Consider the following 60,948-nt stretch of genomic DNA (forward strand, 5'->3'; position numbering starts at 1 on the left):
GTCGAGAACGATGAAGCACATTCAGATGCGACTTCGTCGGGATCCATGGCGGGAAATGGGGCCGGCAATGCATAAAACCAGAAGCTGCCAGAAGCAAGCGGCTGAGGAAAAACCCGGAAGAGCAGAAATTCACCATCAGGAATATAATTGAAACTCGCTACTGCAGCTGACGATAAGTTCTTTCACGCATTGAATTAAAACGGGCACATAAAGAATTTTAGCTAAGGTTTTTTATCTCCGCTCAAAGTGAAGGCGCCCTTAAGAACTACTTTTCGGCACGGACGCATTAAGCAAAGCTTGGCTCCGAGCGCTGCGTGCAGGTGCAAGGCGGTCGGCCACAACGTCACCTTGATAGAGCGACACTATTGGCTGGAAGGGGGTGGTGGAAGTGGGGGATTGGGCGACGCCCCTTTTTTCTTGACTTGTATCGGAGTATAGCGAAGGCTGAGGAGGAAGACGGCACGCGCGGCTATGGCGTCATCTCACTCGCTGCCCCCCCTTCACTCTGGTTTCACGCGTCGCTGCACAAGGAGCGAGTCTGCCGAGGTCGCTGCATAATGCCGCCCAGTTGTCGGCGGCCAGTTGTTTTTGGTAAGCCGTGATCGTTCTGTATTGGTCACGTATGCGACATAGAAGGGAATGTCTTCTGCCGGAAGCACGATACCGTTGCGTGAGGTACTCCATGCGCTTCCATAAGTTGGCCAAGTGGTTGTGAAAAGGAGGGGAAGTTTCGTCGCAAGTTATGGTCTCTGCTGAGGCAAAGTACGAGTTCCTAATTATGCCAGTCATTTCCTCCAGTGAGGACGGGGGATCGTATTGTAGAAGCTTCTCTCGGAAAGTGGCCGCCCAGTTCAAATGAAAGCGAGTAGTCTGACGGTCTCGTATGCGTTTTCCTCGAAGAGTTATAAGTATAGGAAGGTGATCCCTACCCCAAGTAGTGGAATAGGGGGCCCAGGTCTTCACAGGGCCCGGGGAAGCCCATGTTAAGTCAGGGGTGTGGGTATGATTGAGATGGAGGGCGATCCGAGTAAAATAGGTGGTATCATTGATAAGACGAACGTTGGCCACTTCGGTAGAGTCGAGAAGATATTTTTCCCTACCGGAGTTGGTGGGATAGCCCCAGGTAGTGTGGAAACTTCATCGACAAAAAACGCAGCCGCACACCAATAGTGGCAACTCTAATGCTCACCAGCAAGAACTACTCCCTAACTGAAGAAACTCTTCTTCGCAGCTTCTTTCCTCACGCTTCACTTACTACTCCACAATCATTACCAAATATTACTATACACGACCCAGTGCCTGAACTTGAAAGCCCATTCTCGTTTGCTGAACTCACTACAGCGCTCCGTCAAGGAAGGGCCAAATCCGCCCCTGGCCACGATGGAATTCAATGGATTCACCTACGCAATCTACCTGAACCAGCCCAGCTACACCTCCTCGAACAACTCAATCACTCGTGGGAAACCGGACTCGTCCCCAACCACCTGAAACTGTCGCTCATATTTCCAATACCGAAACCAAACAAGAAGCAACAAACCCCCGACGAATTCTCGCATCTCCGACCGATATCCCTTACTCCCGTTATCAGCAAACTAATAGAACGGCTCATCCATACCCGAATCGCCCACTATCTTGAATTCGTAAGGCCCTATTTTCACCCCTCACAAACAGGTTTTCGCCCTAATCTCAGCACCGCTGACAGCCTCTGGCTCCTCAGACGGGTGATTAACCGGATATACTCCCGACAACCCCCCGACTACCTTCTCGCACTAGACGTACAGAAAGCCTTCGACGGCGTTAGCCAACAAGCAATCCTTGAAGAACTTGCTGAGGCATTTCCCAGCCAGAAAGCTCAAACTTGGATTCGAAACTTCCTTGAAGCTCGCCCCATTCAATTACACGGAACCACCCCGGCTGGTCTCCCCGAGTCTTTTACCTTGACAGGGGTGTACCACAAGGCTCCATACTTGGCCCAACTCTTTTTAACTTAGCCTTGACGAGAATAGCAAGACGGATCACCACTGAGTCCACAGCCCGCTTTACTATCTACGCCGACGATATTACTATATGGACCGAATCAGCCCAATACCCAAATCAAGACGCCATGATTACCGACCTCCAGTGCGCCGTGACGGGACTCGAAAAGGTCCTCCCCGACCTTGGCCTGTCCCTCGCACCTCACAAAACAGAATTCCTCGCCATCTTCGGCCGTCAACCCTCCCCCAATTACGTGCCACCTGAAGTCAGTGTCGCCTCCATTTCTGTGTCAGCCAGACTGGAACCAATTAAACTCCTCGGAGTCTACATTGGAACAAGAAACAGCCCCACAATATGGCTTAATCGCCTTAAGCAGAAATTGAACTTTGTGCAGCACACCCTCCAACGGCTCTCAAACAAGGGGGAGCCAAGCAAAAGGTTATCAACCCTCGGCAGAGCAGTAGCGGTGGGCATTCTTTCGTACGGAGGGACACGTTATGACCTCAAGTGCACGCAATGACGCACGCTAGAAGTTCTTCACAATTCCACCCTACGCACCATCACTGGTCTCCCACGTCATACAAAAATTGCAAACCTCCAACAAGCAGCGACCCTAGTTAGCTCCCACCAATCGACCGCATCATTCAGGAACAAACGGATCAATACAATTTTAAATGACAACTCACTCACCAAGGCGTGGGATCAACGAAGCAATATTCCCCTACCTACATTTCCAGGAGTGAAGTGGGGCAGCGGCCCCACTTCACTCAATCCGTCACCTCTCAACCCGTCGCAAGCAGGAAGCCCAAGCTTCGACAGCAACGCTGCCGACGCCTTGCCTCAACTAAACGACCGTGTGAAATTGGCGTCTACACCGACGCTAGCCACATAAACCCATACGTCGGCACATCATGGATCAGCCCGGACAATTTATCCATCATGGGAGCCGAATATCACCGTATTTCCAATATTACTTCAACGGACGCGGAGCTCATCGCTATCCACGATTCTCTCGACTACTTCATGTACGATTACCATCTCCCCATTCCCCTTCGCATCCTAACAGACTCATAGTAAGCTCTCCAAGAACTTTGTCATCCCATGTCCACCCACCCTTCTGTCCACCACATTATTCATCAAATCACTGCGCTCCAAACATCAGGCTGCCAAGTCCGAATCGACTGGACCCCCGGTCATGAACCAGCCGCTCCTGGGAACCAAGCAGCTCACGTGGCTGCCCAGGATGCCCTTCTCACAATAGCCTCCGATGGACCCCCGGCGCCGCCCTTCTCGGACCACGCCTTGCCCAACTGTCCTGACGGTGACCCCACTCTCGCTCCCGCAATCAGGCTCCGTAGATTCAAGCAGCTGAAACAACAACGCCTCAAGGCACTCACCCCTTCAGGCCACCTCACCTCCTTCCCCACCCTGACCCGAGCACAAGAGATCTTCTGGAACAAGTTCCTGACCAACACCTGTACGGCACCAGAGACCATTCGACAATGGTATTATCCCCCGCACGCCCCCCGATGTCCTTACTGCCACCACTCCATCGCAGCCGATCTCCACCACCTCATCTGGCACTGCCCCAAGTTTTCTCGATTTCGTACATTCACTCCCCCTCACAACGACACCTCAACCTACATCGACCCAACATCCCTCTCACACGACACACTCTTCGATATCACCATTTATGCCACAAAAAGCGGCCTAGTACGGGCAATTTAGCAGTGGTCTGCACGACTTCTGAAGAGAACCCTTGAAGCCGGCATCATAAGAACAGTGCTCCGTCCTCCCCATTCCCTCCCCCCCCCCCCTGGCCTTTGGCCTTCCTTTCTAATAAAGTTTACAACAACTTCAAGGAGCGCCCTCCCTCCCCTCCCCTTCTCGTCCCCAAACGCTGCTTCGTTCGCGCTGATTCAAACCACGTGACATGTTATTTAAATATTTTTTATTCAGGTTACCCCAAAGGCCCTCTAGAAGAGGGTATTACATAGGGAGGGGGGGGGGGCAATACAACATGGTGTGAAAACAACAACAACACGTTCAAACCCGCTCTGCAATAACATGCTCTCTGCTTCCCTTGCGTGGCTAATCCGAAACACGTGACATTTTCGCGGGATGTTCACACATGATTTGCAACAGCTCGTTGCAAATCATGTAGCTCGTTCGCTGATCATGCGACCACTTGCTTTATTGATTGATTGTAGGGCTTAAGGAGCCGACGCAACGCAGGCGATGAGGCGTGCCGTAGTTAGGGGTCCGGGTTAATTTTGACCACCTGGGAATCTTTAACGTGCGCCCTTAAAGGAGCACTGACACGAAAATTTCATGTTTCACTTTTATTGTTTTTATCGATGCTTAATTGTCTGGCGAACCCGAAACAGCCCTTCAAATACTTCAGCGCGCGATAGTTAATTACATTGAACGGCCTGAAAATCGTTTGTTTCAAATTCCCGCGCTTTCATCCCGAACGGCGCATATGACAGACTCCCGGACAGACGTCACCGCTTTGTGCGGACGTCACCGGCGCCCGCTTGAGAGGGTGTTGCGCCCGCTCGCCGCTCGTGGGGTCGCGCGCGTGAAGGGACGTCACGCGTTTTTGACGAGCGCTGTCGCGTCACTTCTTTTCCGCTCTTGGATTGACGTCACGCTGATGTCCATTTGCTGAGTGCCGCTCCGCGCGCTGCTCCGTCGGCGCGATAAATGAGATCCAATTGAACTACGTTCTTCGCGTCGCAGGCCGCTCATATTTCAGCCAGGGTATTATGTTGAGTGAAGGAAGCGAACTGTGCAATAATATTAACGCCGAAAATTGGTGTCAGTGCTCCTTTAACACACGGGCGTTTTTGCTTTTCGCCTCCATCAGAAAAGCCACGCGGTCACTTCCTGAGCCACAGTCCATAATTAGTTATAAGGACATTACGAACCACTACAGGACGGGGAGGCCACGTTACCCCGATCCTCACAAATCGCTTAGCAGAGAACAGCAAGCGATTTACAGGCAGATGCAAGCAGGATCCTTCCCGCACCCTTACCTTCAAAACAAGATGTACCAGGAAAGGTACGACAAGGAATGCAATTTCTGCAAGATTCAGTTAGGCACGCTCCAACACGTCATTGGAGTATGCGATTTCTACAAGCCAATCCCCCCACCTCTTACCTTTCCCACTACCCCACCCCATCCATCATCCACCCTTGCCGAGCGATGGGAGACCTTGTTAACCAGCCCCGCTCTGGAAGACCAGCTCGTCCTGATCGCCAGGGGCCAGGCGGCTAGAGAAGCATATGGTTCCCGTGAAGAGGGAACCACTTCCATCGACGGCGTCGAAGAAGACGTCGTAGTAGCTCGGTTCAATAAAAGTTGTTTCTCTCTCTCTGTCTCACTTCCTGAGACGCAGCAGATAAGCGCCGTGACCGAGAAGACTCCAGCTCGCGCTGCACTCAGATTTCGCATTAGGGATTATAGTAATCGTGAGAGCATTTTTTAAAAAGGAATCATTTAATGATTTCTTGTTACGTACTTTTTGTTTCTTTTGTTTGCAAGTTACATTCCGAGCAATTACCTTTTTACTTTTGCCCTATTTATAAGGTTTACTATGATCAGGAACTTATGACAAGCACTTGAAACGGTGGTTTTCTGTCCGTGGTCCAATCCCAGAGAGTGGGTACGGGCCATTTTCTGCTATGCCAGTAAAACCGACAGAACGTGCCGCGCGTGCGTTGAACGCTCCCCCAGTACATCGCCGACCGTTAGTACTGGGCCCAGGAAGAAGCCCCTTAAAGAGCGACTGTCATTCGTGCCGCTGCCATGGAGGTGAGTGACACCTTCTGGACGTCGCTCGACGTTCGTGTGATCGAGAAATTTCACAAACGCAGCGCCATGAATGCCATCCCACGGCACTCTAGACATGCCTGCAGCGATCAGCTAGAGTGCCGTCTGACGACATTCGAATATTTAAGACTAGGCTAGCACCATGCGAAGCGTCGTTCGTTGTAATGTAGAAGATCCGTTGTAGCTTCTTGGTCCCAAGTACTGCGGTTCGAGACTGGCTTTTGCCTCGGTTTTATTTTCACCTTCAAATTGAACCATAATTTTCATGGCTGAGGTTAGTTTTAGTGTTTTAAATTATTTCTTTGCGTTAGTTCATGTTATCTTTAGGTTAGGCTTCCTAGCTTTGCTATCTACAGCGGAGTAGTGCCAGACGCGGCAGTTTTGTTGCAAAACGCCAGTGGACGTCGATGTAGTGGGGTGCTTGTAATATTGTCGGACGGCACTCTAGACACAGCCGTTCACAAAAAATCGCCATCCTGTTAAACGACGTCTTGCATGCATTGGACAGGTAACGCCAAAACCATCAATACATGAAAAAAAAAAGCACATCATGGAGAACATCGCGATCATAGAGGACAATGAATGAAAAACGATGTGTTGACTCTGTTTCATGATATTGCCGTATTGTTCATGGCCTTGGCAAGCTAGAAGTGCTGGTCAACGTTTGTTGTCTTCTGTTCTCGCTGCCCAATGTGTGGGGAAAGTAAGCGTGGCATGCCTGCGGGCGAGTTCGCGACGGCTGGTGGGAAAATGTGCGAAAAGGAACGACAGCACTACCGAAAGCGGCGAAACGAAACGAAAGGACGCGATGCTTGCGCTGTTTCAAGCGGGAGCCACCAGAACACCATTAATGCTCATGCATACAATATACTGCCCTTGGAAAATTAAAAGATTGGTTATATTCTTGCCGTCTGTAGCGAACCTCATGAGCATGATGGCGCGAGATGTTTCTGCATGGGGTAGCTAGGTCTCTAAGCTGCAACTGTACATCCATTTAGTTCAAAGGTTTTGCTTATTTTGTGTACTTCTCGACGCATCTGACATAATCAGCTCCACATTGCCCATTGCGGTAACGCAATACAGCTACCAAGAGCCAGTTTTTGTTTTACGCTGGGGAACTGCGGAAACGGAATTTAACTAATCAAGCATTCCATTATTTTACTAGGTGAAGTTTTTGTGTTGCTTACCGATGAATTAAAAGGGATGCAACTGATGCGAAATACAACTCCGCAAATAGTGTCGCTATTCCGCAATGCTCACTGTTGTTTTGTCAGGGAATACTGAATATACGTTGGGATTATCATTAGACAAGTATTTACCTCTCACACTTTACCTACCAGAATTGAACACGTGACCGTATGTTCCGTCACCCCCTCCTTACCACCTCTCCGTCGGCTTGGTTTGAACAGGTTTTTGAAATAAGCCCCACCAAACAGCGCAGTCTGAGGGAACCTGTAATCATTTAAGCGTATTGCCATCTAGACCATAAACAGCAGAGCATGTTTTGCCATCCCGATAGCATTAAGCATTACCTGCATGATTCACTCTGCATACCGAATGGGCTATTTCGTTTATTTATTTATTTATTTATTTATTTATTTATTTATTTATTTATTTATTTATTTATTTATTTATTTATTTATTTATTTATTTATTTATTTATTTATTTATTTATTTATTTATTTATTTATTTATTTATTTATTTATTTATTTATTTATTTATTTATTTATTTATTTGGACACGCTGCAGCCCTTTAAAAGGGCTATAGCAGAAGTGGTTGAAATACAGAGCATCGATTAGAGGTGCGCCACTTCAGGGAACAAAAAATACAATATACACCCGTACACACATTGCAATTCCATTCAGAACAAAAAACCGATCCTGCAGATGCCAATGTACATAGAATCATCGTTATACAGCCAATAAGTGGGCACTGCATGACGGGGTGCACATACCAACACAACAAAGCAAACAACTATTGATTAATTAAACATGACTTACAAGAAACAGCTGAAATTGATTTATCGGTGTGGTCGTATAGTCTCGCCTGGAAGTAAATTCCACTGTTATGTCGTTCTTGGAAAAAACTAAATTTGAATACAGTGGTGTTAGCATGAAATGGGGTGAGGTTTAGGACATGATTATTTCGAGTTATGGTTGCCATAGCATACGTCAGATAGCTGTTTTGGGAAAGGCGGTTAAATGAGTGAACGATACTGTGCAAGAATTTTAGCGAATCGATATATCGTCGTGTAGAAAGAGAGGCAAGGTTTGAAGTTGTAAGGGCAAATGTAGGTGAACAATTACGGTCATAGTGGCGACAAATAAAACGGATTGCTTTTTTTTTTGGCACGGAATCAATTTGATTTCTCCTTTTTTATACGGACACTAAATGATGGAGGCATAATCAAGAACTGGACGAATTAGTGTTTTGCACATTAATAATTTAGTTTCCCGGAGGGATGTTCTGAGAGGGCATCTCAGGTAACCAAGTTTTTTGAGAGATTTGGTGCAGACTGAGTTGATATGTTTAGACCAGGAGAGGTTGGTAGTGAAAATGACGCCATGATATTTATAATCTGAAACCCTTTGGAGCATTAGGTTATTGAAGGAGTAGTTGAAAACAGAAGTCTGCGTTCTGGTGCTGATGGACATTGAGACTGTTTTACGGAAATTGATATTCATGTGTCATGCATCGCGCCAAGAGCAAAAGGCACTAAACGAATCATTAAGAGGGTGGTGATCTTGAACGGAGGTAATGGTGTTGCACATCGACGTAGAGGCGTAGTTTACAGGTAATGGATTGTGGCAAGCCATTAATAAAACCTAGCGAATCAATGAAGGACCAAGAAGAGACCCTTGTGGTACCCCTGATATGACTTTAAACTAAAGGTGATTTGCCCGTGTGAAAGCTAACGTACTCTGAGCGATTGAACAGAAAATTGGCAATTAGGTCTACTAGACTGCGATTTTCTAGAACGGCCCCGACTTTATTAAGCAACTTAGAGTGAGGAACAGTGTCAAAAGCTTTCGCGAAGTCAATAAATATTACGTTAACCTGGTTGCCGGAATCAAGACCTGAAGAAATGTCATTGGTAAATTCCGGAAGCTGAGTTAAAGTGCTTAATCCCCTTTGGAAACCATGCTGCAGATTGGATAAAACACTGCTGGTCTCAAGAAAGTCGATTATATGTTTATAAATCATGTGCTCCAACAACTTGCCGGAATGTGATGTCAGCGAGATGGGACGATAGGTCGGAAAAAGCTGCTTATCACCAGACATAAATCGACCGTCTAAAAGGCTGGAAAATTGACGCTGACAGTTTCCAAAAACCTTCATTGAGATTGATTGGATCAAATATTTATGGATCTGCCTTTTACAAGCATTAGACTTACAGGTGTTACAAGCATCAGATTTCGGTGAAATAATCGAGCTGTCAGCGAGCTCACTTTTCCCCTCTGGCTCCTCCCACGATGACTACAACAGAGCTTTTTTTTACTTCAATTCAATTTCTCGCGCTTACACTGCTTGCGCGCCATCTGTTAGGACATCGCGCATTTGTCTTGAGTCTCTTCAACATTGATTTTAAGCGCTTCTTTTTCATTTGCTATACTCGTCCGGCTCCCTGAGTGTTTGTTGCAGGGGAACATGTGTACTGTCAGTGTGCGTTATAATGGTTCCTATAATATCGTGGTCACTGCCTGATGTATGTACTGTGTTGCTCCGGTTGTGTTGTTTGATTTGTAAAGGGATTAATTGATTGTGTGGGTTTAACGCGCCGCGACGCAGCGCAGGCGATAGGGGGCGCCGTAGTGGAGGTTTCCGGGTGAATGTAAGGTCAGGGCTGGTGTGTGCGTGCGCACTATGGCCGATTCTGGTGGCAGTGCTTGGGTCATTCAGGGTATACGGAGGTGTTGTAGTTGTATCTTATCCCAGAGGTATCTCCCTTAATCACGGCTTTTCTTGTATCGCCATGCAGTGTGCGGGGCATTAAAGTCCCCTAAAATTATGAGCGCATACGGTCCGGCTTCTTTACCAGTCAGCGAGAACAGGCGGTTCAATCTGTGCTCGCGGTGTTTTGGAGAACCGTATACGTTGAGAATAAAGATTTTGGTGTCGCTCCGTTTTCTGGCGTATACGGTTATCAAGTCGTGGTAAATTTATTTATTTATTTCAAAAAAACCCTAAAGGCCCTCTGGGGAGGGTATTACATAGGGTAGGGGGGGGGGGTTACAAAGGTGTCACATAAACTAGAACAATAACAAAATAAACACAAGAACTAAAAAAATGGCAGAAATAATTAACATTGCTAGAGTGCAAACAAATACAAAAATTCGGTAGAACAATAAGAACAGCTATTGGTACAGTAACTAGAACAAACTACACCGATTATAACCACATGGTATATTATCACATGTCATCTGACAACGCAAGAACTGAATGAAATGAGGCAGTGAGATGATACATATTATACATTGATATTTTTACTCAAAGCATTAGTAAATTTTGTGGTATTCGGTTCAGTAACAATGTTTGATGGTAGATTATTCCAGTCTATTGTGGTACGAGGAGCAAATGATTCGGCAAAAGCAACGGTATGACATGTGATGCGTTTGATTTTGCATGAATGATCTCGACGCGGAAAAATGGCGGAGGGTTCACAGATAAATTTGTTATGAAGGCATGCATGGTAGTACATTTTATGAAATAATGTTAAGCGAGGTATGTTGCGACGATGCGATAATGTTTCAAGTTCAGCACGATTTTTTAATTCGGTTACGCTGGTATAGGGTGAGTAATCAGAAAAGATGAAGCGGACAGCACGGTTTTGTAAAGCTTCTAAGTCATTTATTAGATATGCCTGATGAGGGTCCCAAATGGCTGCCGCGTACTCTATGGCGTATTAGTGTAATATATGCTAACTTTCGTAAACGCGCGGGTGCATGTCTGAGGTTACGTTTAGGGAAACCAAGCGAACGGTTAGCAGGCGCGAGGATATGGTTAATGTGATTATTCCATGTAAAATTACTGGTTAGATGTACGCCAAGGTATTTATAGGTGGAAGTTCTGTCCACGAGGCTGTCGTTTAATATGTAGGATGCTGAATTTTGGTAGGCGTGATTAGTAAAGGACACTAGTTTTGTTTTAGCAAGGTTTAGAGGCATTAGCCAGGTTGAGCACCATGTGTTTATAGCATTAAGGTCAGATTGTAGAATATCGTGGTCATGGTTCGATTGAATTTTACCGTATAATACGCAGTCATCCGCAAATAACCTTATGTCAGATTTAACGCAGTCTGGTAGATCATTAATATAAACTAGAAAAAGCCAGGGCCCGAGTACACTTCCCTGAGGAACACCAGATGTTACGGGGACTAGAGAGGAGTTGTGATTGTTAACTGATGTAAATTGCATCCTGTTAGAAAGAGTCTTTTATCCATGTTTTAACAGCAGAGTCGATGTTCAGTAGCGTAAGCTTGTGAATAAGTCGATGGTGAGGAACACGATCAAATGCTTTTGAAAAGTCTAGGAAAATTGCGTCGACTTTAATTCCAGCGTCTATGGATGAATGTATTTCGTGAATGACGCCAGCTAGTTGGGTGTCACATGAATAGCCTTTCCGGAAACCGTGCTGATGCCGAAAAATAAGGTTATGTTTTTCGAGGTAGTTAATGATCTGGGAGTGAATAATATGCTCTATGAGTTTGCATATGGTACTGGTTAGTGAAATAGGGCGATAGTTCAGGGGTGAGGTACGATCACCAGATTTGAAAAACGGAACAACCTTCGCCACCTTCCAGTCATGGGGTATAACGCCGGTGGATAGAGACTGTTGGAATAGAGCGGATAATATTGGGAATATGCTTTGTGCTATATTTTTTAGAATAGTTTTATTTAAACCAGTGTTGTCAGCCGAAGAAGAAGTCTTGAGATTAGTCAGAAGAGAAAATATGCCACCATCGGTTATGGTCATTTCAGGCATAAATGCATCAGTGCTACTGCGTATCGTTGCCTGTGGGAGGGAAAATTCGACTGTAAATACCAAGGAAAATGTTTTGTTCAGTAGTTCCGAACAGTCACTGCCAGTTATTATTACGCCGTTCTGATCAGTAAAGACGATGTCGGTATTATGCTTGGGATTGATGACACGCCAGAAACGCCGAGGATTATTTGTTAGCATGGATGATAAATCACGTTGAAAAACTGTAAGCGCGTGGTTTTCGGCAATTTTTGATATTCTCTGTCACATTCCTTATACCGTAATGAAATGAAATGTTATGAAATGAAATGAAATATGAAATGTTAACACTATCAAACTGTTGCTGGGATGCTGAGAGGTTACGGTTGACCAGTACCACCGTTTGCGGGTCATTCTGGTTTTGAAATGTCATGTAGCCTGCTAACCTCGTCTGTACATTTGGTATCGTCATTTTTCTTTGGTACAGTTGGAACGTGTATTCCTAATTAAAAGAATGCTGGGGATCTCGGTAAAGTACCTGAATTAATTCTGAAATATCCGGGAGGTTTCTTTCGCTCTGAATAATGTGACATGGGCCCTGGCAGCTGCTCGCACAATTTTTTTTTTGGTCAAACGGAAAGTAGTTGATTCGAGTGACATAGACGATCCCACAAAAATTTTCACTCTTGCATAGCACAGGGAAAACTATCATCTGTAAAAACAGTTCCGTTGAGCCATGAGAAAATAGTATCTTAAAGGAGTCGTACCACCAAGTGGCTATGGCGTTGCGCTGCTAAGCACGAGGTCGCGGGTTCGATTCCCGGCCGCGGCGGCCGCTTTTCTGATGGAGGCGAAAAGCAAAAACGCCCGTGTGTTCGAGATTTCGACGCACGTTAAAGATCCCCAGGTGGTCAAAATTAATCCGGAGCCCTCCACTACGGCGCGCCTCATCGCCTGCGTCGCGTCGGCGCGTTAAACCCTACAATCAATCAATCGAGTCGGACCACCAAGAAGCGCTTTTGCATGCGCGCTGTTTCGCACACCTGGTCGGAGGCTAAGCTTTTGCCTTTTGATTAGCCATTACAGAAGAAGAAGAAGAAGAAGAAGAAGAAGAAGAAGAAGAAGAAGAAGAAGAAGAAGAAGCAATGGAGGTGGGAGAAAATGGAAGTGAAGAGAATGAGCGCGACACCACCAACCACTTGTCACCAGAGAAAGAACACAAATAGCAAGAACAGAACAATAAAAACAAAACGCCGAGCAAATGATGAACACGACATCGACTTCATGTCAGGTTTCTGCAGTGGCTTGCTGAGAAGATGAGCTTGTAAGCAGATGGGGAGTGGATAGGAAAAGATCGAACGCGATACCGCTGGTCACGTGCCCTCGGAGAGAAATAAAACAAAAGGGAAACCCGAAACAATTCACGGAAAGTATGAAAGCGAAATAAGCTCTCGCGGGACGCCTCGACATTGGCCTTCCGGGCGAAAACCACGTGAATATCTAAAACACGAAATGTTGCAAAGTCACGACACGAAATCACGCACAGCCAACCGCCGGTCATGTGTACCTGCGTAACGGTGTTGCGAGAACTTCAAGGTGCTTTTCCAAACGCAATGAATGCACTCACCCGACCAAGAGACCCCGCATAGGTTTGGTGGTTGCTGTATGTAGCGCGGGTTATGGCAAAGTAGATTGGAGTGAGCTACATCGATCGCAAGGCCGTTCTCGTTACCCTTCGAACAAAATAAAACTCTGCCAACGTGAGTTTGGCAACTGATTTTATCGGGAGTTTGGTTCGGTACACCCAGCAGCTTCCCTGCCCATCCACTACTGTAGGACATGTTGCCTACTCAATTTTACAATTATGAATTCTAATTGAATTTTAGTGCTCGGAACAGGGATTCGTTTCGGTCGATTGCGTTCACCGGGTAAACATACTCCAGTAGCGGTCCCAGAAATTGGTTTTAGGGGGGGGCGATTTTTTTTTTCTTTTTTGTGTGTGTGTGGGGGGGGGGGGGTCCTTTTTGCTGCGAAAATTCTGCGGACGAAGTGATATACATGCAGGCATGTGCGTGTATGCGGTGTAACCCGATTGCGCACAAATCACTTGGCGACACAGTGCTTTCTAGCGCCCCTTAGGCGGTGCAACGGCTGGCTCGAGTCCGCATTTCTGATAATCGCAACATGTTTACGGCCGCGCCCAAGCGGGATTTAACCTCGCGCAAGTGGAATGCCTTAAAAAAACAAAAAAAAAGGAAGATGATGACCTGTTCGGGGGGGGGGGGAAGGGCGATCGCCCCCTTCGCCCCCCCCCCCCCCCTTGGGACCGCCACTGGCATACTCCAATATCCTCTTGCAGACAAGCCAGACGGAAATGACGACATCGCTCGTGAACGAGCCCGACCCGCACGTGAGGTCGGGAGGCGGCCCTGATGAAGTGGTCGCCTGTGTCATCGCAGTGATCGTGCTGCTGGGCGTGGTGCTGACGATAGCCCTCTACTACTCCTTTTGGCCTACGATGAAGGAAGGCACGGTTCCGCCGGCCCGCTCGTACAGCGAGGACTCCATAGTCCGGAGGTTGAAGGCCATCATGGCTCCCGGGGAAGACCCCTGCCGGGACTTCTACAGTTTCGTATGTGGCAACTACAGGAGCCAGTCGGGTAACACTCTGCTAGAAATGGAGAATTACATGTACAAGTCCCTTTTGCGTGAGCTAAACGCCGCTGTCCCCGGCCGCAATCAGAGCGCGGCCGGGAAGGCGGCCGCGCTATACAAGGTGTGCGCGGACGCCGACGTGGACGAGGCCACAGCTCTGAGGGACTTCATTGCCCACGTTGGTTTGAGCTGGCCCGAATACAAAGGCGCCGCTGCCCTGGACAAGATACTGATGCTGTTCTTCCGGCACAACGTCATCACACTGCTCAGCCTCAAGCTGGAGGACAACAGGCTGTCGAGGAACAAGAGGGAATTATATATAACAGTCAGTGACGCGTGGGTGCGGTGGTCCAAGCAGCGAGGACAGGGTGCCACTTTCGTGGTATACATGGAGACGCTGGGTCTTCCTGTCCGAGACATAACCGACGCCGAGAACCAGGCTTTCGGGCGGCTCTCGCAGCACGTCCTGGATAGACTTAAGCGTATGTCCTTCATGACCTTGAGCAGACTGGAGAGGCTCACTCCCAGTGTGGTGGGTGAAGGGTGGGCGAAGATCGTCGAAACTCACACCGATGGCGTGTACAGCGGAAGTGATGAGGTCCAGGTGCGTAATTAAACTTCTTCTGCTTGAAAACGTCGTTGAATTTTATTAATGCGGAAGCCCTAAATGGCCCATTGAGAGAAAAAGACGGCTCTCGCAATGGCAATACGCTTGCGCTCGAAGGATTGTCGCATGCCCGTAAACTAGTCTTTTCGTTCAGCTGTCCGTAAAAAAAAAAAGAAGAAAAAGAAAAAAAAAAGGCCAAGCATCACGGACTCCTTCCCAAAGTTAAGGTGTGTAATAAAAGAATCTAAATTAGCGTTTCTGTCATTCAATCGATAATTCAACATTCGGACAATTCTGTCATTTTTTTTCACTTCCTTGAGATCCGACTAGGTTTTGCGGTTGTAAGTCAAGAAAATGCTTACTATACTACCCCGACCGTTACACCCGCAAAGGTCGCAAAAGTCTATCGGAAGAAAAGCGTCGATACCCGTTTAACCAACGGGAAAGACAACGACCGGAGTTTTTAGGACACAGGACAACGCAACATGTTAGACGAGCTAGACATTCATCCTAATTTTTAATCACAAAAGCTCGTCTGAAATAGCCGCGGAGACTGGCGTCTATGGAAATCCGAGATATGAGAGCGGTGTTTCTCGAACCTCCCACCATCTAGAAAAGTCGTTTCTTTTTGCTCGTACGACGGTCAAAAGTCAGAACCTTTAATTCGAGGATGTTGCTCTGGCGTAGGTGTCGACTGCAAGGCGAGGAAGCGGTTTCTCGGGAAATGTTTCTTGCTCGTAGCTGACACGGACGATAAACAATCTTAAGTACAAATACGGGTTATATAACACGTATTTGTACTTAAGATTGTTTATCGTCCGTGTCAGCTACGACCAAGAAACATAAGGATTTGCATCCCGATGAAGTATATTTTAATGCGTAGCAGTAGCATTCTTCGATGAATACTCTTCCTCCCTCCAGCCACAGGACCATGTAACGCCCTGCATTCGCAAAAAAGTGCATAACTGGCTAAGGTAACACATCTAATCGTTATAATAGCGTAAACGACGAAAATTGTTGGAACAAAATTTTGAAAACCAGAAAACGACGGCGTAGCGCCCTGCATTCGCACAAAAATGCACAACTGGGAGAGGTAACACATGTGATCGCTATGATGGTGTAAGTGGAGATAATTGGTTGAACAAAACTTTGAAAACGTACCAAAAAATAAAAAATGGAAAATATGAAATTTCGCAAGAATAAACTAAGGGAATAAAAAATATGCGTCTTATATATGTCTTCCAACGAACGAAGACTAAACTGAGAAAAGTGAGCTAATGAATATTGTAAACAGGGATTTAAAAAACTGAAACGGGTGAACCCTGAACTACACCTTGCATCTGCAGAAGAAATACATAATTGGCAAAGTAATGACGCCTAATCATTGTAATGGTATGAATTTACATCATTGGTGTAAAGTAACAAAAAGAAAATTAAAAACAATAAAATCATCCAACGTCGTTGGCAACTTATAGTTAAATCTGGCTGTACAGAACTCCCACTAGAGACAATTGCAGCACAAGAATGTTACGCATTAGTAGAGAATAACCTAAATCTGTGCAGATTTTTAATATGTGGATGCGTTCCCGCTGCAATACCTTTGTTTGTAAAAATTTAAGCGGATTAGACTTGCACACCACAATAAACAATTCGCGTTGAAGACAGAATTGACTACCAATTTGATAGACCTACCGTTCCGTTCCCTGATCACCGTAACCTGCGTTTTGGCTTGCAGCTCTGAGGAGTTTGCAAGTGGCCAGGCTCACTCACGCAAAAAAGTAAACCCTGTTTCACCCAGTGTGAAATGTGCTGAAACAGCGGAGTAGTGGGTTGTCTTTACGAATATTCCGTTTGGCTACGGCTTCATTCTTATGCGTATGTAAGAGTCGTTTTAGTGGCTAATTGTCATTAAATTTGTTTCCGGATGGTTGCTGTAGAACAACAGCTACATCCCTTTTTCGTATCTTAATTTCCTCTGCAGATGTCCTTGTTGACAGCAGAAAGTAATTCTGCAGCGTTTGCAATACGACGAGTAAAATAAACTCGGCATAATGGTAGAGTCGTCTCAGTGGCTAATTGTCATATAATTTGTTTTTGGATACTTATGATAACACAATAGTTCTAAGCCGTTTTCGGTAATCGTACTCCCTACGTAGGTGGCCACGCTTCACTGTGCAACAAACAATGGTGGAAAACACACCTTGCAACGTACAAGCTCACACCAATTTCCTTGAAGTCGGCTTCACCCAAAAACCCAAACGAATTTTGGGAAGAACACTTTTCAGGGGCAATATAAGCCGTATTATATCAAAACGTGAAATCCCTAGGACGTTCTGTTTTTTTTTTTTTTTTTTAGTGCGTAGCATTCTTTGCCGAGTACTCCCACAGTCAGGACCGTGTAAAGCCCGTTCTACATGGGGCGAATTTCGCTTACGAATTTGCAGCTGCGGCGCCGCTCGTGCACCAAAACGTTATATTCATGTTGCTGTGGCGAATTTCCAAATGGTTGGAAGAGTCGAACTTCTCTTGTGAACGCCGCTTAGCATGTGGCAATATGTCCCAGCAGTGAAAATAGGAAAATAAGTCGTTTTGCCGCACGCGCGGCGCCGCAACTGCGAATTCGCAGGCGAAATTCGCCCCATGTAGAACGGGCTTAACGCCCTCCATTTCCAGAAAAATGTAGATATCGCGGAAGTTTCACCGGTAATAGCTGTTAAGTGGAGATAACTGGTCCCACGAAATTTTGAAAAACGAAAAATAAGAAAAATACAAAAAAATTGCATAAAATGGCGAAACGTGTAGCGTTCGGCATTTCCACAATAATGCAGATTTCGCGAAAGTACCACCTGTAATCGTTATAATAGCGTAAATTGAGACAATGGTCAAACAAAACTCTGAAAAACTAAAAAAATAAGAAAATATCAAATTACAGAAACTGGCGAACGGGGTAACGCCCTACATTTCCATAATAATGCAGATTTCGGGAAAGTTTCAATGTAATCGTTGTAATAACGTAAATGGAGATAATTGGTCGTGCGAAATTTCTAAAACAGGAAAAAAATTAAGAAATTACAGAAAATGGCGAAACGTGTACGCCCTGCATTTCCACAATATTGCAGATTTCGCGAAAGTTCCACCTGTAATCGTTATAATAGCTGAAATAAAGATAAGTCGTCGCACGAAATTTTGAAAAACTAGAGAAAAAAAATACATACAATAATTACGAAAAATGGCGAACCATGCAACGCCCTGCATATCCGCAATAATGCAGATTTCGCGAAAGTTCCAAATGTAAACGTTATAATAACGTACATGGAGGTAATTGGTCGGACGAAATTTTGAATAACTCAAAAATAAAAAAAAAAAATACGGAAAATGGCAAAACGTATAACTCATGGCATTTCCACTATATGGCAGATTTCGCAAAAGTTTCACCTGTAATCGTTATAATAGCATATATGAAGATAATTGGTGGAACGAAAGTTGGAGAAACTAAAAAAATAAGGAAAATATAAAATAATTACGGAAAAGGGCGAACCGCGTAATGTCCTGCATATCCACAGTAATGTCCTACTTCTAATCGTTATATTAACGCGAATGGATATAATTAGTCGGACAGTATTTAGTAAAACAAAAAATATTGGCGCTAAAAAACTCACACTCAACACAAGGGGCTTAAAAGAATGCTACGTATTAGTAGATAATTGTCTGAATTTCTGCAGAATTTGTACGATTTTTTCTTTACTGAGAAGTGGTTTCCGCGCGGCTGAGAGACCTGCTCCAGAGAGAGTGAAGATATCATCGTCAAGGCTAGTCCTAGAACAGCTCCGCTGTAATAACCTCAACGACGAAGTAGGATACTGTGAGGTCCACTTATGAGATTAGCGGCCAGGCGCCCGGGCTGCGCGTGAGAACCCGCCACTCTGTCTGACGACGTAGCACTGCCAACACTATAGCCCCGTTTACATTGGCCCGACGAGGGCGCGTTGAGTCAAAATAAACAGGTTTTTTGGACTCGACACCCCCATGTATAAGCGGACGGGGTGGGTCAGAGAGCCGTCGCGGCGAGTCCAGTCAACTCGGAGGCAGGGGGTGGGTTAGCTCGCTGGTCGGGCTGAGTCGGCGGGCCGCGGGGAGCAGAATACCGTATTTACGGGGTTCTAACGCACCCCCAATCGTAACGCGCGGGTAACTTCGCGCAGGAAAATTGGGGAAAAAAAATGTGACACTGACGGTACTGCGCAGTTGGAAAAGACATGACACCACGTACCTGGAAGAGGGAGATTTTATTTGGCGTATGCAGCTCTGGAAGCCAAAAATGAATTGTGCTTCACAAGGTTGCTTACCCAGCTGCTGCTGGAAATAAAATTATAGCGGGGAACACTGAAGCTGCTTGCGATTTCAAGTGCCTTGATCTTCATAATTCTAAGCGTTAGGGGCTAAGCAGAAGCACAAAAAAATGTGCAACAGCTGACCAGGGTATGCGGCATGCCATTGAGGAATAAGTGCGCCGAAATTCACTCATGTGGTGTTGACGGATTGTTTTTATTGAATTGAGTTGGATTTTGCGGGTACTTCAAGTTCGTGTCCGTTGCGCATGGCAATGCTGCTGGCCGCTTTAAAGCCTATTTCGGTTTTGAGCCCGATTGTAACGCGCACACAAATATTAAGCTAGCTTTTAGCAAAAGAGGGTGCGCGTTAGAATCGTGAAAATACGGTAGCCCCTTTTCCGTGAACCCCGCCGCTCCCCTCACCTCGATTCTGTGGACGGGGTTCATATAAACTCGGACGCGTCGAGGTAAGCTCAACCCGCCACTCAACTCACCCTGCCCCCGTCGCGTCCATGTACACGGGGCTACTGCAGAGCAGTCGACGCCAATTCGTCACGGCACGCAAGGGAGACGGATTGTCTGGCCCACCTCATACCACAAGGGTAATCCCCCATTGAGAAAGCAGACAGCGCCGCCGGATTCCAGGAACGTCTGCTCGACGCGCGGAGGTGGTGGGATTACCGGCGTCGGGACGAGCACCGCACGGGTCTCCATTGTTGTCGCGCCCTGGTCAGCATGACGCACTGTCGCAGTCTTTCGCTTTCACCCCGCGGGGTCGCACGAACCTGCTCGTCTGCGGGCGTTGACCCGAGGGTGGCGGCGCCTCAATGAATATTCCGTGGCGTGCTGAGTGACAGCTGTCTACGTGAATTTGGGCACTCCCATACGCGTGTACGAACGCTACAGGGTGTTCCCGAGAGAGGGTGATCTCGAGGTTTTATAAGGCCGAACGTGGCCGTTTGAAATCGTTCTCGCCTGAGCGCCGAGCTGGGCAGTTCCCGGCGGGACAAGGAGTCTCGACCGTTAAAGCTAGGTTGGGATTTGTGAGCCCCCTAGTCGAGGTTAAGATCGCGTAGGAGGTTAAGGGTACAGCGCCGTAGCGGGCAACTAGACGGACCTTGCGGCGAGACAGGGTCTCGGCTGTTGTTTCTCGAGCGGTTTGTGTACGCTCCGAGAATAGGAGAGTTAGACGAAGTTGAGGAGCTCGAGTGATTTGTGCGCACTCGGAGCTAGCGTCTAGCTGAAGTTTGAAGTTTTTCGTTTTATTTCTCATCTACCCAGTTTTCGTACTGTAAATAGCCGTATATAAACTCTTCGGTTCATTTAATCAACCACAACGCCTCGAGTTCGTCAATTCGACCGCCGTCTCCAAGAACTTCAACACCAGCGCCCTGCCAGCCTCCTGCCAAATCAACCGGAGCTCGGGCGATTGGGTTCTTGATGAGTTGCTTTAGTTTCTACCGACGTCAGGTACGAAGTATGATCACGTTTCTGCAATATTTTACATAGGGCACGTAGGCGCCGGAATTCCTGAGCAAACTGGTTGGCACCAGAGCGCTTCATCTTTCTGTGCGCACGTTCCTTGAGTTTCAGGACATCCCGCAATTCAGAAGAAAACCAGTGTGGAAACTTGAACTTCTTCGGTAAATATTGCGGAATGTATTCCTTCATACCCGCAAGCATCTCAGTGAAACGGTCGACTTGTTCATTGGCATCAGTGTGGTCAATGAGGGTCGACCAAGGGGTAGCGGAAAAGTAGCCATACAGCCCAACATAATCTCTCCGGGTGAAAGCGTAAAGAGGTTGCGTGTTGTTGGAATTTACGGAACGGTGGAGCGATGAGGGGAGGCAACAGGAAATATAAAGAGGAGGATGAAATCTGTCGGGTATTACTAAAGAACAATCAGAGCGCGACACACTAACACCATCAAAGTTCGAAAAGCACAGGTCCAGAATATTTCCACTGCAATTTTTTATGCGATTACACTGTGCCATAGAAGTAAAAGCCAAAAATCGAGTAACCTATAACCCTTCTGTTTAATGTGGTTGTTATAGTGGGAACAGGTTAGCTGGCTCCACTGAACGCCAGGAGTATTAAAATCTCCAAGGAGGAGGACCTTGCGGTTGCAATGAGCGATAAGCACCTGTTCAATGGAGGAGATTAACTTATTGAACGCGTCAGGAGCTACATCAGGAGGAATGTAAAAAACCCCAACTAGAAGTTTTTCAGTTTTAGAGAAATTAATTTTGACCCATAATGACTCATCTGCGTTATCAATATCGCTACGTAGCACACACGGGAGAGATTTGTTAACGACGAGAAGGACCCCGCCCCCTTTTTGTTTGCATCCCGTTAAAGCACGATCATTGCGATATACACGGTAATTTTGAGGAAAATGATCACTGGATAGAATATCAGGGCACAGCCAAGTTTCAGATATAGCTATTAGCGGAAAGCAAGAATTAAGCCAGAACATTACCAAAAAATTCAGTCGTCTTAGTTCGAAGACCTCGCACATTCTGATAAAAAACATCTAAACTAGTCATGATTGTTTTTCTTATGTGATGCGCTCAGAGCTGTGAAGCATGCCTTCGCGAAACATGCCTCGAAACTCCTTAAAGAGGCAGTCTTTCGGCCAAACAGCGGGGTCATTTAGGCGATCGAAACACTCTTCATTCAAGGAAATATAAAAGGATGCATACGTGTCGAATTTAGTCTTCAGTCGTCGGCAGCTCAAGGGCGAGACACCTAAAGTTGACAGATGGGCATTGAGACTAGCAGCGGCGGTGGTCGGAGAAAGCTTTGAAACAAACATAGCTTCGGGGCGCTTCGGCTGCGAAGCGACGTCAAGTCCAGATGTGTTCGATGCACCCACATATGCCCGGCTCTGGCGCTTCTTCTCAAAAATGGGAGGGTGACAGTCAGGCACAGACACGGAAAGCACCGGGGAAGGGGTGGACTGAGTTGGAGGCAGTGTCGGGGATACCGGAGACACCGCCTGCAGCGGAGCCGACGTAGCCGACGAAGATGGCACTTCCTTGTTGACAACTTGGGTGAAAGAAGGCTTCCCCAAGCTGCCGCGCACTCCATCCTGCAAGGCAGCGGGGCGGCGAAGCAATTCGGCTCGCAAGGAGCAAACTAAAACCTTATTTAGTTACACTAGAGCAAACCTCTGCACGCAGGGAAGCGACCAGCTTCACATAATGGGCGTGGTCTCCCTCCCTCTCCTGACGTAAGCAGTCAAAAGCCTGCGCGTTTTCCCGGCGCAGAAGGTCGTTGTCCTCGCGCAGCTGGGCAACTTGGTCGCTGAGAAAGGAAATTCCCGAAATTCCTCCCAGCGCGTCAATGAGGAGCGCGCGAAGACCGGCAGCTTCGGCGCCAAGGTCACCCGGTTGGGGCGGGGGCGCCGGGGCCTTCTTGACGACTGTCGGCGATTCTCGACGACGGGAGCAGGAGGAAGAAGCCCTGCTTGCGGGCGTGCCGAAGTCGTCACTGGCTCCACTAGGCCTAGCCACCACCTCAACCGTTTCACAGATATCGCACTTGAAGGGCCGTACACCAGATCTCAGGAGCTGAAGCGCAGCGTCCGGCCATACAACACACTTCGTGTGCACGCGTTTCTTACAGGCAATGCAGCGGAAAAACTTTCGTTTACCGTAAAAAACGCAAGAGCATAGAGGACAGCAATCCTTGCTAGGCGCCATCTTGCGGCGCAACAATAATAATAATAATAATAATAATAATAATAATAATAATAATAATAATAATAGGGCAGCGTCTGGAACCCCGCGCGGGGCACGAGATTTAGCCCCCTCGCAACGGCTCCTGCCCCGCGTGACGTCATAAATACGTCATAGTGACGTCATATTAACAGCAATTCTTATTATTTTGCTTAGTAGAATACAAAAAGCACATTTTTTTACATTTTAATACAAAATCAGGAAGCCACTCATTTGCTGGAAGTTTTATAAAATAATTTTTTTGTTCGTTCTTGCGGAAGCCGCCGATGCTGCCGCTGCTGGCGGTATGGCGTATCCGAAAGTGCCGAAAGCCCTGAATCCCTGAATTTCTTGGGTCGACAACGTAGATGAAGCAGAGTTGATAGAGTTAGAAGCACTATCAGAATGTGCGAGAACGTTGCCGTATGCGGGGACCAAGCCAGCCTTTCCACACGGTAGCGAAATCCGCTCTCGAGTAATGCTGACCTGTGACTGCCTGCTGTATGCCGATGGTACCTGCGTTAGATCTACGACATCGCGCAGCCGAGTGGCCCCGTTCGAACAACCCACGTCCCACGCAAGAAAAGACACCGTCCGAGCGTGATTATGTGAGCCTGCTGCGGCATGTCCTCGCGGCGGCATCTGCTATCAACAGTTTGCACCACGGCAAGTTCAGAATGCCTAAACGGGTGGCTTGAAATCGCGGTGTGTTTTCAAAATGACAGCAGCGCGGAACTTACAGTGCTCAGGACGTAGGCTAGACGCGGCCACTGATATTTTACTGGTCGCATGTGCGCATTACAAGTGCAAACCACGGATAGCTAGAAAAGGTGATCATTGGTGTTTCCACACATGTACCGCGTACAACCCAGCACAGTAGTTTCCCCTTTAAGGAGATTAGCAAAAAACACCGAAAATCGGCAGTTTGTCGCGTTTTTTTGTATATATTTTCGAGTGGATTGAATTGTGGCTTAAAATTGTTTACCCGAAATACGTTTTGTGCGCGGAAAAGTCTGGTGATCATGAGCTTCTTGCATCATAAATGCATGGTATTCAGTGCTTGAAAAGATTTTTCAGAAGAAATTATTGCAGCTGTAGTGGTGAGCCATTTCACTACAGTAAAATGTGGCAGAAATACATCTGCGATACAAAGGATGTGAAAGAGTGAGAACATTGGCAGTCTCGTATCCCGTGACCCAGATTGTGGCTGGGTAGTTTCCATCATGCATTCAGCTCCTCACATTGGCACACACATGATGCTACGACAAATTAGGAACTGGGTCCTCCAAAAGGTACTCTAGCTAGGCGCTTTATGCCATAGCTGCTGCATTGGCATAACCTTAACGTCTCTGTATATGTGGCTATGTTGGCCAGATTTTACCGATTCCCCTCATGCAAAGGGACTTAATTCAGGACACCCAGCTGGTAGGGTCAGAGAAGAAGCTGTACAGACGGTAACAGGAAGGGTATACACTTGGCCGACCATCATGTCTCCAGCATGTGAAAACCCATGGGTTCTACGCAGGCTCAATAGTCAACGTCAAAGAGAATCTGAAGATGTGCCTGGAACGTGAAAGCCTCAGCGGATGGTTTGGGTCCATGGGTATGACCAGCGAGCACACTGCAAATGTAATTGATAGGCAAAGGTCAAGGCTGTAATGGTGCGAGTTTAACCAAAAGAAATGGTGAAAAACATCCCAATTTAAAACTGCATTGATGTAATATGCGCACGAGTGACGTCATATGGACGTGCACTGTAAATGCAGTTATCTGTGTGTTAACTGTACGTTAGCACTCAAGTGATACGATCGAACGGAATGGAGGCCCCTCTGAAATTGCCCAGTTATGCTTTTTTTGCGGTGGGTTAGGTTGGTGGCTGTCAATTGCACAAACAACATTCTCTGATGTCATAGAGAAATAGCTGGAAAGTGTGTATGGAACTTCCACTGCTCTACACATTTTCTGTACTATCTTATTTGTTTGAAGTTTACAATAAAATTGATGTCATTTGTTTTTTGGGCAGAGGTCTTTTTAATGAACGAACCTTGTATTTTTTCTTCGTAGCCTCTGTAAGAGCCTGCCTACTGTGCCCCTAAACAGTGGTCGCTAAACAAATGCCCACTTGCCAGCCAGCTTCAGGGGCTTGTAACGATTTACTAGGATTTTTTATGGCCAACATAAATTCCAAGGAATCCACGGTGGTACACTCCAGGGCAGTGCAAGTCTCAAAAGAAGTTTGACAGCAGGACTTGACACTAACACAACCAACAGGCTTCATAGGTGGAAACCAGAAGCCCACCCACACAATGCCATGCAATAACTTATAAGCCAATGCAGTGAGTCTCTGGATTTTTATGCGAGGCATTCAACGTGTGGGTCGACTAGTGAGGTTAGCTGGCCAGTTTGGGCACAAAATACTCACTTTTGTGATTTCAGACAGCTCTCAAAGGCCTATCTAGATGTCTTTGTTTTTTTTTCGCAAAAAAAAAAGTGCAAGCTCACAGCTGGGGATCTTGAAAACATTGTTTAGCCTCTCCAGCAATTGTGCGAGCCTGAGGTAATCCTGCCTATAGGTGGTCCTCATGTTTGCTAGCTCCCACAGCAAGCACATGAATGTAGTGACTGAGAAAGATGGTGGCCAAAGGGAGAAAAGGGGGTGGTTCCTGAACAAACAGCCCTTGATCATCAAAACGGCAGAAAAGAGCGCTGATGACTCAGAGTCCTCGGCTGGGGTGTCGAAACACCTTCTGGCCTACGTGTACAGTGCATTCACAAATTCTTTAGAAAATCTTGCGATTACACACACTCCCTCCATGGAAGGGGTTTGTTTCCGGCAAAGTGGTTGAGTTGAAATTTGTGATTAGTAACAACATCAACTCGCCATTTGTCCCTTTCACTTAGCATGCTTCCGAGCTTCACTTCAAAAACCCTAATTTTTCTGATTTACGTATAAATGGATTGATTATGGAATATTCTCTTATTTACCTCTGCTCAAATAAAACTGTGTTATACCTTAAACGCTGCTGTGTCCATGCAGGCGTAACATTCTTCAATGGTGTTGTGTGGGGTACATTAAGCTCAGTACTAATAAACTTAAAACCAGGGCAAGTGAAGTTTCCCCTATTGTTTCAGGGTATCCAAACTATTTATAAATTTTTGTAAGCATTCTAACTGTCTACCAATACTTTGGGGGTAACTCAACTCAGCTCACCCTTTTTTCCTATGTCTTTATTATTGTTGTGCTCTACAAACACATTCCCAGCTGGAACATGCCTGCTGAATTTAGGGCCCAAACCATTCTTTTGCTAATTCACACGATTGCAGCTGTATGAAACATTGCTTCTGTTTAGTTTTAGCCTATGATTTCCAGCAGGTCACTAACTACTGTCAACACCATATTAAAACATTAATTGCTATTTATAACAAACAGTATTCTAACATTTTACATAAAACATTTGGTTGTTACCTCACTTGACGTTTTTGTTACACAGCCAGCCTGGTTCATATTTATTTATCTGTGTATGAAGGACATGTACACAACAAATGCCTTACTGCAATACATTCACATGCCCGTCTTACAGCAAATCAGCAGTGAAAGAAGCCACACGTTTTGGCTTTCCAGCAGAGCTTTGGTGTCAACAAAAAAGGAATCTTTCTTGGCTTCTCTGCAGAGCTTTGCACTCAAGCAAAAAGATCACTTGGTTGTTTGGCTTTCCTGCAGGACTGATGCTAGAAGGCATCACTTGCTTATTCGGCATTTTTTCTGTGTATTGTGCCAAGAAACCCTTGCGTTTTGTGTGGAAAAGGAACTCCACACCACAGACTGTGCAGAGAAAGTAGAGCTACTCACTGACTTTTTTCACAGCCACGGAATTTTGGTAGAATCACTTGTCATTGACAAACACCATGTTTGCTTTCTGTCTGAAGGTGTGAATCTGGGAGAGTTGGTTTATATTTTGGGGGAAAATACAGCGACAATAACAGTACTGAAGTACAAGGAAAGGTGCTGTGGTGAACAGTGTCTTTCCTTGTGTTTCTTTCCTGTGTTTTTTCATGAAGACTTGCTACAGTGCCTGATCAAGCCTGTTTTTGTCTAACAAAAATGTCAACAGCGAAGCACTTATCAATGCTTCCCATTGACACCAAAGCAGGAGTACGTTCACTGGAGTCATTTTATTGTTGAAGCCTTCCAGGATACATACAGCTTTCAGCTGTACTGCAATATTCACAAACACCAATAAAGACATTCACGTCCACATAGGTGACCTCGGCTCCAGTTCCTGCACAAGGTATGAAGTACTCTCGGGAGAGGATAATGTCAAGCTGTACAAGAACCATTCCCTCGTAGATGTGCTTTATAACCTGTTTTTTAGGCTTGTTAGCTTAAAAAATAGTTTCAGTGCCCTGTTTTTTTCAAGCTAATTACCACCACCAGAGAATGTGCTTTCTAGCAGTTGGGCTCTGCTGGGCATGCATCGTTGCAAACAAAATATGGGACACTGCATTATGGCCCTTACGACTAAGCATAGTCACTTAAGCAATTAGCCGAAACAGTTTTTTACACAGCACAGAGTTAAAAAGCAAAAGAACATGAAATATCTCCTTGCAATTAGAAACTTTTACTGTTCACCCCCCTCCTCCAAACACAGAGCAGACAATTACCAGCTGTGAACACAAGTATTAACGTCAAGTTGAATTCCACAGGGGGCTCCGGATGGGTACATTGATGTCACAGTCAATCAGAATTCGTGAATCCTCTGTAAGCCTTCGAGAGAAGCTCTCACCATTACTGGCCATCCAACTGAGTGGGCATGAAAGTAGTGTTGTTGGTTATGTTGACTTCCAAGCCAAACACGAGTAAACAAAAAACTAGCGTACCACAATACATAATCAGAACAGATGCAGGATGAAGTTCGTTGACTAACCGGGTTGAAGAAGGCAGAAGCAGTGGGGCAAAGGTTAGGGAAATAAAATCCATGCGGTAATTGTGAACGAAGTTATGAGACGCTGCCAGACGATCAGCTGGTGAGGAGGGAGGGCTATCCTATCTATGCCTTGCTACCTCTTTACTATAACTGAGCAGATAACAACCTTTCATTAAACTTGCTAGCTGGCAGTTCCACGTACCCTATGTAGAAAATTTCAAGGTAGACAAAACGTTGTTTCCTGTGCATTCAATAATGGCTGCCTACAGATTGCTTAGAATTCGCAGCTCATTTGAAGTCTTGCATATCATGAAAGCACAATAGTATTATTCGATGAACAACAAGAGCCACTTGTTTACCTTGAGCACACCAAACTTGAAAGCACTATTTAACACAAGTGTCAAGCTTGGCACAAACGGCGATCTTATCGGCTTGATTTCTCCCGAACTTGCACATTTAAAGCTTGAGCCTCCTTGCACAGGAAGCCAGCCAGTGAGCGGCTGGTTTCAGCGATAGCTTGAGTACCTATGCTGCCCACGGACGGGCAGCTGCTTGGCTCTCCCATTCACCAGGCCACCCACGAAAGTGGAGCTGCGCTCCCTGCATGCAGCGTGCACGGGTCGTTTCGCGGGGTAGTAACGTTTCTTGCAGTGCCCCGCGAGAAAAATTGCAGAACAGGCTACATGCGAGGACGGATTGCGTTCGACGATGCCCTGCGCTACCTGACGATACTTGATTCGTGCACACTGACGCCGCTGACACTGCGTTGCTCGCGTTATCACGTCATCAAAGTCAGCTACCTCCGTTAGCCACGGCGCAAAGCGCTGGAAATCAAAGTCAGCTACCTCGTTAGCCACGGCGCAAAGCGCTAGAAAACTGATCCGCACGTAACACGTTTCACGCCAGAATCAAAATACAAGGCTTGGAATGCAAGTAGCGATCGGAACAAGTAGACAACGAATGCAGGAGCATAAAGCCGATGGCACGCGAACTGCAAGACAATATGAAGCTAGCAACATATTTAACGGCAACAAAAGGAGCACGGAAAAAAGCGGGGCGAAGCAGCTTGCCAAACTAGGATGCGTTAGGCTTACCAAGACTAGCAGCAGCAAGTTCACAAAAAATACTCAATAAACTATTGCAAACAATCCTCCCAACAAGAAAAAAGCGCCGCGAGTCAGCCGCTGTGCAAGGCGATAAGGACGTAACGTTGCGCAGGCTTGCGGTTGGAGCCACGGCCGGAATCCCACATTGCGCGCACACGCTGTCAAACAACGGCAACGGCCTCGACTGTGCAAAAAAAAAACTGTGACGTCACAGGAAGTCACGTGACTAGTTTAGTTTGACGTCACTTCTGCGGGGCAGGAGCCACCGCGAGGGGGCTAGATCTCGTACCCCGCGCGGGGCACGAGACTTACCCTAATAATAATAATAATAATAATAATAATAATAATAATAATAATAATAATAATAATAATCGCCGTTTTCGTCATCGTTGTCCTATTTATGTCCACAACAGCAGTACAAAGGCGACTCCCACGGACATCTAAGTGCTCCTTTACTGCGCTGCCCTCATCTCTTCCACTTCACCGAGTTATCGGTCTTTCTCTACTTCTCCCACCTCTTATCTGTTACTTTGGTGATCACCAAGTTATCAGTTCGCCGCATTAAATACCCAGCTAAGCTCCGCCTTAACAGCGGAACTGTTAGTAGGTGGAGCCTTTTTGTTCGTCAACTGAATGTCGTGCGTAACGCAGGGGTAGGAGCAGGTTCTCAGACCCATCGTTAGAGGGCGCAGTGGGTTCGCAGGAAGGGTTCCTCTCCTTCCCGCTAGGAGGAAAAGAGGAAAAGGAGCCTCCCGCCGCCGACGTTTAGCTGCCGATTCATTTGCTCGAACCGTAGAACTTGCGGGGTGACGGCGCTGCCATTGTCGGGCGGGCGGACGTTAACTTTCGAGCCGACACAAGAGAACCACACCTCCGCTGTTTCAGCAGATTTCACACTGGTTGGAACTGGGTTTAATTTCTATTTCCAAATATGTGCTACTTTGACGTCTACCTGAGTTTACTTCATAATGCAAGTACTCCTTTTTGATCCTATAATGCAGTTCCCTCTATCGAGTTATCGGTCTTATTCTACTTCTAGTCGCATCTCACAGTAGCCATGCCGTTAGACGTCCACCTGAGTTTAGTTCTTAGTCCTAGACTTTCGCCGGGCCGACCGAAGTATTCTTGGTGGTTGTCAGTGAGCCCCTAACTTTATAGCCTATAAGTCATTCCGGAAGTACGCGTTGTTTGTATAGCTTTCCTTTTACGGGCAAATGTAGCATACGGTTAATTTCTTCAGAGTACTTGCCGAATCGCCGCTAGCCGGGTAAACCCACTCCTGGTTTCCTACCTGTGGTTTGATCGGATTCATCGGAATCGCTCCGTGTGGGTATAGCTACCTGCCCAAGATAGGTAGTTACATTGATCTGCCCCTTCTAGCATTTAATTGCGGAGGCTGAAAGGTGTGCTTTCTGCATGTCTGTTGGCAATTGCTTTAGACTTGGTAATATTTATCGGAAACCCTAGTACACAGCTCTTTTGTGCTGTTCCTTAAGCACTCTTTGCGGAAGAATTTACACCCCCGTACATGTTCAGCAAAATGTCGATTGCACCGAGTTTGGAGGAAACAATTTTGATGGGGAAACATTTAGAGTCGTAAAATTTATAAACTGTTGGAAAGGCTTTTATAAACCTGAATAAGTGCGATTTTCTTCTTTGGCCAAGTGAACAAGGTGCAGTAGTCGCTCTATAATTGAGAAAAAATGCGGAAGCAGACTGGCGTTGTAATCGTGCGCTAAGGAGGGGTGGCGGGGTTCTTTCGAGAGAGTGCGACCACCTCCACGTCCTCGACCGCAGTGGCCCGACAGTCCATAGCCCTGATCTTCCCTACCCTGTCAAAGATGCATGTCAACAACCCGATAGTGTTGTTTTTCGTGGCGAAACTCATGGCTTGTTATTGTTGCAGGTCAGTCAACCCGCCATGGAGTACCTCAACAAACTCTACGCTGAAATCGGCAACGAGCGGCTCAGCCTCCTCACCGCCTGGGAGCTGGTACGGACGCTATCACCTTTCACGGTTCCTGCGGTGGCCCACCGGCACAAGAAGCAGTCGCTGCAAGAGCTGTGCCTGGACGCCGTCCGTAATGCCATGGAGGTGCCATTACTCTCTTGGTACCTGTTCCCGGAAGTGACGTCAGCCTCGGTGGGCATGGCCTTAAATATGGCGACCCACATCAAAGCAACTACCCTGGAATTGATCAGGCGCTCGCCCTGGCTTGACGGTGCCACCAAAAACGCTGCTCTGCACAAGCTATACGCCATGACTTTGCACGTAGGATACCCCAGGTACTTCAATTCCACCAGGGCTATAGACAGAACGTACCGCCAATATCCGGACATTGCTGGAAGCTTCTTCAAACCTTGGCTGGAGGCCATGAACATGACCATCACTTGGATCACCACGAACCACTCCAGCATTAGGTTAGTGCTGCCTAATTTCCCAAGACGTGTCGGGGAAGCAACGACAACGTTAACTGTGGTTTAAGGGAAAATCGTGAAAACTGCATAATCTGAATTTACAGGGTGATCAAAATTAAGTCGACAGGTTTCTTAAGAATTAGGCGCTGAGATTTTCGTGAACACCACCTCTGCAGTGAGGTTACACGCCCAGGGTGACACAGGTGGTAATTATTGGTGTCGGTGGCTTAATTAACTAAAATTGAATAATTAACTTGTTAGTTGCTGCAGTAAGCACGCATGTTCGTATTCAAAAGTGGGAAACAATCGTGTTTCTACGCAGTTTCATTTGGCAGAATTCTTCTAGCGCATCCGTACTCCGAGATATGAAACTGCGAAGTTTAATTCCGTTTGCATGATTACGCTTGCTAGTGAGCGAAGACCGGCGCAAAGCTCCTCCCTTATGTGACGTGCCTGCTTTGTAGGGTGTTTAGTTTGACAACGGGGGGAAGGCATAGGCAAAAGTGATAACCGGCACCGTTTACGTCTTGGCTGGCATTATCGCAACCTGCCGTACTTGGAACCGCTATCAAAACACAGAACGAAAGGGAGGAGCTTTGCGCCGGTCTTCACTGTCCAGGATGTGTAATCACGCGAACGGCAATTAAACTTTGCAGTTCTATATCCCGGAGTATGGATGCGCTAGAGGAATTCTGCCCAATGAAACTGCGTAGAAACATGATTGCGTTCAACTTTCAATACACACACGGCAGCTTACCACAGCCACAAAAAAGGTTAATTGTTCATTTCTAGTTAATTGAGACACCGACAACAATAATTGCCACCTAATTGTGTCCCCCTGGGCGCATGACTTCACTGTAGGAGTGGTCTTCACGGAAATATAAGTGATTAATTAAAAAAAATTGGGCGCATCTCCCCACGAGGGGGGACTCGAGTAAATGCGTCGCGTAGGGGGTGGGTGTATTGCGTTAACGTTAGTGTTTGGGGGCTGGTGGTGGGGTGGTAGTGAATGTGTTAACTATTATTGCTTATTACTATTATTATTATTTCTTTCATATATTAATTATTAATTTCGTGATTTTGCGACTCGAGTCCCCCCTCGTGGAGAGATGGGCCCAATTTTTCTTTTTTTTTTGTGACGCAAGAAGTGAAGGCAAGGAGTAGGTTATTGTAAGTCGTTATTTATTTATTTATTTGTTGCTGTTGTCGTTTTATTGGACGCTGAGAACGACGGCTTTATGGTCGCTGAAAGTGTACTGTTAAGGGGTCTTTAAGCAGTGGTCGTGCGTTGCAGCAACAGGTGAAGACGGGATCGATGCAACTGCTGCCGTGTATCAGCAGCTACTTGACGTAGTTTGAATGAGTCAAGGATATGAGGCGCGCTCGTAGCCTTTGATTCTGTGTCGGTTTTATGGCGCAGTGGGAAGAGCACCATGTATCTCGCGTTTCGCCCACAGGGTCGTGGGATCGAAACCAGGCGCCGATAACTATTATTTTTTTTATAGTGTAGGGGGAGGGGTGCGGACGGACAACGCTGCACCTGTTGTTGAGAGCGAGGAGGGTACGGGGGAGAGACGCGCACCTGCGCCTCGCCGCGACGCGCATGCGCAGTGAGCGTGTGGACGCCGCCGCCGACGGTCGAGGGACATCGTGCGACTAAGAAACGCTTCGCGTTTAAAAAAACGTAGACCTAATTTTGATCGCCCTGTGTGTTAGGCGATGCCCAACAGCTTTTGATCAAGTCCAGTGAAAAAACAATTGCTTTGTGTGTCGTGAAATACTTAGAAGAGCGGTTCTGGGTCTTGTGATGTGTTCGAGGATGTGGTAGAGGGTCGTCAAGTCGGGGGATGGGGACGGGTGTGCAGAAATGAACTTACGGTACATATCTATTATAAATATCAACTATAAATAATAATTGTTTTGGTTGCAAGCTACAGATCGGGTTCAGGGGATTCGGTGTCTGGTCTCACCACGACGAGCAGCCATTTTGCAATATCCCTGAAGAAAAACCGGAGTGAACAGAACACCTGTAAAATCATGACGCGTACGCCACGCTATCCCAAAAATTTCCAATATTTTTGTTTTGAAATATTATATCATTTAGACGTTTAGCTTTTTCGCGAGTTGTCATTGTTCTTGCTTTTTCTTTGTTTTAATATTTCCCTCTCTCTCTTGCTTTGCTTCACCAGGTTTAAGTTCAAAGCCAATAGCCGAAATTTGACGATTTACGTCCGGCCATTCTGCAATGGTGCGGGTGATGCCGCGGAGGCTCAGTGGCCTTGGCGTTGTGCTGCTGAGCCCAAGGACGCGGGTTCGACTGCCGGCCGCGGCGGCAGCTTCTCTGGTGAAGGCGAAAAGCAAAAACGCCCGCGTGTTCGAGGTTTCGTCGCACGTAAAAGATCCCCAGGTGGTCAAAATTAATTCGGAGCCCTCCACTACGGCGCGCCTCACCGCCTGTGTAGCGTCGGCGCGGTAATTATCATAACCAATCAAATCAAATAAAATCAAATCAGGAAGAGCATTCAAGGGCCATTGGATTTTCCCGCCATAACCACATGAGGCAGGCTGTGCAAACTTGCAGGAAAAATGGCGCATGTGCTGAGTCATGGGCGGGCAGCGTTTCAATCACGTGAGTTTTCCTCGGGATTTGAAAAAGATTACAAATGCGAGCGCTTCACAGTTATGTATACTTACATTTGCGAGGACGTTGGGTGAACCAACTGCTTGGAGGCAATACAAGACATGTCAGGGCTATGTGTGGTTAGTGTTTAATCCTAACCGGTTAAATACGCATTTGGGCGAAAAAGATTCCTTGACCCCTTTCACCGTACGTACGGGCATTGCGCAAAGCGTGGTGAATGTTCACTCACTATCAAGGAGGAACTGAATGCGCTACGCCATGCGTAGCTGCGGGAAACATGGAACGTACTGAGGAGCAGGATATACCTAAAATTAGTGGGTTGATTTCGGCGTTAGAACCAAAATTTTACTACTAATTTTAGACAGCAGAATATGCGTGTTTCTTGGCTAGTAAAAAAAATCGATTTATGCCCCATTTTCCATTGTCAGTGGATGGCGTCCATGCTATGGGAGATGCACGCTTAAATTTTAAGGGAAGCAAGTTAATCACAGGGTTTGGCCAAAGTTAGCAATACAAGCGCTCGAAGGCGTTATATAACCGTTACACTCATCTTAAGTCTGCACCCAGGGTTTCAAAGACGCGTGCTCGAACTCTCCTTAGTGTTTGCAGGGCAGGCGCATGAGCTTGCAGTAGTTCTAACGGCGTTCTAAAGTTCGTATTACAACAACATTTTCAACAAGTCCTGAAATTAAATAACAAAATCGCAGACGCCTACCTCATCCAGTGCCTTCACGCGATTAATTCAAAAATGAGATAAGAGAAACAATACTAAACAAATAAACAAAAAATTGCTTACTTCGCTGCAAATGCTGGGAAAGACGGTAGTCCTTTGGCTCCCTTACCACATAAATGCGTGTTCTCTTTCCCGTTCACTGCTCACACTCTTCCCCTCCCGCCTCGCTTCTCCCACGATAAACACGGTGGGTGTTTGCTGAATTAAGTTCACTCAATTTTCCCGAGGTCCACTTCTCTCTTGGTATCTACTGGAACCCTTCGTTACTGTTGCGCTTGTGGGAATGCCACCACGGAGCCTACGCTCGCGCGAGAGCGCTTTTTTCTTTATTTTGGGATGAAATCATTGTTTTTAACGCGTATTTTTATTTGCTAACGAAAAAATGAAGCAGCCATGCATTTCGAATAAAAAAGGAATGCCAATGGTAGCTATGTACTGATGTTTTGCTTGAAATTTGCCTCATATTTTCTCTTCGTTGAAAAATGTTGACAAGTTCGAAGTGTGTTAATAGATTTAGTGGGTTGGAATAGTTCTGCCTACCCAAACTACGCGTTCAGGAATTTTGTTATGACCGGATGGGAGGGAGAGACAGAGCGAGAGATAGACCATTTTCTTGTTTATGTAGCCCACGAAAGCCCTCAAAACGAAGAACGTTTCCTCAATGCCACCAAGGAAACAGTAAGGTTAATGAAACGGCGAAGCGCCGTCGGAAGGACGCATTAGTGTACGTTACTCAGTACAATTTTAACAGTGGAGCTGTTGTACATGACGTAGGTTCGCCGTTGCAGGAAAAAATACAAAGAAATGCCGAGCGCTCGTGAGCGCGCGCTTGAGCTCGCGGCGGCCGCCGAGTGCCCGCGGCACCTGCCGTGGCTTTAGCAAAAAAAAAACAAAAACAAAAAAAAAAAAAACGCAAAACTGGCAAAAACCTTGAGGAGCGAGGAACTGGCGAGCGCTCGAGAGCGCGTGGCTCGCGACGACCATCGAGTCCCCGGCTCGCGCAGTGGCTTTAGCAAAAAAAGAAAAAAACTTCCAGCGCTAATGCTAAAGTTGAAAAGACACCCTGCTTGGGAGAGGTCACCGCGGCCGCCGCATTCTCTGGAAGCCGTTATGGATAATTTGAGACATTGCTATGAGTGTCTTGCAGATTACTTGCAGATCCTCCCACCACTGCTTCGAGTCGATGACGAAGCGCTTGTGGAAGTTTACAAAGCTGAGGATGACTTTGCATCCACTACTCGCCGGGAAGAAGATGGTGACCGCTTCGATGCGTACTACGACGATTACTAACACCGCAACTAGGCAAATAAACAATGATAGTGCAACTTAACTATGTGCCCGGCAAGGCTCACCTACAATACCTTCGCCATTCAAGTCTTGCGCATGAGTGCAGCTCCATCGATTTTTTTTTTGCCTTTATCCTTTTCATGTCCCTTGAAAAGAGTGGGTTTACAAGGTAGAAATCCCGTCTAGGACAGGGTATTTCTGAGTTAGTTCAGTCTTTTAAAGCTGCCTCACAGGTCTAGTGAATCTCCGACACGCTACAGTGCAGGTTGTAATGCGTGCTCTGTGATGGCGGCGTCGCAGGTACTCGCTGGTACACACCAACGCTGCGTTCTGGCACATGCGCAACATGATCGTGGTACCGGCGACCATACTGCGCAATCCTATGTTCTCCCGGACGGCGCCGCCGGCTTACAACTGCGGCGGCCTGGGTCACGTGATGACACACGAGATGATGCACGGCTTCGACCGCTCGGGCAGTCGCTGGGATGCCCACGGCGAGTTTCGAAACTGGTGGTCCCCTGATTCCCGGATAAAGTATGAGGAGCGCATCAGCTGCCTTCGACGCTCGCACAATGCAAGCAACGTAAGCAAAACCTACCAGCATACATGTGCATGCGTCTGAGCAGTTCGGTATCAAACGTGATGCGGCGAAATATCTAGGGAATTTGACCATCACCTTCTCGAGGGTGACGGTTCGACGCGTGTGGGAGCGGCCGCTCTTCCTGTTGGCTAACATAATTCGCTGCCTACCTTGGTGAGCCCCTACGACATTGTAGAAGCGTACTCACGAAAGTTTAAGTCTCTGGGTCCAGCAGTTGTCGTTGTTGTTTTGTTGAAAATTTTATTTTGAGCCTGGTGATGTGGGAGTGGTCCCTCATTCAAGGAGACCATGTGGCGACCGCGCTGTCTCAGCCCTGGACACCAAGAGTTGCTGGGCATCCAAGCTGGCACTGGCTGTCAGGTTCTCCCACAACTCCGGGAGGGAAAGGGAAGCGGGTAAAAGTGGAAGGGCTGGGGGAAGTGCGCACCCCAAGATCATACGAATGAGGTTACATGACTGAGGGCAGAATTAACATGTGGCAGGGTATTGGGTCGGGTACATCCGATGTAGCCAAGTTTATGAGAAAGGTGTTTGCTTGGAGCTTCCGGAATATTACTTCTTCTCCTTGGCTGAGGAGGTGGGAAATATTGTCTTGAAGTGCGGAAATATTGTCTTGAATGGGAACAAGGCCTGGTGTTTTCTCAGGGGCCTGGGGGGAAAGTTTGCAGGTTTGTCCTTGGCGAATTTGTTGCCTGTTACTGAGGAGTGCCCGGGGTCCACACAATGTCGATATTCCGATGGGGGCGTGTTGATCGAGAGGGTTCCCCGTAGTAGAGGTCACGTTACCGGCTAGAAAGCTACGACAAATTGCTGGACAATCCGAAATTATAATTGTTGCGGGAGTTCGAGTGATGGTGTGGGCCACGGCAAATTCCTCCCCGGCCCAGATAGATGTGGCCTTGGGTAAGGTGCAGATGAGTATCTTGTCCTTGGTGGGTATACCATGGCCAAGTGATGGAAGATATTGGAGTAAGTGCTAGCACCTGTGGGTGAAAAATTGGGATTTTGTTCCGTAAATTCCTTCTTCGGCTTGACTACGGGTGTTGAGACGACTGGAGAGCAAAGCAAGATGCAAAGTTTTGGGAGAGTGCGGGTGCGTATGAATTGACGCCAATTATGGGGAATAGATTTTTTTGTCCTTGATCTGAGGGCTTGGCATGTTGCGGTACTAGTGCCAGTCCTGTTGGTGTCTGATTGATGCGAAGACATTGACTGTCCAGAGAGATTCCCTTCGACGAGTTTAGAGACCGAGTTGTGAATGCCTCATTGGCGTAGTGTAGTTGTGGCGATGGACATAGGGAGATTAAGAGCTTTTTTATAACTTTGCGGATGAGGCAATCGATAACTTCAGTGTCCCTTTTTGTGAGAGTAAGGTAGGGGGCGATGTAGAAGACTCGTGATATGAGAAAGACGTGGACATGGCGGGTGAGGTCTGCCTTCTTTTTACCGTGATGTCGATTGGCGATGCGGCGAAGCAGATGAGTGACTTGGTGAAAGACTGTAGTGAGCTTTTCTTGTTATTCATTTACCCTAACGGTTCTTATGAATGCTGCATGGGGTTGATGTAAAAAGAAAACACATTGTTAGATTAAAAACAGCAGCACTCATGCAAATGCAAATACAAACGCTTTCATGTCGAAATGCATAGTTGCAAAATAAGGGTACCCAAAAATGGGCACAACAGTTGTCCAATTTCAAAATGGTTCAAAATGACACAAACTTGGTCATTTAACGGATCCCACAGGTTCAAAAATGACACAATCATTGAAAAATGGTTTATACATTGAGGCTCTTATAAATGAGTCGTGGTAGCTAAGGGTGACGATGTTACCTGGGAGCTAATTCCAGTGCCTAATAGCAAGTAAGAGTGGCGAGAAGAAAATAGGTTAGTACGTGCGAATATTGACTGGACGTTGAATGCATGATCTAAACGGGGCAAATCGCGACCAGCGGGTTTTATGTACGAGACAGCGAAAGAAGACTGGCTGTGGTATAGTCCATGAAAAACCGATAAAAGACTATGAAGTCGGCTTTGTTGTAGAGGTGGAAAGCTCAAGCTATTTTTTTTTCATTTCTGTTACACTTTATGTTCGTGAGTAGTTCCTCAGAATGAATCGAGAAGCTTTATTTTGGGGTGCTTGCAGTTTATTTAAGACATACGACTGATGGGGGTTCCAGATTATTGCTGCTTATTCTATCGTTAATCGAATTAGTGTTTGGTAGGCCAGAAGCTATGTGGATACGTTAGCTGAATGCATTTTGCGCCTAATTAACCCGAGGGATTTAGACGCTTCGCTGGTTATTGTATCGATATGATTGTTCCAGGTTAGATCAGTCGTTATGTGGACCCCCAAGTATTTTACGATGGTTACGGCTTGTACAGGCATACTATTGAGAAAATAGTGACGGGGCTCTGACGCGCTCGTTTTGGTAAATGTTATGGCGTTATTTTTGGGCACATTTACTTCCATCTGCAATCCCTACACTATTTCGTCAGTTGATTAAGGTCTACGTGCAAGAATAAGCAATCTTGAGTTTTTTTTTAATTTGCCTATAAATGACGCCGTCATCCGCAAATAATCGGATAGTAGAACAGATGCTGCAGTTAATGTCATTAATATATATAACAAAAAAGAACGGACCCAAGACTGAGCCGTGTGGGACACCGGAACTTACTTGAGCTAAAGGGAAGAGGAGGAATGATCATTATTGGTCACTGACTGATACCGATGGGTTAGGAGGTTATTGTTCCACCTGTTAACTTTGGTGTTGATATTAAGAGTAGTAAGCTTTTTCATCAAGTGGATATGAGGGACCTTGTCGAAGGCCTTCGCGAAATATATCATCTTCTTCATCATCATCATCATCATCATCACCACCACCACCAGCCTATCTACGCCCACTGCAGGGCAAAGGCCTCTCCCATTATTCTCCAATTGCCTCGGTCCTGTGCCAACTGTGACCAATTTATCCCCGCAAACTTCTTGATCTCATCTGCCCATCTAACTTTCTGCCGCCCCCTGCAACGCTTGCCTTCTCTAGGGATCCACTCTGTTACCCTTACTGACCACCGGTTATCTTGCCTTCGCATTACATGTCCTGCCCACGTCCATTCCTTCTTCTTAATTTCTACTAATATGTCTTTAACACCAGTTTGCTCCCTGACCCACTCCGCTCTCTTCCTGTCCCTTAATGTTACACCTATCATTTTCCGCTCCGTTGCCCGCTGAGTCGTTCTCAATTTAAGTTGAACCCTCTTAGTGCGCCTCCAAGTTTCTGCCCCGTAGGTGAGTACCGGTAAGATGCAGCTGTCATACACTTTCTTCTTCAGCGATAATGGTAGGCTGCTATTCATTATCTGAGAATGTCTGCCATATGCACCCCACCCCATTCTGATCCTTCTAATTATCTCTGCCTCATGGTTTGGATCTGGGGTCACAACTTGGCCTAAGTAGATATATTCGCTTACCACTTCCACTGCCTCGCCACCTATGTCAAACCGCTGTGCTGTCCCGAGGTTATTGATCATTACTTTAGTTTTCTGCATATTAATTGTCAGTCCCACGGTTCTAGTCTGTTCGCCCAGTGCGGAAAGCATGCTTTGCAATTCGTCCCCCGAGTTACTTAGCAAGGCAACGTCATCAGCAAATCTGAGGTTACTGAGGTATTCTCCATTAGCCCTTACTCCCACCTGTTCCCAATCCAACGTTCTGAATACTTCTTGTAAACATGCTGTGAATAGCATTGGAGAAATTGTGTTCCTTGTCTGACACCCTTTCTTATAGGTATTTTACTGCTCTCCCTATGGAGGATGATCGTAGCTGTAGACCCATTGTAGATATCCTCTAGTATTCTTACGTAATGCTCATCTACCCCCTGGTTCCGTAATGCCTGAATGACTGCTAGGGTTTCGACCGAGTCAAATGCTTTCTCATAATCTATGAAGGCTATATATAGGGGTTCAGTATACTCAGCGCACTTCTCTATCACCTGATTGATCGTGTGAATATGGTCCATTGTTGAATAACCTTTACGGAACCCTGCTTGTTCTTTAGGTTAACTGAAATCTAAGGTTGCAGAAATTCGGTTAGCGATTACCTTGGTAAATATCTTGTAGACGACTGACAGTAAGCTGATCGGCCTGTAATTTTTCAAGTCCTTCATGTCGCCTTTCTTATGAATTAGGATGATGTTCGCGTTCTTCCAAGATTCCGGTACCATTGCGGTCATTAGGCATTGCGTATACAGGTTTGCCAGTTTTTCAAGGACAATTTCTCCGCCATCCTTCAAGAGGTCTGCTGTTATCTGATCCTCACCAGGTGCTTTGCCCCCTTTCATTTCTTTCAAAGCCTTCCTTACTTCTTCGGTCGTTACTGGTGGGATGTCTATCTCCTGTGAACTACTGTTTCGTTCGGCATTATCCTGTATGTCCTGGCTACTGTCCAGATCCCTATAGAACTCCTCGGCCACTGTGACTATTTTATCCCTATTTGTGATGACATTGCCGAGCTTATCCTTAAGTGCATACATCTGATTTTTCCCCACGCCAAGACGTCTCTTCACTGCTTTCAGGCTACCTCCGTTCTTTACAGCGTATTCGATCCTCTCCATATTATACTTCCGTATGTTAGCTGTCTTACGCTTATTGATTAGCTTGGAGAGCTCCGCTAGTTCTATTCTGTCAGCTGCGGTGGAGATTCTCATGGTTTGCCGTTTCCTGATTAGATCTTTCGTCTCCTGTGAAAGATTACCAGTATCCTGTCTAGCAATAGTGCCCCCGACTTCTACTGCACACTCCGTAATAATGCGTGTAAGGTTGTCGCTGGCTTCCTGCGTCGTAAACTCCGCTTCCTCGTTAAGAGCGGAATATCGGTTCTGCAGCGCGATCCTGAATTCTTCTACTTTACGTCTTACTGTAAGCTGATTTATCGGCTTCTTTCGTACTAGCTTGTTGCGGTCCCTCCTCAAATCTAGCCTAATTCGGGATCTTACCATACGGTGGTCACTACACCTTACCCTTCCGAGCACTTCCACATCCTGCACGACGCCAGGGTTATCGCATAATATGAAGTCTATTTCATTTTTGTGCTCCCCATTCGGGCTTCTCCAGGTCCACTTCCGACTCTCCCGTTTACAGAAGAAGGTATTCATTATGCGTAGGTTATTCCGTTCTGCAAACTCAACTAGTAGGTCCCCCCTGCTATTTATACAGCCCAGACCATAGTTCCCAACTGCCTTGTCTCCAGCCTGATTCTTGCCTACTTTAGCATTGAAGTCCCCCATAACTACGGTATACTGTGTTTTTACTTTAGCCATTGCCGATTCCACATCTTCATAGAGGCGTTCCACTACTTGGTCGTCGTGGCTGGATGTGGGCGCGTAGCCCTGCACCACCTTGAGCTTGTACCTCTTATTTAGCCTAATTACAAGACCTGCTGCCTTTTCGTTAATGCTATAGTATTCGTCTATGTTGCCAGCTATGCTTTTATTGACTAGAAATCTCACTCCCAGTTCTCTTCTGTCCTCTAGACCACGGTAACATAGGACGTGTCCATTTTTCAGCACCGTAAAGGCTTCGCCTGCCCTCCTAACCTCGCTAAGCCCTATTACATCCCATTTGATGCCCTCTAATTCCTTGCTTCGCTAGATAAGGTTCGCGCGTTAAACGTTGCCAGGTTCAGATTCCATTGGCGGCCTGTCCGGATCCAGGGATTCTTAGCACCCTCTGCTGCGTCACAGGTATGACCGCCGCCGTGGTCAGTTGCTTCGCAGCCGCTGGGGACTGAGGGCCGAGGGCAGTGATTTCCCTACACCCCCCCTAGGGGGTGTGTAGACCCCCCCTAGTTTTTCTGGACACCCCCCCTTGAATCCCCAAATTTCACTCTTGTCAGTCCTTGTATGGACCTCTGTCAGTATCGATCTGCACATGCGCGTGCTGCCCGTCTGCTATTCTTGGCAGTAGCCTCGGGCAAAATAAACAAAAGTGCGCCCCCCGAGCTTGCTGTTCCCCAGCCTGCGAGACGTATTCTGCACATCTCCTGCTGCTGCCGATCACAACAGCCACTGTTGAGCGCTCGTTTTCGGCCCTCAACAGGGTTTTGTCATCAGAAAGAAGCCGTCTTCTTCCCAACCATGTGAATGAGCTGATGAGCATAACTACCGAAGGTCCCGAGGTACCCGATGCGCGAGATGCTATTGACGTTGACCGACATGTTTTTAATCATTTCATCGCAAAAGCGGTGCAGTGCTACAGCAAGAAGCCTAGACGGTTGTAAATAAGGTGCGGCGTTATGAAGTTCTAGTCTTCAAAAATGCGTACTTCTCCAATTTTTATTTTGGAATTTATTGCTTGGTTCTTTCATTCGCAATAAAAACACTTTGTGTTTCTGTAAATGTATTGATTGATTGATTCAAGCCTTTATTGGAGGAAAGGGGAGGCCCGGAGGCCGTGCATGGGGGAATGGGAAGTGAAGGGAAGGGGGTAGCAAAAGGTCTTCGTCGCACAATTGAACGTCCCTTCTTTGAGCACTCATTTTGCGTCCATGATATTAAGGCTCTTCGCAGGATGGGTAGTCACCCCCAGGCTACACTAATCTCGCAAGGCCACTCTGTATGCCATAATTGCCTAGTGCTTGCAGAAAACCGATTTCGTGATTTGGAGGGTGCAGAGTGTCCTTGTCTGGAGGGACGTGACGGAGCAAGTCCTGTCTTTGGAGCGCGAAATGGCTGCACACCCACGTGAGGTGGTGAAGGTCAGATGATACGTTCTCTTGGCAATAAGGGCAATACGGGGGTGGTTGCCCATTCGGATGGTACCATTTCCTCGTAACAGAGGGCGTGTAGGCAGTGTTGGCGATGCTTTTATTGATGAATATCTCGGCAACCCTTGGTATTTGAAGGCTCTGTGGCAGATATCCTTTAGGAGTTTGACGTAATAGGGTAATCTTGCGTTGAACACGCCTAGCATCCAGTTCCAGGCGCGGGTTCTTGCAAGGCACGACGGCAGAAGGGGAGGGAGGTAATGAAGCGCTCTCCCTGGCAGCATCGTGTGCTGCTTGGTTCCCCGACTGGAAATCCGTGTGACCTGGTGCCCACGCCACGCGTATCGTAACACCATTTCGCGAAAGATGTTGAAGGGATCGCGTAATGATGTTGGCTATAGGGTGGTCTGAATATGGTTTCCGGAGTTCTTGCATGACGTCATTGGAATCGGTCAATATGCGTGCCATTTGAGGTGTATTCGCAGAGTACGTTAAATGGTCCAGTACGGCCAGTACGCCCCGTAGCTCCGCTTCAAGGGGTGAACAGGTGTTCAGCTCGAGCCCTGCAGCGCCATCCAGGTGTGGTGCCTCTGGAGATCTCCATGCTACACCGATGCGTCCGTCGCGAATACTGGCGTCAGTGTATATGTCAATTTCCCCAGGGCGTTTGCTCATCTGGAGTCGTCGTTGAGCCTGTTGTCGGGCTTGGGGGTGCCTTCTGGGTATGTTGGTGTTCTGATGCATTACGACCTGAGTCGTGCGTTCCCAGGGCGGTGGTGGTGCAGCGGGCAACGTGGCAGGATCGAGTTGTCTTCTGTTGTCCCAGGCCACAAGAGCCAGGCCTTGGCTTGTCAGTTCGCGTCTCGCAGCGTTCTGGGCGATGGTTGCTTCTATTAGTGCGGGCAGCGGTGGCAGAGCCACAGAATCTTCAAGCGCCGCTATACGGGTGTGTCGAGGCAGGCCAGTTATTGTGCGGCGAACAGCTCGATATAGAATGTCGAGATGTTTCATTTGGGTGGCGGTGAGGTCGTACACCGGAGCCCCATAACATATTCGGCCCAGTGACACTGCCCTTGCCAGCGTATGGGTTGCCGTTTGAGATGCACCACCATACTTATTCGACATACGCGACACTAAGTGTAGCATCGGTTTCCAGCTTGACTTTAGTTGACTTATCCATTGTTTGGCGCTGTTGCTGCTGGCTAGCGGCAATCCCAGAAGCCTGATCCTACCGGTTTCAGAGGCAATAGGAATGTCCGATATGTATACCACCTGATGCAACTGGGGAGGTAAACTCTTGCTCCCATGGACAGCAAGAAATTCTGTTTTGTCTGGCGCTAAGGCGAGCCCTAGAGAGGGCAAAGTGTCCGTAAGGCTGTGGACAGCTGCTTGGAGTTCTGTGATCATAGATTCGACGCAGTCAAAGTCCCGCGCCTCGGTCCAAATAGTTATATCGTCGGCATAGATTGCAAACCTAGCCGCCGTGTCCTTCTCTAGCGATCGCGCTACTCTCGCCATGGCCAAATTGAACAACATCGGTCCGAGGATAGACCCCTGGGGCACGCCCCTATCCAAGAAATAGGTCCTGGGGGTCCATCCCGGAGCCGATGCTGCGAGTTGTACTGGTCGTTGGCTTAGGAAGCTCCGAATCCAATTTTGAGCACGCTGGCTGGGGTAAGCCTGGGCCAACTCTTCTAGTATCGCTTGATGCTTAACGTTATCGAAGGCTTTTCGCATATCAACCGCAAGTACGTAATCGGGGAGGGCCCTGGCGCCTTTACGGTTGATAACACGTCTGAGTAGCCACAAGGCATCATGCGTTCCAAGATGGGGCCTAAAGCCGGTTTGTGAGGGATGGAACCATGGTTGGATATATTCTAAGTGATGCTGCATTCGATTACAAATCATGCGCTCTATAAGCTTGCATAGCGTTGGCGTCAATGAAATAGGCCTTAGGTTGGCGAGCTTGGATGAGTCCTTATTGGGCTTTGGTATCGGCGTTACTAGCGTGAGTTTGAGATCCGAAGGAACCTCTCCCCGTTCCCATTATGCATTTGCTAGTTCTAAAAGACGTTCCTGTGCCACTTCGTCTAAGTTGCGCAGATGCTGCCACGTGATGCCATCGTGTCCTGGAGCCGACTTAGACCGGCCCTGACAAAGGGCAGCCTGCCATTCTCCCAGTGTAAACGGGGCGTCCAGCTCCGGGCGCGTACTGGGCAGTAAGATGGATGGCAGTGGGGGTGGGGGCGTAAGTGATGAAAAAGGGAAGAACGTCTTTATGATGTCTTCCTCTACCCGATCCGGTGGGGCTTTGAGAATAAGGGTATCGAAGAGCCGATTTTTGCATTTGCGTTTCCCTGCCAATTTGCGGTAAATTCCCTATAGTTTGGCTAGGCCGCGCTCCTGGCTAAGCTGAGAACACAAGCTGTGCCACTGCTCATTAGAAAGGGTCTGTTCATAGGCCCGTATGATTTTGTACTGTTGTCTCACTTTAACAAGATCTCTCTGCCTTTTTCCGTTTCGAATGTAGTGTTTTGTAAGAGTGGCCGCCTTGCGCCATAGGTTGGCTGAATGTTTGTCCGGGGCAGGTGAGCTGTCGTCACATTCGACTTCTTCCCTGGCCTGCAGCGCTGCCTCTTGCAACGTAGAAACAAACTCCTTCATTGTAGCGGTGCTGCGGACTTGTACGCTCTGCCGGAAACACTGCCAATCTATAATTTTGTGTGTTCGTTTGTTTCGAAATCGCTTTCCTGTCAGTTGTATTTGAATTGGAAAATGGTCGCTGCCCCAAGTAGTATCGTACACGCTCCAAGAGCGGACAACCCCACATGAAGCATAAGTGAGGTCCGGGGTGGAGTCATTTTGGGAGCTATGTAAGCCCAGACGCGTACGAACTGCAATATCATTGACCAAGTGAAGGCCGGAGTCCTCGGCTGCAGCCTCCAGAGCTACACCGCGCTTATTTGACCGGGAGTAGCCCCAGACTGTGCTTTGCGCATTAAAATCACCTCCAATTAGAATCGGTATGTTGGGATACTTTTGAACGAGATGCCGCATCCACATAAAATTAACCCTGCCCTGTGCGCTTGATACAGGGCGATAGTACACAGATGCAACCAGAAGTTTCTTTCAGTTGGGTAGCTGTACCATAACTATCACTGCCTCGTGATCTGGTGAAGTGTGCCCAGTAATCGCCAAGTGAGCGCAGGTTAGGTCCGATCTCACCAGAACGGCTGCCTGCCCGGCCGCTGTAGGACTCCTAGGGTTGCCTCTGGTGCCTTTCCACATTATTGCGGGATTGGCGAAAGTGGTATAACCACTTATGGTTGGGGAGCACTTCGTTTCTTGTAACAGAAGAATGATAGGACGGCTTGTGTGGATTTTACTTTTCAATATTGGGGCAGCCGTTTGAAACCCTCGGCAGTTCCACTGTAGCACTTTAGGGGAATCCATGCTACTGTCCTAGCGTGCTCCGCGCTGTGACCTTTCGTGGAGGGGGATCCTCCTGTGACGTTGGAAGGCTTTGAATGTATGTCATCATAGATGACGCCTGCTGCGAAAAACTGTCGATGGTAGACTTCAATTTTTCAATATCTGTAAGTCGAGCGCGGCGTTCCTGTTGAACATCAGCCCGGACATACTTGAGCGCCTGTAAAATCTCATTCATGACACTCGAAGCAGGCTGTGACGTTGCCGTTTGTTTTGCAGTGGTGCTGCGGCTCCGCCGAGGCACAGAGGGAGTTCTGCCTCTGGGAGGCTGCAGATGGGAACGCTCAGGTTGTCCTGACTTGGGAGCAGATTGGGTTGCTGGTGTACGTTCTTTGCTTCGTTTAAGTTCCGCAATCTCCGATCGCAGCTGTGCATTCTCCTCTCTGAGGGCGCGAAGCTCCGAACGCATCTCCGCCAGCTGAGTCAACAGTGCCCCATTGCCGTGTATGTCGCTTGCTAATGGTTGTGACGTGGTGACATGAGTGCCCCGTTCTATCTGTGGCTCCTTGGCGCCCGTAGCAGGTCGACCATTCCGTGTCAACATGTCAGCCCAGGAGACGCCATTTTGGATTTTCTCTCGCTTTTGAATACTGGGAGCGGGCACTCTAGCTGAACAGCGCGGGTCCACGGCAAGGTGACCTTCTTTTTTGCACGCAGCGCAAAAGAGAGTCCGGCCACATGGTATTCCTTCTTCGTGTGCCCGTCCACAGTCTCTACAGACCTGCGGGTGCGGGCAGTGCCTCGCCATATGGCCAATTTGGTGGCATGAGAAGCACACCATTCGCTTTGGCTGATATGGCGAGACTTTGACTATCGCCATGTAATATTTAACAACTTTGGGGACTTCTGGGGCATCAAAAGTTAGGATGGCTTTGTTTGTTTTCCCGATTCTTTGGGCTGAGAGCACTTCTGCCCGCTCGCATCGGACCCAGTTGAGAATTTCTTCATTAGATTCACCTGCTTCTACAGTTATAACCCCTCTTGAAGAGTTGCTGCGGTTGGGGATGTGCCGAATTTCAATCGGCAGCGTGACAGTCTGGCCATCACGCTGGAAAATCAAGCTGGTAGCCCCCAAGATGCGGTTGGCGTGCTCTTGATCGTATACAGTGATCTGTACGCAGTTTCCAGATTTATCGTACCGGTACGTTGCCAATTCTGCCATTTCTGCGCTCGGCGCTAGTGTCCCTATCAAATTTGCCAATGTGTTCTTGGGTATGGCATGTATGCTGAATTTCTTCAGTGGCCTTAACGAGAGAAGTGCCCGAGGGCGACTTACCCTGTCAATCCGGTTGACGTCCGTCTTCCAGTTGGTCCTCTTTCTTGTCCAAATGTTCCACTTGCCCTCTGCAGAGTCGTTCTCGCCATCTTGGTCCATGTCAGTGTGTTGTCCATCCATAGGAGTCGCCACGGGTTCGCCGTTGTCGCGCAATAGTGCCGGTCTGAGACGCAGCTCCGCCGATGCCCCTAGAGACGCTGGGCCCGACATCGCAGAGCTGCTGCCGCTGCGCCGGGGCACGCGCCTAGGGCACGCGCCTACTGCTACTCGTAGCTCGTGGCTCGTGCCGGTGCTGCTGCCGTGCGCTCGTTGTCGGTGGGCTCGCAGGGAGCTGCCACGACGAGGTGTGTAGGCGCCAAGCCTAACCCGGGTGCGCACCGAAAGAACGTCCACTAGTGTCTAGGAAGAGAATTTCACCTGGCCGAGTCCGGTATCTTCGTGATGCTGGTCACTCGAAGTTCACTCTGGTAGCAAAGGCAGGCCGAAAACAGAAAAATAGCCGCACTTATTGCCGTAAAAAACAGGAGCCACGCTAGGCACGTCCGCCATTTGAAAACGCAGGTGGCGCCCCCCTGTAAATGTATAAATAAAATTTCACGCTTTCGATATTCCAAGATTTTTTTTCAGCGTCTTTATTTGGCCTAGTACCATGGCCCGGTCTTCAATTGCTTTTGTTTTTATGGACCCTGGATGATTAGCGCTGCTTTCACGCTGCGTAAAGTAAGACGTGTGCAAGTTTATTATAAGAACTGCAAATAAATAACATATCGATTCGTCACGGGGATGAGTGTTTGGTTAACAGCCGTCTATTATTTAACTATTGGGATAAAAAAACAGCTTTTACGGTCTTATAATTCTTCACGGTTATAATTACGGTCTTATAATTCTGCGTGTGAGCTTGCACAGTAAGACCAAGTATCTTGAGTGAAGGCGTGGGACATATCAGCTGACCATCAAGGGTAAGTTGAACTGATCTTTCAAGTGATGCAGGAGACATTTTCGGACTATGATGAGGTCATATTTTTTAGGGGAACAGTGAAGGCCAATTGATGAAGCGTATTGCGTGTCACGGTGTCAGTGGTTCATTGAAGGGTATTTTGAACTTCACTTGAAGAACCCGTGTCAATTCAAAGCTATATTGCCACCCACATGCTGGGTGTGATGAACACAAGGACCGGCTTGGAGCTGACGAGAGAGGCCTAGAAGAGCGATATTAAGCAGTAATGGTGAAAGAGCAGACCATTCAGGAGTTCATCGATCTCCTAGGGTGATGGTATCATGTTTGACACCGCCTGCTGTTATGATCGCCTGTCCGTGGTGAGAAAATCGGCAATGCAAGAGTAAGCTCGCAGGCAGCAGCCTATGTAGTTGAAATTTGAGAGGGTGGCGGTATGAAAGACGTTATCGAAAACTCCCTTTAGGCCCAGCGCAGGAATGGCACGAGGTGAATTTCGGGAGGCTGGTATGAGAATTTCTTCCTTTATGCGAAGGAGAATGTCCGGCACGCACTGAATATTTTAGAAAGGCGTGCATAGTATTTCGGATGAGATCTTTGGCTTCTGGATAGGGTTGTAGACTTTGGAATAACATGCGTTTCATAATTTACGTACACAAGATGTCCAAAAATTAGGGCGAAGGTGGTTGTCGAGGTGGGGAGACTTGTTAGGCCTCTGGATAAAGAAGGTCTTGCTGTTTTCCATTGTAGGGGAAGTTTTCTGTATTTTAAATGTGAATTAATATGCTGCAGAAGATCTTCTATTGAGTCACCATTTAAGTTGGCGAAGAGAAGGTGTTACATGATCCGGGCCTGGGGTGGAGTTTTTATCGCGTCCGGAAAGAGCTGTGCTGAATTCCTAAAGTTGTCAATCTTGGTCAACGTCCAAATTCATGAAATTCGGGGCTGTGTGGATGTATTTTGTTTCTAAGAAATCTATGAGGTCTTCAGAAGAGACATGGAAAAAATGAGGGAATCTGGTCAGCGTTTGATGATACTCGCTCCTATTAGATAGGGGGTCAATACGATACCGGAGCATGTGACAAGTTCTTTTGGTTGTCAGGGTACCTTGTAGGCAGTCACACAGCTGTAACCAATTTTCTTGGCGTGTTGCTAAAGAACCGCCATTCGGAGTAACATTTTGTGGTTGTTCCAACGCTTGTTGAGGCTATGTCGTGCCCTAGGTGGGAGCCACGTTTTCGGTGGTTAAGTGTACAGCTTGGATTAAATCATCGATCTAGGCTGATAGGATCTGTCTCGGGTCAGTGGGTTTGATGGGAAGTGCCTCTCTGAAGGCATCCCAGTTGGTACGTCATGCCACCACCAGCTGAGCACAGTAATTGTAGTTTTTTATTGTTAGTACTATAAGGTAGTAATTACATCCAGATCTTCATTTCGTGAGAAACCAGCAGATATCCAGACAGCCTAAAAGGAATGTGAGATCTCCGGTAGTATACCTGGTTACGCTTGTACCAGTGGGCGTTGGGGAATCGGGATGGTTGAGAAGCAGAGGTTAGGTCGTCGATAACATTGGCCAGAAAGGAGCCCCGGTGGTTTTTGTAGTGGTAGCCTCCGTTAGGATGAGCAGCATTATAGTATCCTAAAATAAGAGGTCTGTTTTTTTGTGGGGGCGATTTTTATGGCATCTTTTATCTTGGCTTTAATGTCTGGGGATTTTCGGCAAGACTAAAATTTATGTTAAGTATGATGAACAAACTGGACTTCGTTTTAGTGGACGGAGAGGGAAGCTCCAGAAGGGTGTGGTTACATCTGTGCAGTGACGTGACGTAACGAACCGTTGGTGGGGCATTACTGACAAAGGTTAAAGTTGGGTAAGTGTCGAGGATCCATACAATATTTAGTAAGGTAATTTTATGCACTTATTGGCTTCTTTAATGCCTATAACAACTGGATTTTGGTCTAGGATACAGACGAATTGATGGGGAGCTGCTCCTTTCTATTTGATGCCTCTACAATTTAACTGAAGTAAGATGGTAAATTAAGCTTGAGGGCGTGTCCCTGGAATCTGGAAGTGCGGATGGTAGGGCTGCATCGGAGTTATGCGAATAAGAGGGAGCTCTTCCGTGGACACGAGTCATGTTTGTAATGGGTATTTTGGCGCGAGGACTACAGGGTTCATAGGTGCGGTCTGGAAAGATTTGGTGGGATAGTGAATGCTGATTTCATGCCGGAGGGCTATTTCATCAGCCTGAAGGGATTGGAGTTCTTGTTGAAGGCTCTAATTTTCTAGGATGATGACTTGAAGTTCTTGAGTTATAACACTTAGTTGGCTTGTGAGGTGCGAGAGGGTTTGGTCAGAGCAGTGGAGTTTGCGGTAGTTGAGTATCGGGAGGAGGATTGGGTTTCTTGTGTTTCCCATTAGAGGACCTTTAGAGTGCTCGACGGCCTCACGACAGGCCTAAAGAGACGTGATTAAAATAGTTTGTTCCTCAAGGACACGGGTTCGCTTTTTCCACTCAATGCAGGAACTTGTTTTTTGTCTAGCGTGACGAATTTCCTACGCTCACTTCAGCGGTTAAGCCCTACATTATTATTGGCACAGAGCCTTGACCTAACAGTTTGGTCGGGACGCACACATTATCTCGCCTGGCTTTGATGTATTGTGTAGCGACAACAATACCCAAGCTGGGGACGTTTTCCTGTTTGTCGATGCTAGCTTACAATCTAGTTCACTAACAGTGTCTTTGAATTACCCGAAATCAGTCTGCTGTAACGTTAACTTAAACAAGGAACGAGTCTTTACTATCAGGTCGTATTTGCGTTCGTCCGCATTCGCTGATCCAGGACCCTTCATTCCTTTATCAGATTTCCCGCCAACATTAGAACATGATTACGAACTCGGAGGTGCGTTTAACATGACGGAAGTTCAGTGGTTGGACCAAAAATGCATTCTAAGCGACTCGTGTGCTCTGTCCGCTAGGCCTCAACACGGGCCTAAAGAGACGTGATTAAAATAGATTTTTTTCCTCAAGTACGGTGGTTCGCGTTTTGCACTCTATCAAGGAGCTTACTTGTTTTTCGTGTAGCTTTGGTACGAGGGGTGGGAAGTATTGGGTTTGAGCTGTGGGAGAAACCGTCTGAGCTCAGCTTACTTGTGCCGGCCGGTCTAGTTGATTCCCCCAGGCGATGTGGTGCTTAGGCTCCCATGGGCTTGCTTCAGGAACTGTTGCTGTCAAAAAGCGTAGGTGAAGGGTCTCGTGAATGACTGCCGTGGGGCGACAGGTGCCGCGATGTCCCGAACGATTCACTTCGTGCCTGCGGAGTCTTTGCGGCTGTTTATTGATGAATCAGTAAGTCAGTGAGTAAGTCAGTCCGTCAGGCACTTCTATTTATAAGTATTGATGAATTTTTCGTGTTTAACTTGCCGAAGCTACACCCGGGCTTTGAGGCGCGCCGTAGTGGAGTGCTCCGGAATAATTTTGACTGCCTGGGGATCTTTGACATGCGCCGAAAAGATCCCCAGATCAAGATAGCCAACTTCGCACTGCCCTTGAGGCGTCCACCTGACTAAGTGGGGGTGGCACCCTTTTTTGTAGGCTAACGAAGACACGGAGAACACGGCCGACTTCGCTGGCCTCGTGTCCGCCTACAACGCCTTCCTGGAGCTGGTCGATAAGGAGCAACTGAAGCAGTACGCGGAGCTCAACTACGGCGCCGAACAGTTGTTCTTCATTGCGGCTTGTGTCAAGTATTGCTCCCAATCGAAAAACCAAAGTTTCAGCGGATACGCGTCGTGGCAGAACCGCTGCAACGTCCCGATCCGAAACCTGGATGCCTTCGGGGAGGCGTTCAACTGCCCCGTTGGGTCTTACATGAGGCCTAAGCCGGCTGATCGCTGCGCTTTCTGGTAGATGGCGTCGCAGACACGCAGTAGGATGCTGATGATCTTTAACGCTGCAAACGTCATTGTTTTGATTGCGATAAAATGCATTTCAGATCCCTTCTCGGGTATTTTGTTTTACCACAAAGTGCCATATACGCCTGGCTGTAAACTTTTTTACTTTGGTGGTACATACCTACTTAAAAATGTGGGGACACCTCAGCACTTATTGCGATGTTGTAGAAGCGTCGAATTGCTGAGTGTCGAATTGCTGAGCGTGTTCTCTCATCGTCATCATTCTTTTCCCTTCACATTGCATCTTTTACAGCGAAGCCGTCGCGCGCGATATTCGTGAACAAAATTGTGCGCGTCTATCCGGTCGCGACGACAAAGAATAGCGCACGCTTGCTCCAGAGCTAGAGATAAATGCTCTATAGCTTTCAATCTAGTGTAGCTATCTTGGAAATAATTATTCTAAAATGGGCCGCTAAGACGACTCTATCATTTCGCAGAATTGTATTTGCTTATCACAGTTCACAGCGAAGTAGTAAATGTTACTGGTTTCCCGTGTGACATCAATACATGACAGTCTAGAATGTAGAGATGTGAGCGGCCAAAGAAACATTAAAACTTCGGGAAAAACAAGTCTTCTGTTTTTTTTTTAACTCGGATAAAAATAGAAAACAGCTTCCCTGCGGAATTTTATTGCGATGCGACTTCTTTCGGCGTGCTTGAAAGTTTCTAGTTTAATTACTAATCGAGCATACCATTTTTCTTTCCTTTTTTACTTATCTCTCTTATTTGTCTCACGTGAGAGATAAGCTTGACTAAGTCTAGCCAGGCCTTGTCAGCAGACATCTTGGAAGTCTTTCGTTCCATCTGGAGGGAGACGACAGTGAGGCTGGAAACTAGCTACTTGGCGCAACAAGAAGACTCACATAATACCTGAAATAAGCGAGCGTGAGGTTTTTTTTTTTGTGCGACCTATTCCCACCACTACTACTCTCCCAGAGCCAGGGTATCTTGGCGAGAATATTGGCGCCGCGCATATTGTATCCACGTTTGACTGGATTCCTAGTCGGGCAGAGCAACGTAGGGAAACTTCTGTCTAACCTGGTTGCAACGTTGGGCCGACCTGGTCGATCGCCAGCGGCTTCCGCTGCACTCCCGGCTCTCCCTTCAAATTCAGGAGGCGAGTACATTGGGTGGAGTTGAGTCGCACCTTCGTCGGGCATGTCCACAGCGGCTGCCACTTCGTTTCCCCACTCCGACGAGGAACGTAATGAAGGAGCACTTCGAGTGACTGAAGAGCGCTTGTAGATTTTCTTTTATTGCAATGAGGTCAGTCTGATTTTACGTCGGGTTACCCAAACTGACCAACAATAATAAGCGATCCCTGTTTACGGACACTGATGCTCCGTGAGTGCTGTCCCGGAGATAAACAGTTGCTTCAAGCGGAGCTATCGCCTACGCACTAAACTAAATGCGCTTGTCGCAGACAGCACGCGAAACTTCCGAGCAGCCACGGTATATCCCCTAGGACCCTGAAAACAGAAGAACGCCGCGCTTGCTGCCGATGACGCATAAGTATCGTGAGTGTAAACGTGCGGTACTGCATCGTCTCTGCTGAGTATTCATGGTGAGTATCGCCCACAAGGGAATGGTCGACAGGTGCGGGCACTGGGCGGGGTGAAAGGTGAGTACCGGGGTGGAAGGGCAGTGAACGTCAATGTAATCTTAAGATATCCCAGCTCCAAACTACCTTTCTCCCTTCAGGGGGGTCTTCGTCTTTTCGGTACAGAGCGGTTCGGTACAGGGCGTTTCGGTGCGGTCTTTTCGATGCACGGGCATTTCGGGACACGGGTGTTTCGGTACAGGACATTTCGGTACAGAATGGTTCGGTACAGGTCGTTTCGGTACGAAAACGAATTCGAGCGAGTGTTAAGCCCGTTCTACATGGAGCGAATTTCGCCTGCGATTCCGCTGGAACGAACATTCGCACTTGCGAAGTTCGCAATGCCTGGAATTGTCGTCTACATGGGGCCCGCGAACGCCGCGATTTTCGCATTTCAGATGCGCCTTGTTTGCAGACTGAATTAAGTTTGCCACCAGCAAAGATTGTTGTGATTTTACCAAGAGTGGTTTTATTTTACTTTCTTGGCAAGTTGTTTCTGCCTGGTTTGTGGTAAATATAAGTTTATTTGCGGTTTTATATAAGAATCGCCAATTCTTTATCAATATACGTACACACAGCAGAAAAGACAAACGTTTTGGTGTGCCCGCGCTTTTGTCGCGCTCTAGAGTTCCTGTATATGCTCCCTACGGGTAGGGAGCATATACAGGAACTCTATCGCGCTCATACAAGCAACGCCATCTGGTTTCCAAGCGTGCAAGTGGTGCCAAGCTGTGCTCCTATTGGCCGCAGCTCCGGCCCCTCTACGGCGCACACGCCACACGAGCGGCGTTGCTCGACCGCTTCAAATGTTCGGCACTTTGCCGCAGCAACGAAAAAAAGGTGGTTTTGCCGCACGAGCGGCGCCGCATCAGCGAATTCGCAGGCGAAATCGCTCCATGTAGTACGGGCTTCAGAGGCAGCGAAATTCGCGTGCGTTTTTAACATGGGAGTTGCAAGCACGCAAATCGAACTTGTTTATTTTAGCGGTTGTTGCTCAAATTTCTGCGTTAGTTTACCCCAGTAAAAAGTTGTGGCCATGCCAAAAAATGTCTATTCATTTGCGTAACAGTACCAGAAAACGTATAGCTCGTTCATTACTTCGTCTCTTCAGCGACAGTATGATCAGGTATTTTTTCTCGTTCATTTTATCAATAATCAGCGACAGTAACTATTTTTCGCACTTTCCAGGAACTAAAATAACAGCTGAGTAATTAAGCGCCACCGCAGGGGCAATGGAATCTGTCTTTACAACGTGATGACGAAGATCTTGCAATATGTTGGCATTCCGTATTTGTGGGCGTTGCTTTCTCCTGATAACGCAATGCACATACCGAGTCATTATCAATTCATTACCGTAGGCACCTGTTGTACATTGTCGCACGCTTCCGTCCCGGCCTTGTCGTCGTTAGCAGTTACTATGCTGGGTTTAGTGTTTTTTGTGAATTGGAAGTTGAAAAGGCTCTTGTATAATATTCAAAGCTGTCTTCAATGTTTTCTGCAACCTACATATATATATTTTTTGCAAGGACTGGTCGCTTGTGATTTTCAGACGGTTATGCCCGAAATTGTACTTGCCATAATTTGGTCGGCTTTTATTCCTATAAGAGGTAAATGGTACGCCACCATCAGTATTTTTTAGAGGCGATAGTCTTTCTTTGGCTCATTAAACGCTCCATGCACGCTCCTTCCCTACTTCCCGTGCGTCGAGCGGAATTCGGAGAAGACAGGTGGCTCGCTTAAGCAAGGCCGCATTACAACATCTGGTTGAAGAATTATCAAGTGATGACTGGATTGAAGGTTTCACTCATCAAGATATTGCTACACCAAGCTCTCTCAACTCGTCATTAGACAGATTTTACTCTAAGCTGGACTGTCTCAAAAGAAAGTTTGAGCGGCTTCCGAAGCAGCACAAGGGAAACATGTGGTGGAGTGATGCCATTGCGAGAGAGAGATCAGCCGTGCGAGTGTTGCGCCACCGGTGCCAGCAGTGTCGCGACCCCTTTTTACGAGCGGAGTACAAATTCATTTACTATCGGCGACTTGCTGCGTACAGGGAAAATATTCAGCTTGCAAAAGACAAGGCTGTGCGACAGGCATGCTCGAGAGAACCTTTTTGGACCACCTTTTAATGTGGCGTTTCACCAGCTTAGAGCGCCCTATGTTTTACCTTCACTACATGTGACGGACGACACTTCGACAACATCCACAATACAGTCGGCGGATCTGCTTATGCGGACTAACTTTCCTGTTGATGAACGTGATGATACCCTGGCCCACATGGCAATTAGAACCATAGTGGCTTCAACTCCATACCCCGTGGAAGAACAAGATGATGCATTCACGCTAGAAGAACTGCAATTGGCCTCTCGAAATTTAAATGCTAATGCAGCGCCAGGTCTCGACGGTGTCACAACTCCCATGGTTCGTCTTTTCGTTCATCATATTCCTAATTTTTTACTGTGTCTTTTCAACTCCTGTCTCGCGAATGGTCACTTCTTCCCCCCCCCCCCCCACCCCCCCCCCCCCCTCACTGGAAACAAACACGTGTCACCTTTCTGTTAAAACTAGGACGCTCACCCACTGCACCTTCTTCGTACCGGACAATATGCATGACATCTAATCTATGATTGGCAAGCTTTTGGAAAGAATGTTAAATGGCCGCTTATATTATTTCCTACAACGATCTCGCTTACTTCACCCACAGCAATATGGTTTTACTACCGGTCAAAGCACGACGTCTGCCTTATTTGATTTCCGCAATCGACTGCAGCAGCATAAAGACAGTGGGGAACTTTCACTCGTAATCTCACTAGACTTTACAGGCGCATTTGATAGCATCTGGCATCCCCGTTTATTATATTTTTTCCGATCTCATCATTGCCCCCACAAAATCTACCAGCTCCTGGAATCGTTTCTAAAGGGTCGCACCGTCTGCTTTGACACATTTTCAGGAAGCACTACCCATGCCACTTCAAAAGGCTCTCCTCAGGGCTCTCCCATCAGCCCACTTTTGTGGAACGCATATGTGTATGATATGCTTTGCCTGCCCATGCCTCAAGATGCATACATCCAAGCGTATGCGGATGACACCGTGATCATTATTCATGGTCGTACGCGTCGACAATTGGAGGCGACTGCTGACGTAGCCCTCTCTAGTATAACTACTTGGACTGGAGCCGCGAAATTAAAGTTGAACCCCGCTAAATGCTCCTGCCTCCTTGTCCCCAAGGGTGACCGCGGGGCTATTAGGAAACCGACCATCAAGCTCAACGGCGCAGTTATCAAGCAGGTGACGGAAATGAAACTCCTCGGAGTGATTTTCGACAGTCACCTCACATTCGTGGCGCACACAAACCACTTGAAATTCATAGTTGAAAAGATGGCAGTTTCGCTCACAAGATTTGCCCGCATGCATACCATAGTCAGTCGATCTCATCTCCGTCAGTTACATCACCTTGTGGTACTTCCAGCAGTCTCATACGCAGCGCCTGCATGGTGGCACATCAACCAACACCATCTACTAAAAGCCCGAGTACACTCGCTGCTAAGATCTTCATTATTCGCCGTCACCGGGGCGTATACTACCACACGGACCGCCGCCCTCGAAGTCCTTGCCGATGCGCTTCCGCTTCACATCCACCTAGACATCACAGTGCGCATGTTTCTCTTGTTTCATCACCAGAAACCAGTGACCTTCAACACGGCATCGTTCGAGCCTTCTGATGTGGACTTGCCCATCAAGGTCGACACACACCCTGCGCGACGACTTCGTGTCCGTTACGACCGTCTCACCAGAACGGAAGCAACCCGCAGGCTGCACTTCTCCACTCTGCATGCCTTCACAGACGGATCACACACGTCGACTGCATCAGGAGCAGCCTTTGTTATTTTGAATGGCGCAGACCATGTGTATGTGATGAGGAGGTTCCGTCTGGCGTGTCCAACCACCTCGTTTGATGCCGAGGTGATTGCCATGCAACAACTCGTACTGTTTCTCTTGGACGACAGACCTTCCTGCCCCGTCAGTTTCTATTCAGACAGTCTTTCGCTTTTATTGGCTCTCAATAACCCATTTAATCAGTCCGCTACCATTCATCACCTAAAAGAGAATATTTCCCTGTTCTCAAATTTACTGCCTGTATCTATATACCACGTGCCAGCTCACTCTGGTGTGTGGGGGAATGAGCTTGCGGATACTGTCGCCCGCAGTGCTGCCACAAGAGGAGAGGAGGTTCGGGGAAGGTGGTCGAGAACCAGAGTGCGTTCTTTGCTGATGAAGGTCGGTCGCTTGGTATGGCAGGAGACGTGGAGTACTAACAACTGCGACACTGAATTATATCGATGGACCCCCAGTGTATTCGACCTTCCTTCCTATTTCCCGCCTTCCAAGAAGCTAGCTCACGTGATAACTGGACACGGTCGATTTCCTCATTACTTTCACCGTCTACAACTCACGCCAAACTGTCAGTGCTTCTGCGGTGCGCCTGCCACTTCGGTTGGGCACTATTCAACAGAATGCCCGAAAACGGCCAGCTATATTCAGAGTCGGCTGTCGAGTTCACCGTTACAGCCGCCACAGCTTCGTCACCTTTGGACAGTTCAACAGCCGTGAAGATTCTCATAGACCTCACCGATTTTATTTCCCGATCTATGCCCGAGGTGTGACGCTTACGTGTGTTCAGTGACTTTTTTTTTTCTCGGTGTTTCTTTTATACCTTCACCCCCGCTTGCCGCCTTTTTAGTTGAACTAATACCTAGATACGTGCCACCCATGGACTCCACTTCCGCGACATTGTGTGCCCAAGGTCCTTGTGCTACAGCGTGTGACGTGGTGTCTGTGAGAGTTGATAATGCCGCCTCATCTCTGACTCGGGCTTTCTTTGAGGGTGCTGCACACACTTGAGAGTGGAACTGCTGCGTTGTGCGATCTTTTGTGCCGAACTGACTTGAGAACGTTCTTCCCTATGCTTCGTTTGATGTTCCTTCGCGTTTAGTTATCCTTTTAAACTTTGCTTGGACGGCCTGCTGTTACGTACAGCGGGGATTTTTTTAATCATAAAATTGGCTTTTTCTTAAAAATGTTTGTTTGGCTTTTCGCCCTATTTGTTTATTTTATATTGGCTTTAAACCTGCCATAGCCTAGCTGGAGCAGGTCTCGTTCCCCACATTTTTTTTTTTTCTGACGGGGAAGGGGGGGTACATGGAATTGGAATTGGAATTGGCTGACCACCAGGGCGAACGTCCATCCGGACTCAGCAGCCCCTTTCCAAAATCTCGGTCCAGAATAAAAAAATTAACGGGTTTTAAGAAGTTTTCAGAGTGCGAACATATCAGTTTTTGTTTGGATTTGTCTTTGGACACGATCTTTAGGATCTATTTTTTTAAGACTGCGTCTGTGCTCTTATTTGTGATTATTTAACGCCTATTTACGAATCCGCATACTTTTCAAGCGATTTCTCCAGTAAATATTTGTGGAGGATAGTTCCTCGATCCCCTTTCATTTCTTTTTTTACTTTTCACATAAATTTTCTTTGAACCGATTATTCAATTACTTAGACATTCTTCTAAATTTTTTCGGAGTAGCGAATTTCTTTTTCACAAAAGTACCGAATGTGAACTTCAGAGGTACCAATGAGCGGCGATCCAACGTCGGTCCTACTCGAGGACGCTGCTTTGATGTGCATGTCCGCTGCGGGAAATATTACTTACGCACTAAGCGCCCTACCGGGCTGTTAAACTAAGTAAACACCTATCTTTTAAATAATAATGAAGTGGTTTAACAGTGCAGTTAGAAACAAATTATTAGTCGGAATAGTAGCGCTAAAGTTTTACACTGGAATTTTCGCTTACATCATCCCAAGCGATTTGACTTGCAGCGACTCATTATAACCTGCAGCATGCCTGTTGCAGTCGGCACTTGTTTTTTTTATATACCATGTAAAATTTCGCGCCGACACCTGCTTCTGCGAACATCATTTTACTGGTGTGCGGATCAAAAAAGTACTGATGATGGGGAGCTGCAGGTGACATTCGTCTCAGATCACGACAATATTATGGCAATTATGCTCTACAGCAAAACGCCAAGAATTACAGATGAGCAGTCCTTGGGAAGGTGA

General features: G+C 47.2%; 1 protein-coding gene across 1 annotated transcript; it reads left to right on the forward strand.

The window, feature by feature from the left end:
• Positions 1–31,037: 31,037 nt before the first annotated feature.
• Positions 31,038–59,149, forward strand: LOC144168371 (endothelin-converting enzyme 1-like). The gene is made up of 5 exons (XM_077697373.1): positions 31,038–31,537; positions 36,496–36,778; positions 52,874–53,137; positions 58,062–58,121; positions 59,042–59,149. Exons 1-5 carry the CDS (start codon positions 31,038–31,040, stop codon positions 59,147–59,149), a joined length of 1,215 nt encoding a protein of 404 aa, XP_077553499.1.
• The last annotated feature ends 1,799 nt before the right edge of the window (positions 59,150–60,948 follow it).

The sequence above is a fragment of the Haemaphysalis longicornis genome, unplaced genomic scaffold (genome assembly GCF_048455015.1).
Source record: "Haemaphysalis longicornis isolate Haplotype H1 unplaced genomic scaffold, Haemaphysalis longicornis Haplotype H1 scaffold_2, whole genome shotgun sequence".
Classification (NCBI taxonomy): Eukaryota; Metazoa; Arthropoda; class Arachnida; order Ixodida; family Ixodidae; genus Haemaphysalis; species Haemaphysalis longicornis.

Bases quoted from the DNA above. Each gene is read 5' to 3' on its own strand.
- LOC144168371 (XM_077697373.1), top strand. From the start codon at position 31,038: ATGGAGTACCTCAACAAACTCTACGCTGAAATCGGCAACGAGCGGCTC. The intron at 53,138-58,061 runs GTTGGGTCTTAC...CTTGTCCCCAAG, and splicing joins GGGAGGCGTTCAACTGCCCC to GGTGACCGCGGGGCTATTAG. The intron at 58,122-59,041 runs GTGACGGAAATG...TGTCGCCCGCAG, and splicing joins ACGGCGCAGTTATCAAGCAG to TGCTGCCACAAGAGGAGAGG.